Here is a 56,183-nt window from a genome sequence, read left to right as displayed (position 1 = left end):
GTCTTTATGGCTGCTGCCAGGCTGAGCATCCAGATGACTGAGGTGACACGTTTATGGCCGACCCAAGTCCAGGGAGGAGGTCGTCAGCGCACCGGAGGTGAGCAGTGCAGAACTGAGCCCCACCCAACCCCCCCCCCGCCCAGCCCCGCGGTGCCCATGCTTTGTAAACACAGGGAGGACAGACTGCCCAACACGGGGGACACCCCCAGGACCCCGCACCGGACGTCTGGGCACCCGCCGCTGGCCCCCACCCACACACGTGCCAGGGGCCCGGTTCTGACATTTCCATCACAGACCAGACCCAAGACGGCACCCACTCATCCTCTACACACACCAGAGTCTTCTGGTACAGGTATTTTGTCGGCATTTTGCTCAGGATCACGAATCTGTTTTGAAGTGTTAAACCCTTGAAAAGACATGTGCTTGGTCAGGCTCAGTCACTGAAACTTCCTGGTTTTCCTCTTTTGAAAGCCACCGTGTGCACTGCCAGACCTCCTCCAGGTGAAACGTGGAAATAGGATTTGTAAAAGGCAAAGGAATTCAGTTTTCTGGCCTCCCTTAGATCTAAGCTGCATGTAGAGAAGCTTTCACTCATGCACCCTGCAAACGTGTGTGCAGTAGGTGAGTTCAAGGTGAGTAGCTCAAGAGGAGACATAGGTGGTGTCCCCAGGACCCCCGAAGCGCTGAGTGGTTTACCCCTTGAGCCCCGGTTCCTGCCCCTCCCTCAACTGCCATACCCCTGGGTGCGTGCTTGGCACCTGGCCACATGGATACTCTCCTGTGGAGGACGCTGTAGAGTAAAGGGCTTCCCAAACCTGGGTGCCCTCAGAATTGCCCAGGCTCTGTAGGAGGTGGAGTAGTGACCCCCCAAGAGCACCTACTTCCTAACCCCAGAACCTGCAAGTGTTGTGTGACATGGCAAAGGGGAATTATGTGTGCAGGTGGGATTCGGTAGCTTATCAGTTGACCTCAAGATGGGGAGATCATCCTGAATTACCCAGGTGCACCCAGGGTGATCACAGGGTGAAAGGAGGATGGAGAAATGCGGGGGGAAAAGATTCGCTGACCTCACTGGCTTGTCAAGGCAGGAAGGGGCCACGAGCCCAGGATTGCAGCATGGGGGCCAAGGCGCAGAGCTACCCGTGGGACTTGGGGCACATTTCGGGGGGGCGCTCTTGAGTTCAATCCTTTGTAATACTCAGCTCCACTTGGGAGTGGGGGAGGGGGCAAGAGCAGCCGCGACAGGCGTCCTGGACAGGGCTCCCTGTGACCGTCCAAGAGACTTTGTCGGCCGGGACTTTTCAGCACCCCGGACAGCGTTTGTCCTGCCCAGCAACAGGAAGGCCGTCCGTGGTCTCCTGTGGCAAAGTCACACAGCAAGCCTGTGTGTCGGGGCCCACCTCCTTAGATCTGATGCCTGGTTCACAGTGTTGTCAGAGGAGAGAGAGAGGGAGGAGGAGGAGAGGAAGGAAATGGATGGAGGGAGTGAGGGAGGGATTGGATGGATAGAAGAATGGAGGGAGGAAGGACCCGGGTGGCTCAGTTGGTTAGACATCTGATTCTTGATCTCAGCTCAGGTCTTAACCCCAGGGTCCTGTGCCCTCCTGTGCACCCCTTCCTCCAACTCTGTGTTGGGTTCCATGCTGAGCGAGGAGCCCGCTTGGGATTCTCTCTCTCCCTCCCTCTCTGCCCCTCCCCTGCTCTCACTCTCTCTCTCAAAAATAAACAAATGAATATTAAAAAAATAAGAACGGAAGGACAGAGATGGGGGAGGGAGGGAGGAAATGGATGGATGGATGGAAGGAAGGGGTTGGAGGAAGGGGTGCATGGGAGGGCCGGTGGAGCTGGTGAGCACGCTGGTGCCGAGAAACGAGGAGGCGCCCCTGCGCGGAGGCTGCAGGAGGCGTGGTGTGCAGCGAGTGGTGCCACTGTCCTCTGGAAACAGTAGGAACCTGTTTCTGTTCCTTCTTAACACATATTCGAGTCTCTGAGAAAGTGTTTAGAGAACAAAGGGTAGTGTTTCTCAGAAAGGAGGTCGGGAGAGCGGCCAGCACTCGCTGGCGCTGGCTGTGGCTCCAGCCGGACCCCAGCCCTCGCCTGTGCTCACGCAGGGAGGACCCATCCTGGGACGGGAGTGGCTGGGCCATCGCTCTGCAAGGGCTCCCCGCACGTCGGTCATAGCAGACTCTGCCCACGCACGACCCGAGTGCTCCAGGCACGGAAAGGGGCTTCTGTGGGCGAAGGCTTCGCTTCAAGCTCACCATGGGGACAGCCTCCACTTTTCCTCGGAGGTCACCCTTCAGGCTCCTTCAACTCTTACGGTGCCAGGCCCTCGGCTGCACAGGCCCTGAGATGTCTGCACAGCACCGCCCCCCCCCACCCCCGCCCGTCCTTCTGCCCGTGGATGCACCTGCTGGGCTCAGCGTCTGGCCACCCAGGTGGCAGGGCCCCAGGAGCTGGACACCAGGCTCTCTCCCATCTGGAGGACAGTGTGGACCACGGGGATGGAGGCAGGCTGTACCCGGAGCAGGGTCTGGGGAGCGCGACGGTGTTGGGAAGCAGCAACCACAGGCCTCAGGATCGGGGCAGGTGTAATGTCGGCACGTGGCACACGGGCTGGCCCTCCCGGCCACCCCCCGCCCAGCCCTCAGCAGGCCCCTCCACCCTACAGCTTCGGGCACCTGTCCCGCCCGGTGTCCTTCTTCCGTCTGTGTGCAGCGAGCAGCTGGGCCAGTGCCACGGCCGGGACCCACAGTATAGGCAGGAAGCACAGGAGGACACAGGCGGCCTGCACCCAGCCCGGGTAGGACTTCTCCTGCCGCGACGGGAACCACACCTAGAGGGACACGCGGCCACGGTGACTGAGCGGTGTGGGGCGGCCTCACCCTGCCTCTCCTCCAGGGGAGGGGGGGCGGTATGGGGCCCTGAAGCCTTGTGGGGATTGGGGGTCTGGGGTTCGGGACACCGTGCCCTGCAGAGAGCCTCCCACCGGCCTGAGGGGCTGCTCCAGCCTGACCTGCTGGACATGGGCGGACCCTGTGCCCCCCGCCCCCTTCTCTGTAAGGCGGGGCAACACCGCCCACCTGACTTCAGGCACCGCTTTTGAGGCCAACGTGAGACACTAGTGTGTGAATCTGATAGGGCAAAATTCGTGAAAATTCTTGAGAAATGTGCCACTGCTCCTTCTGCAGTGCCTGGCAATGTCACACTGGGGAGAAGACACTGCAGCACAGACCAAGTTTTGAGGGGCCAGAGGTGGTGGCCGGTCAGGGCGTCACAGCTCCGAGTGCAGCCCGGGGGACAAGGGCTGGCCCCAGGGAGTGACCTATGCTCCTGTTGTCACGCGGCTTGGTGGCAGCTCAGTGACACGCATCCTGCACGCCTTCCTTCAACTCGGACCAGGAGTGGGCATCCGCGGGCCGGCCCCAAGGTGTGTGCGAGGGGTGGCTCAAGGCCACGTCCCTGCGTGAGCCGCTCCAGGGTCTGAGGGTTGCTCTGGTCCCCCCACCACTGACCGGGGCCCACGGCCCCTGCCAGAGTCAGCTCTGACGCCCCGTGGGACGCTGGAGTTCCGGCGGCCTAGGGTCTCGGCGAAGGCGGCCCACAGGGCCACGTAGGGCAGCACCGGGGAGGGGCCAGGCCAGGCCCCCCGGAGGACGTACGTATTGGGTGTCCCAGGCCTTGTAGCTGAGCGGCGTCCGGGCCAGGGTGGCAACGTAGGCCACAAAGATCGTGAGCAGTAGCAGCGGGCTGACAACCTTCCAGGTCACCTGCCAGTAGAGGCCGGGCCGCCTCCCCGTCATGCTCTCTATGTCATCGCTGAACCTGCCACAGGGACACCGGGCTCGGGCTCACTCACAGGGCCACTGAGATGTGGCCCACGGGGCCGTCCCCCACCTCCGCGCTGAACTTTCTGAGCCACCGCCAGCTGGGGCAGCACTCTCGGGTCCTGACGGGGACTCACCCCACCCCCCCAGGCCTGCGTGGAAAAGGTCCGAGCAATCAGGTCGCCCGGCCGGGGGAGAGGGCTGGACAGGCGGGCCTCCTGGGGCCTCCCAGCCTCTGCCGACCCCAAGGAGGAGGCCGGCCCGGGCCCTAGTAAGTTGCCCCGGGCAGGCCCCGTGGAGCTCCCCCTGAGGGAGGCTCCGGCTGCCGAGAGACGGTGTGGGCAGTGGAGCCCCGACGGGCCCCGGCCGTGGGAGGGCAGGAGACGCCAGACCTAGTGCCCGTCAGGGCCTGCGGGGTCGAGGACCCAGGACGCGTGGCGGTCCCCCAGTGTCTCCTGAGACCCCACGGCTGGTTGTACCCAGGGCTCACTATGTCTCCCCACGTTGTGGGCCAGCCCCGCTCCTGCCTCTCTAGGTGGCCAGCGTCCCTCCTTGGGACGAGACCTCTGGCCCCTGTCCCCACAGAGCAGCGATGAAGGCCCTGGCACGCAGGGCCTCCCGGGACCCCTTGAGGAACGAGGACGGAGGTCGCAACTGCTGGGACCATCTGAGCAGGGCTATGGTTGGGGCAGCAGGTGTGTGACAGGTGAGACTGACAGGTGTGAGTACGAGTGTGGGTACGAGTGTGAGCACAAGTGGGACAGGTGTGAGCGCAGGTGTGCAGGGGGCCGACGCGGGCAGGATGGGCAGGACCGAGAGGGGCGTTCTCAGAGGCCTCTGGGTTGGGGGCAGGGCCGTGCGGCCCTGCTACTGCCTCAGTGTCCGCTTGTCCTTGGACCTTAGCAACCCGCCCTGCCTGGTTGCAGACCAGCCATCTTGCCACCACCACCGCCCCCCCCCCCCCCCCCCGCAGAAGGTTGAAGGCCGCGCAGCCAGGGGGAGCAGGGCCCCCAGGGCGCTTCTTGGGAGCTCTGGGAGCCGCCCCGTTTGTTCTGGGGAGAGGCTCAGGCGGTCCCGCCCCGTCCTGTGCTGCCCGGGAGACCAGCTGCTCGATGCCCGGACGCAGAGGGCGGGGCCCCGAGGGGCGGCTCACTCACCGCTGCACCCCATAAACGTAAGCCACCCCGACCACTTCAAAGAACGCAAAGACCATGAGGTTCAGAGGCGCAGCATAGTTGTCGAAAATCTCCAGCCAGTAGTTTCCCGACTGCAGCGTGAAGCAGATCGCCGAGAGGAAGCAGACCAGGCAGGCCAGCCCTGGGGGAACGGGGCCCCCTGGTCTGAGCGGCGCCCGGCCTCCGCGGCCCCCGCCCCGGCCCGTGCGCCCCCTCTCCTCGCCCGCTCCTCCCGCCGCCGCCCTGTGCCGCGGCCAGAGACAGGAGGGCACGGGATGGCGGCTTGGCGTCGGTGGGCAGTGCTGGGGCCGGTCGGTGGCGGGGGGGGGGGTTGCCGGTCTGCGCCTGCCCGACCCCCTGCTCTCCTGTGCTGGCCCTCGTGGGCTGTTGGGTCAGGGAGAGAGCCACCGAGACCGGCCCCGAGGGGTGACGAGCCAGACCCAGCCTTCCCCCGGGACCGGGCCACAGCCCCAGAGCCTTCGTGGACGAAGGGTATCGGGACGGCGGGTGGGAGGACGGGGGATGGGCCCGTCCACTCACCAGTCAGGACCTCCTTGGGGACGAATCTGTGCGTGACCCCCATATCCAGGAGTGGCGTAATGATGCTCTCCATGTTCCCGAACATGGACGACAGGCCCAAGGTGAACAACATCCCAAAGAAGAGCACGGCCCAGCCGGGGGCCCCCGGCATGTGGAGGATGGCTTCCGTGAAGATGATGAAGGCCAGCCCCGTGCCGGAGGCGCTCTGCAATGCACGTGCGCCAGCAAGCCCCAGGTGACACACCGTGGTGACCGACACCCCCCCCCAAGGGGAAAGCAGCGGCCCCACCCTTTCTGGCCTCAGGACCAGCCACAGCTGTGCCCCTGAGGGGACAGAACCTCTTCCCCTTTAACACCTCGCAGCCAGCGGGTGACCGCGGGCCCCGGGACGTCGGGCTCAGGTGCCCGTCAGCTGCCCGGAGAACCCGCCTTCTGATGGCCCACCCTAGCCTGCTGCCCCACCCGCGTGACCCAGGCTCTGTGCGCCAGCAGCAGCGGGTGTCCCGGGCCGGCCCACCCCAGCCTGCTGCCCCGGCCAGACACACTGCATCTGAGGCCACAGGCGCTCTGGAAGCCAAGCCTGGCCGAGGCACGGGGTCGGCCCAGTGTCCTTTGTCCACAGCCCGCAGGCCGGTCTGGGCCAGGCCTGTGGAGAAGGCTTGCGGCCCCTCAGGTACCTTGTCCAGAAAGTCTTCCAGGCGGCAGGTCTCCAGGCCGAGCCGGGCCACCCTCTCGGGCTGGGTGGCGTTCAGGTGCGTGAGGACGGCAGCATAGTCGTCCCTGTCGACGCTCTGGTCCGGGAGCTCGAACGCGTTGATGAGCCGGAGGATGTTTCTGCAGAGACACAGGCCGGCGCACGCTGGGCTGGGCGCCCTGAACCCCGGAAGCACCCGGGAGGACAGCAGCACTCGCAGGGGGGTGCTGAGGGACCGGGCCTGCGGGGACGCTCCCCGAGGGCCACAGTGGGGTGGTGGCAGCACCCTGGCCTCCTCGACCTGGGCCCCGGGGCGGCGCCCTGGAAGTGTTTCAGAAAGAACCGGGGCCCCTGCTTTCCGGCCTCCTGCTGCCTCCGTCAGACGCTCCCGGTCTTCAAGGCTGGCGGCTCACGCACAGGTCGGTGGGCGTCCCCGGGCGTTTCGATCTGCCCACTTGCTGTGTGCGTCCGTGACCCTGACGTTAGGACCGGTGCTGCTCCTGGGGTTGGCAGTGGCCGGGCCCAGAGTTGCACCGACGCCCTGCCTTCCGCGAACACCTTCACAGTCCGCTCAGTGCCGTCGTGATCGCGCTTTTGTGCTCTTTGCCGGTGATTTGCTATTTAAAATGTGCCCCGAGTGCGGCGCTCGAGTGCTGTCTGGTGTCCCACGTGCCAGGCGGCCGAGCCGGGGCGCACAGGGGAGCCTCGTCAGCCCTGCCGGAGTCACTGCCGCCACCCTGGGCAGTGTCCACGGACCGACACTTGTTCACGGTGCTCCGTGGAAACAGCTGGAAGTACTGACCCCCCCCCCCGTCCCCCACTGGGGGTCACGCTGTTCACCGTGTGGGCGCTGCAGCCTCTGGAACATTCCGCAGGGTGCACGCGCCCCGCTGTGCCCAAGCTCAGGCTGCCCGTGGCGCAGCTGCTCTGTCTCCCCCTCCGCCCTCAGCGTGGCCCGAGCGTGGTCAGAACAGGTGGCGCTGTGGACAGGGGCCTGGTCATGGGGCCACTCTGGGCGCTGTGGGCGCTTGGCAGCTGGTACAGGGTGTGCCTCTGCTCCCCTCTGGGTTCTGGCGGGCGAGCCACCGCCGTCTGCAAGCTACAATCAGCCGTCTTAGCGCAGCTGGGCCATCGATGCAGCAGCTCCAAATGTGAGGCCATCCTGACCGCCTCCACGGCCTGGGCTGTTGTGGCAAATGGCCACAGACAGCCTCGAAGCAACATTCACCCTCCCCCAGCTCTGAGGCCGGAAGTCCCAGGTAGGGGTGTGGGCAGGGCTGCGCTACGTCCTGAGGCTCCAGGGGAGGGTCCTTCCCGCCTCTTCCAGCCCCTGGTGCCCCAGGCGTCCCTCCAACCCCTGTCTCTCTCATCACATGGCCTCCTGCGTGTGCGTGCGTGTTCACGTGTGTGCCCAGTGTGCGTGTTCACACGTGTGTGCACACACGCATGCCCCTGCCTGTCTCTCATGAGGAGCCCGCTCACTGGGTCAGGTCCTCACTCAGCATGACCTCATCTTAACCCACATCTGCCAAAGACCCCACGTCCACATCAGGTCACCTTCCAGGCTGCGGGTGGACGCGGGCTTCTGGGGACGCTCCACCTCACTCCCTAGGGATATAAGGGTGGTTGTGTGCGGCCCTGTGCTCCGCGGACAACTCGCCCTCAGAGCCACCACGGGCACCGTGCTCACCTGTCCAGGCAACGCCCATGGTCGTTGGCCGCCTTGAATCCCAGAACGGAAAACATAGCAATGGACGCGTAGAGGGAGGTCAGGCTGTTGACCAGGGAGATGATCACTGCGTCCTTCTCACAGTTGTTCCTGGCGGACACAGGCACACTGTGCCACTGTGCTCTGGGCCACTACGCACACACACCCCCAAGCCCCCCCCGCCGCACACGGAGCTGGTATGCCTGCGGCCCTGAGTGCCGGTGCTGTCCCGACGGTCTCCGGACTGGCTCAGAACCCTCCCCGCTGACCCCCTCCCTGACCACACCCCCTGCTGACCCCCTCCCATTGACCCTTCCTCACTGACCCCTCCCTGACCACACCTCCCTGCTAATCCCTCCCACTGACCCCCCCCCGACCACACCTCCCCGCTGAGACCCTCCCCACTGACCCTTCCCCACTGACCCCCTCCCTGACCACACCTCCCTGCTGACCCCTCCCACTGACCCCTCCCTGCCCACACCTCCCTGCTGACTCCTCCCTGACCATACCTTCCTGCTGATCCCTTCCACTGAGCCTTCCCCACTGACCCCTCCCTGCTGACCCCTTCCCCACTGACCCCCTCCCTGACCACACCTCCCTGCTGACCCCCTTCCCATTGACCCTTCCTCACTGACCCCTCCCTGACCACACCTCCCTGCTAATCCCTCCCACTGACCCCCCCCGACCACACCTCCCCGCTGAGACCCTCCCCACTGACCCTTCCCCACTGACCCCCTCCCTGCCCACACCTCCCTGCTGACCCCTCCCACTGACCCTTCTTCACTGACCCCCTCCATGACCACACCTCCCTGCTGACCCCTCCCTGGGCACACCTCCCTGCTGACCCCCTTCCCATTGACCCTTCCTCACTGACCCCTGCCTGACCACACCTCCTTGCTAATCCCTCCTACTGACCCCTCCCTGACCACACCTCCCCGCTGAGCCCCTCCCCACTGACCCTTCCCCATTGACCCCCTCCCTGACCACACCTCCCTGCTGACCCCTCCCACTGACCCCTCCCTGCTGACCCCTTCCCTGCCCACACCTCCCTGCTGACTCCTCCCTGACCACACCTCCCTACTGATCCCTTCCACTGAGCCTTCCCCACTGACCCCTCCCTGCTGACCCCTCCCTGACCACACCTCCCCGCTGACCCCCTTCCCATTGACCCTTCCTCACTGACCCCTCCCTGACCACACCTCCCTGCTAATCCCTCCCACTGACTCCTCCCCACTGACCCCTCCCTGACTACACCTCCCCACTGAGCCCCTCCCCAGTGACCCTTCCCCACTGACCCCTCCCTGACCACACCTCCCTGCTAATCCCTCCCACTGACCCCTCCCCACTGACCCCTCCCTGACCACACCTCCCTGCTGACCCCTCCCACTGACCCTTCCCCGCTGACCCCCTCCCTGCCCACACCTCCCTGCTGACCCCTCCCACTGACCCTTCCTCACTGACCCCCTCCCTGACCACACCTCCCCGCTGACCCCCTCCCTGCTAACCCCCTCCCCAAAAGCCTCCCTGCCACGCACCCACCCCAGCTCAGGGCTGTGGATTGGCTAAAGCCCTCAGCCCCCACCCTGCCCCCAAGGCCTGGGCACAGGTCGCCGAGGATGACACAGGGCACCATGGAGCAGCCTTGCTGAGGCGGTCTCCGTGCGAGAGAGCACCCGAGCCCCTTGGAGCAGGCTGGGCGGTCACTTGTCAGGGGCAGTCGTGCGAAGCACCCAGGCCCACCACCCGCATCCCCACCCCTGCGCCTCTGAGGGGAGAGGTTCTGACCACCGCGTAGAACCATGTTCGTGTGGAGGTGGCCTGGTTTACGACGCGGCGGATGGTGCGTTAGTGACCGAGCAGCTCGGGTCTCCCCCACGAGGTGGGAGAGTGAGCAGTGACCAGGGAGGCTGACACACACTGGATTTCTGCTTTCCTGGCCTTGTGCCTGGCACACATACATGGTCCCGTTGGCGTCAGCCTTGTTCCTGGGATTGATTATCCGGCACTCTTCCTCCGGAACACGCCAGAAGCTGCCGTAGGGGCCCTAACCCCCAGCCCTCAGGGGATGGCTGAGTGACTGGTAGAATCCCCACGAGTCCCTTCTTATCACAGGTTCACAGCAGTTCACCCTCCCCCTGCGCAGGGTGTCCCGACGCGGGCGCTCTGTGCTGCTCCCAGGAGCTTGGGGACAGGAGGCCCGGAACCCGCCCTGAGTCCGGCCCCTACCTGGGCGGGTTGTAACTCGCAAAAGCGATGTGTCCTCCAAAGGCCAGGGACAGGGAAAAGAATATCTGCGTGGCTGCGTCCAGCCACACGCGGGGGCTCTGGAGAATCCGCACCTGGAAAGACAGGGGGGCCCCGTCGTGCAGCAGACAGGCCACACTGAGCGGGGAGCCCACAGCCCCGGATGGTCCCAAGCGGGACATGTTAAATAAAGCCACGGCTCCCATCTGCGTGGGACACACGGGCTCTGAGAACGCGGCCGACAGGCCTCTCAGGGCTGAGGTCCCAGTGACAAGACGCCTGCTTCCTCTGCTCCTCGAAGATGTGGGGGCTCTGAGCGACCGAAGGGCCCCGGCAGCTCCACGGGCACGCGCTCCCTGGTGTTGCTGCTGCGGGGGACGGGACGGGCAGGCCGAGCCCACGCCCTGTGCAGCCCCCGGCAACTCCCAGGGGACGCCGGGGGCCCACAGAGCGTGGGGTGGTCCAGGAGGGTGCGGGCTGCGGCCCTTCACCTGGCGGGGTGCACGCAGCGGGAGAAGCCCTTGGAGGTGGGGGGTCTGGGCACTAGGGGTGGGACGTCCGGGGCCCCGGCCGGCTTCTCCTCTGAACCCCGCCCGCAACGCCCCTCAGGCACCAAAGTCCACGCGTCACGAACCAAGCCCTCCGTCTGCTCCCTGCACTCTGACCCTACCCTCCTCCCTGAGACCCCATAGCATCCCCCCCGCCCTCACCCCCACACGGCCCCGGGTGCCCTGGCCTGTGGCTCATGGCCACGCACATGGCCAGGGGATGCAGTGAGCTGGGCTGGGCTGGGCTCTGGCTCAGGTGTTTCCAGGAGCCCAGACTTCAGTCCAGACCAACTTACATCTGGCGTGAACAGGTACGTTAACCCTTCGACCGCCCCGGGCAGGCTGAGTCCTCTGATAAGGAAGATTGTCAGGACCAGGTAAGGGAACAGCGCTGTGAAATAAATTGCCTTAAGAGAAAAAAACCGTTAGACTTTGCAATGGTATCTGTTCGGTACAAAACCTTTAAGAGGCAGACGTGACGTGAACGCCTCAGTGGCCAGGCTCCCGTCTCTCATCCGGGATTCGGACTGGGGGGAGGCGGGCAGCAGCCCGGGGCCTGGGGGTGTGGGCCCCAGTCAGTCTCTGAGGGTTGGGGGCTCACGGGGATGGTCACACGTGGGTTCACATACGCCCTTGTGTCTGTGGGTGGGCACGGTCCCCACGGGGCAGGTGGGCCTCCCTCCCCCCCCCCCCGGTGCCCACAAGTGGCCACTTCGCAGGGACCACACACCCACCCGCACCCCTTTCCCCAGCCTAGGACCAGGGCCCCGTCAGGTGTGGTCAGGGGTCCACACAGAAGGAATCCACAGACGACGGACGGTCTTCCCTCCCCACCGCCCCCAAGTTCCCGAGCACAGACTGACTGGGGAGTCGCCCGGGTGCCTCTCTAGGGCGTCTGCCGCAGGGTCATTTGGAGTTTCTGGCTGGCTCGTTGGGCCTCACGGTTGTTTTGGTCTAATTCAGTCATTCCGGTCCTCTAAGTCATGAAGATGCTCACGTGAGAGCAACTATAACGCTCACACCCGACAGTAAGTGTGCAGGCACGTGCACACACCGGGATCTGTGTGAGAGGGCGCAGCTGTGTGCCGGGAGCCGCGTCGCTGGCGTTGTGAGGGGGGATGCGTGAAGCCCCGGGCCCGTCCGCGCCCCCGGAGAAGAGAGGGTGCGCGCCCGAGGTGGGCTCGTGGGCCCGGGCCCGGGGCCCCCCGGGTCCTCTCTGCTCAGGAACCACGTAACTATCGCCACAAGACGGTACGCTGTTGAACACAAATGTGCCAGCCGCGCACCCGCTGCTCGCAGCAGTGTTTGTGAAACGTGCGCCAGTCGGGGGAAGGCGGAGGAGGCAGTGCAGCGGGAGCGAGGGCCCCGCCTCACTCGGTGGGCAGCATCGCTCCCAGAGGGACCGAAGGCCGAGCCCTGAATCCATCCCCGAGACTGAACGGTCGCCGCTGAGAAGCTGGCACAGGACGTGGACGGGCGTCACCAGAAATACCCGGGGACTGGGAGAGGCGGGGACGGAGAAGGGAGGGGACCCGCGGGAAGCAGGATGGCGGGCCGAGACCAGATCCAGAGTCGCACCAAACGCAGATGGTCTGAACAGCCAAACAAGGGCAGGGACTGCCAGCCCAGGAAAAAAAGCAAGACCCGAACCGGGTGTGTCGACAAGAAACACGACTGACGCACAGAGACCCGAACAGGTTAAAAGGAGAAGGGGCAACAGCTGCCACGTTCACAGGGCGGCACGGGGTCCTCACATCTGCACCCTCCCAGCAGAGCCGCCCAGCAGACGCTGAGCGGAAGGGAGCTGGGCAGTGGGGTCCGCCCCAGGGGCTCACCTTCCCCGTGGATTCGATGCCTCTGATGACACACACGTACACGACGGCCCAGGACGCGGCCAAGCAGGCCAGCAGCCGCCACTGGATGGAGCCGCTGTCGCTGACGTCGGCCGTGACGTTCAGCGTCCGCCGGTACCAGAAGTAGCTCACGGGGCTGCTGGCCTGGCACTCTGCCTCGAACCCTGGAACCCGGGAGGGCCCGTCAAGGGCTGGCCACGGGGCTCGGGCCTGGATCCGGGCTCTGCAGGCCTCCCCCCGGGAGTGCAGTTCGTACATAATTGTCCTGGGGCTGCTGGCTGAGCACCAGGCACGGCAGGTGAGACCCGTGCCCTCTGCTGCCCAGGGTGTCCAGCCGAGGCCTAGAGGGCTGACCCGGGCAGCTTCAGGGCCCAGACTTGCCCCCCGCCCCCCCTGCCCACGCGGGCCTTGTTCAGAACGCGCCGAACTCAAGTTAGTATCAGCAGAGGCAGGAAGGGAAGGGGGGTTGACACAGCTGGGCAAGCAAACTGGAAGACAGCTTTGACAGTGTCCCCTGACAGAGCGCTTGGCCCAGGTCTGGACTTAAGTCAGCAAGAGCCGAGGTGACAGCCACTCACCCTCCCGTCGCCGGGCAAGCACGAAGCTGTGCTGTGAGTACAGGGGTCCCTGGGGGCCCCGGGTCCATCAGGGGTCGGGGTCAGTGGGGTGAGAACGGGATTTCAAATGTGACGCTTCGGGGAGCCCGTGCGGGGCCCCTGGGAGCCAGGGCACTGAGCCTCCCAGCCCTCAGCACTACCTGTGCGGTTGAGGTCCAGCGGGCACGAGCCCCAGGGGAGCGGGTTCTGGAAGGAGTTGAGGAAATACCACAACACCCACGTCAGGACGGTGTTGTAGTACAGGCTGACCAGAAAGGACACGGTGAGGCAGCCCAGCCCTGCGGACGGGTGACAGTCAGCGCCTCGCCGGGGTCCCGGCCACCCCGCTCCTGCTCCCTGCCGTCCCCAAGGCCTCCCGCTGCCCGCCCCGCCGCTGGCCTGCCTCTGGCTGCGCTGGCCTCCTGGGGAGGCCTTCAGGAGGCACCGTGGCCACCCGGCAGGGGGTGTCGTGTCACAGACCCAGGGGTGCCGCTCGGCACCCCCCCCTGCAGCGCCCACCTCACAGGCACCCCGGGGCCTCCCCGGACACTCGGGAGCTCCCACGATGTGTGGGCTCGGCGCCTGTGGGACACACACCCACGTGACCGGGGACAGCCTGCCGCCTGCCTCCTCCTCGCGCTCTCTGGGCTCACCCCACATGGCGCCCCGCACTCGGGTCCCCGCTTGGGCTTTGGGGGAACAAAACGGCCTCCTGGGATGGGCGACCTCAGCCCGTGACTGGAGCTAGCTTCACAGGGGCGCCACCCACGTGCGCGTCCTGCCTGGTCACGTCCCCATCACGTCAGGGCATCTTTGGGGCGGGTGCGAAGCCAGCAAGCGTGGTCTGGCGTGACGAGCTGACACGGGGCTCCCGCGGGACCCGCGGTCTCCCGCCCTCCCAACCGCTACGGGACGGGGGCAGGGGTGGGGGCAGCCTACCCACTCCGCCCAGGTAGGGCGACACGGCCTTCCACACCCCGACGCTGCCTGTCCGCAGGTGCTGGCCGATGGCCAGCTCGATGTGGAAGAGTGGGATTCCCTCGAGGACCAGGGCGACGAAGTAGGGGATGAGGAAGGCCCCTGCGAAGACACAGTGGTCGCCGGAGGGTCACTGTCTGCCCGGTGGGGCCTCGGGCTCGGGGAGAGGTGCCCGCGGCCTCCTGAGAGGGGACCCGGGCCCGCACGTCGGGCCCTGGTTCTGCCACCGTTTGCAGCTGCTCGACACGTCCCGCCGCGTGACGCTGTGGCGGAGGGTTTCCCGCCACAAAGGGCAGTCTTGTCCTTACGGGGACGCCCCGAACCCCCGTCACGGGCCCTCCTGTGACGTGGGGCTGCTCCGTGCTCTTGGGGGAGCGCTGGAGCACGGTGACGTCCCGCCTGAGTACGGGCTGGGACCTGTCTCTCCACGCCTTGGGCCGAGCGGGGCCCCTGCTCCCTGTCCGGGCGCCGGGAGGTGTGGGGCGGGGGCTCCAGAGGCCTCCAAGGGGACCCACACGGGCTCCCCGCAGAGCACCCCCTGGGGTGGCTGGGGGAGCTACGCCTTTCCACGCGGTGAGCCAGCCGTAGAAGGAGCGGAAAAGCCACGGGGTTGAGGAGTGAGGCGCCCGGCCTCTCCTGGAGCCCGCAGCCCCGAGGGGTCCGGCCTGGTCGCCTGGGGGGGCTCCTGTGGGGAGATGCCGGTTCCCTGAGTCCCGCTGGACTCAGAGATGCTCTCATTCTGCCGGGGGGAGGGAGTCCCGGTCCCGCTACGGTGGGAGCCGCATTTTCTTCCAGGTAACCGCAGTCCGTGGACACCCTGGCCCTTAGACGCTCCGGGACTGACAGCCACCCCTCCCCCCTGCATGCCCGGGCCTCAGAAACGCCAGGGAACCACACTGGCCGAAATGGGTGCAGGGCAGCGACCGTGCTCCCCGCGTCTGCCTGGCTCGGCTGAGGCTGACTCTCCCCCATGAGCCGCGGGCTTGCCCTCATCGTCTGCCGGCCTCCCCCTCCTCTCTTGTGTCACCATCAGACGTTTTGACACGGACTTGGGGCCCCGGACGGGGCTACGTGGCTACACAGCCCTCAGCCCACATAAGCTTCTGCATGGGGCTCCAGTGTTTGGGGCAAAACAGTGCCTGCTGGGGTCGTCCATGTAGCAGCGAACAGGTGGAGGGTCAGGAAAGTACAATTCTGAGGACACTCGGCCTCAGTGGCCACCCGGGGAGGGGCGGGGAGGGGACAGGGCCTCAGGTGCTGGCTGAGGTCAGTCGGGCAGGGAGCACTTGGGTGGGGGCGGGGGGGGGGCACAGGGCTGGGGGTGGGGAGGGGACAGAGCCTCAGGGGCTGGCTGAGGTCAGTCCGGCAGGGAGTACCTAGGGGCAGGGGGGCGGGGAGGGGGGGGACAGGGCCGGGGGCGGGGAGGGGCGGGGCCTCAGGTGCTGGCTGAGGTCAGTCCGGCAGGCAGGGAGCACCTACGAGGAGCAGGGCCGGGGAGGGGTGGGGAGGGGAGCTTGTCTTCGTAGCTAAGCTGGTGCAGCTGAGTCTGCCGTGCTTGGGGGAGAAGAAACAGAGCAGGTCTGTGATTACAGAGACCGTGCGGTTAGGAGGGGGCATCTCGGTGCGTGAGGGGCGTGCAAGCCCTACCCAGAGAGCGTGCCGACCGCGGCTTAGGTGAAGACCGCGCCTGTCGGGGGATGGCTGCCGGTCCCAGGAGGACCCACGCATGTGCTTCGAGGAGTGGGACTCGAGCCCCACCAGACCTCCAGGCTGGCGATTCGGTGGGCTGTGCCTCCGAGCGGAATGTCCACGAGACCCCGAGCCACGCGGTTTGGAGAGCTTCCAGGCCGGTGAACACGGGCGGTGCTGGGAGGGGGCTGTGCCCGGAGCTCTGTCACCCCCACACCTGGCCCCGTGCACGCCTTCCGTCTGGCGGCTCCTGAGCCGTGTTCCTTATAAAAATCTGGTAACAGTAGCGAACTGCTCCCCTCAGTTCTGTGAAGCTGACGTGGGGCTGGGCGCAGCCCTGAGTTTGTAGCAAAGTCAGGTAAGAGCCGTGGGTCAGTAGGGGACCCGCCACTTGAGGTCCGATCCTGAGCTGGGGGCCGTGCCGTGGGCCGAGCCCTCGACCTGAGGGGTCTGTGCTCAGTTCAGGGAGATGCGGCGGAAATGGGTTAAATTCTGCTGAGTCTCGGAGAACCGGTTGGTGTGGCAAAAACACCCTCACGCGTCCGCCGTCCGAGCTCGAGAGAAGCGGGAACTGTTCTCGTCTCGTCCCCGCCGGTCTCCAGGGCCGCTGAGACCACACTTCGCGTGCCCACGCGGGGCGTCTGGGAGAGCCCCGTGCATCACCAGTGCCATCACCACGCGAGGGTGCCGGAGGCGACGTGCACCCGTGCCACGTGCTCAGCAGGTGGAGGAAAAGACGGCGCGTGCGTTCAGAGCCCCACGCGGCTGAGAATCAGCAGATCAGGATGGAGAGAACGGCCAGGGGACAGAGGAGAAGACAGGAGAGTGATGTGCTGTCTGTGTGGAGGGTTGACGCGGTGTTGCCAGCGGGAAATCCTTCCCCACGCAGTCCAGACCCCACCCGACGCCTGCGAAGCCCTGAGAGTCTCGTGCGCGTTGACGACCCGGCCGTAAAGGTCACGTGGGAGGTCAACAGCCAATACAGAAGCCAGTGCAAGAGAGGAGCATGGCGACTCTCCCTACGGGACGGCCAACCGCAGTAATTAATTCCGTGCGACTTTCCGGGCAAGGTTCTGTCGCCTGGATGGGGCCTCCGGAAACGGAAGTCCGGAACGCGGCAGTGCGGAAATCCTGGACCGCTTACGAGATGACCCACCCGCTTGTGTTGCGACAGACGCGGTTAGAAGGGTTCCTGGGCTGAAGCCCGAGACCCCGGCAGGTGCGCGAAGAGGCCACTAGCGGGTTCCACGTCCCTTTCGCTGGGAAGCGCTGACCGCTCACCAAGAAGCCGGGTGGGTGTGAGAGAATCGCGTGGGGGTGCCCCCAAGGGTTTTGCTCAATTCTGTGACGCTGTTGCCCTTTACAGACCTGAACGATCACTAATGAGAGAGAAAGTATCCACCCTCAGGAGCGTGAGTTCGCGCAAAATAAAAATGTGATCTGTTATCTGCTTATCACTTACATCTTCTTATCGAAATAATCAGTAGTGGCCAAAGTGAGACAAAACAGGGCATTCTCACACGTGAGGGTTCCTTGTTCGGGAAAAGTAGGAGTTTTGAAACGTACTTCCTGACATTTCACCGAGAGCTTTCTCACCTGGAAATAGGGCCTAAAGGAAGCATTTAGACACCAGGACCCCCTAGAGCCCGGGTGCCGGGGACTCAGACACCCCGAGCCCTCGGGGAAGGCAGCCCGGCGCATGGCCTGCGGCGATGAGGGTTCCGGAAGGCACGTCCCTGGACGGTCCCGGCACGTCGCAGCGCTGAGCCAACGGGCTCCCGCCTGTGCGGGCTCGACACGGCGCACGGGGCGGCACGGGGGCCTAGGGAGCGAGCCGGTCTTCCGCCCCGGGCTTTGCGTGATCCGTGCCAAGGAGCCTGTACTCTCAGGCGCCCGCCCGCCCCCGCCCCCATGGACGCTCCAACACCCGTGGGCCAGCGGTTCCAGGACACAGGTCTCTTCCAGCTTCTGGTCATCAGAACAAAACTAATAAACTTTCCAGAAGCAGTATCCTCATAAACAGGGAAGCCATGCCAGACAGTGGCCCGGCCACGCGGCTCCCGGAGACCCCCACCCACATTCCCCCACCATGGCCTGACCACTGTCTGCCTACCGCTGCCAGGGGGGCCACTGTGTGCCCTTGAAAGCGGGAAGGACGACTCCCCATCGGAAAAGGGCGGCGTGGGGTCACCCGTGCAGATTTCCATTTCTTCTGGGGGGGCCGACGAATCTCCCCTGAAGGAGACGCTCCCCACATTGCCAACCGGACGCCTGGGGGACCCGGGAAGATTGCCCCGTGGGACTGTCGGGGGCCCTCGGGTCTTACAGGTGCAGAAGGAGGCTTGAGGGCAAGTTGACCTGGCACCGAAACCAGACGGGGCCCAAGGTCGGACCCCAGAAGAGGACCAGCCTGGCCCGGGCGACGTTCCGTGTCAGCTCCCGAGGGCCCTGGGAGACAGGGCGGTTGCCTGACACCACCTCGGACTTGGGAAGAGATGAGGGCGGTCTGGCCGTGCAAAGGCCGGGGGGTAGGCGGCCCGGCCAGCGCGCACCTGCAAACCTCAGGGGAACTCGGGGGAGGGCGGTGTGCAGAAAGCACCCCTGAGTCCCGTAAGGCCGAGACGCCCTCGGACTGGACCTCGAGGGCCGGGATGCCCCCCCGGAGGCCCAGCCCACGGCTCACCTCCCCCGTACGTCTGGCACAGGTACGGGAACCTCCAGATGTTGCCCAGGCCCACGGCGAAGCCGATGCAACTCAGGAGGTACTGCAGCCTGTTGTCCCAGCTGGGCCTCTCGTGCCCGCCGTCGGCCCCGCGTGGGTCTGGGCCCAGGGCGCACGCCATGCCTGCCACTCGCTCCCTCACAGTCCCCCTCACACCCCACGTACGTCCGCGTTATTTAAAGGAAAACCAGCGGAGCCCGTTAATTGGTAACCCGGGCCGGGCTCCTGCTCTAACTCGGGCGGTTGCTCCCTGACCCCATGGCCTCCGCCCACCACCCCCCACCCCCTGCCCCCCGGCTCCTGCCCGGCCGGTGCCCCACCACCTCGAGAACATGCCCGCAGGGGCGTCCTGCTCCCTGTCGGGGACCTGCAGGCCCCCAGCACCGGGGCACGTTGGGTTGTTTTATGAAAATCACTGCCCTTCTCGTCAACTGATTGACACACGGTTGCAGCCTCACTCGTCGCCGTGAGCAGTGGCCGAGCCCAGGCCCCGCGCCCTCGCCCGCTTTCCCCCGATGGCGGACACCGTGTCCAGTCCCAGTGGGACGCTGGCCGGTCACCTCGGCACACGCCCGCCACCTGAGGGTCCTTCCCGGCCCCGTCTCTCCTCTGCACTGCACCGTCATCTCAAGAAGGTTATGCGAGCGGCACCCGCGTGTGGGACCCGGGGGCGGGCCTGCGCCACGCGGCCGTGACCTCAGGCGGCCCATCGGGGGCACGGCCACCGGGCTGTCCTCCTCACGGTGGCCGTGGACAGTGCCACTGTCCTCCTCACGGTGGCCGTGGACAGTGCGTTCACCACGCAGAAGGGCGTGGTCTTCGTGCAGACGGGGGACAAACGTCCGGGGAGGGAACAGGTGGCCTCTGGTGTCCTGTCCGCTCCTAAGCCACGTTCATTTTCCGGAGATTGAGTGTAAACTCCTGGCCGGTGGCACACGTCCCTCTTCCGGGGACGGGCACACGAGCTGAAGGTCCGCCTCACCCCTGCACGCCCCTGTCCCAGAGGGACTCCCCAAGGGGGGCGAGTGTCAGGGGTCAGGGCCGGGGGTGGAGGCGCTTCTGTTGCTTCCCAGCGCCCACCGGCACCGCAGGCAGCGGGTGGGATGGTGTGACGCCCACAGCACGGGGGAGGGGCGGGCTCAGCCAGGCCGGGGGCCCCGCGCGGTGGGCTCGAGGGGGACGGGCAGACGCAGCAGACTCAGCCCGGGCCACCCGCTGAGGCCCCGGACCCGCGGACGCCCCGTGGATGCCTGCAGGACAGGCGGGGACCCCGGTGGACACGCTTCCAGGGGCTCCTTTCTGGGTGGGAGGGGGAGTGAGAAGGCGAGGGGAGGGTGTAGCCCCCGCCCAGCCCACCTGACCTCTGACCTCAAAGGGCGCCGCGGCCTGCCCTTCACAGGGCCTCTCACCACGCCCCGGGCTCCGCGGGCACAGCGACGTGGACGTGGCGTCCACGTGGCGCCCCCCGGCCGGACCCGCAGTCCACGCCGCCCGGAGCGACTGGGGCTCCACCGTCTGCTCATCCCTCTGCCTCCAGACGACGTTTAGGCCGAGAATATGAAATGGCGATTTATTTAGACCGGTACACGTGATGCCCACGAGACCCGCGTTTCCAACAACTTGCAGAGACACCGAGTCTGTGAGCAGGGCACTGGCCGGGGGTGGGATGACCGGATGATCCCCCCCGGGTCACACCCCCAGAATCCTCTCCACACGCCCCAGGGGGCAGCGCACGGACCGGTTACTGCAACTGTGTTCTCACAGCGGGGGTGGGAAGGCTTCGGGGAGAGGCCGAGGGGAGGGTGGAGGCCGGAGCGGGGCGGGGGTCCCGGGAAGGCCCGGCACGCGGGGCTGCAAGCCAGCTGCCCGCACTGCCCCGAGGACTCCCCAGGTGACGGCACGGGACTGGACACGCCCCGATGCTTGGAGGTTCGTAGCGGGGGCTGCGGGGCTCCGCTCCGTGGTCACTGCCAGATGGGAGGCGACGGGACAGGGACGTCCCGGTGGGGGGGGGGGGGGAACACGGCGCCAGGACCCAGGTCCCCACCCCTGCCCAGGGGATCCTCAGAAAGTCCAGTTTAACTTAAGTCTCCAGGCTTTTTCTTGGAGGGTGGAGGCGACCAGCCCATTAAGAAAACCACCCCAGGGGGCGCCTGGGTGGCTCAGTCCGTTAAGCGTCCGACTTCAGCTCAGGTCACGATCTCGCGGTCCGCGAGTTCGAGCCCCGCGTCGGGCTCTGGGCTGACGGCTCAGAGCCTGGAGCCTGCTTCGGATTCTGTGTCTCCCTCTCTCTCTGCCCCTCCCCTGTTCATGCTCTGTCTCTGTCTCAAACAAAAAAAAAAAAAAAAAAGAAAACCACCCCAAGTGCCACGTGACTGAGACTGTCGAATCCCAGAAAACAACCTTCACGAGACAGGGAGGGAAGAGCCAGAGCCCGACTTCACTCAGTGGCACCAAGCGGTTAGGCCTCCCGGTCCTTGCCGTGCTCGGGACCGTGGACTGTCCTCGACCGTGGTGCCCACGGCCGAGTTACCGTATAACTGGCCTTTCCAACACCTGGCTACGCGTTCACGCGGTTCACTTCCTTTTAAGGAAAACACAAAGGTGGTTTCCGCCTCAGCCTGGCCGAGCTGAGCTCCGTCTAACTGCTCATCTCCCTGCGGCGGCAGAAGCAATGATTAACTGGCTTGGAACTCACTGGAATTCACCGAGCTGGCACGTTGCCAGAGCTCGGAGCTTGGTGGGGTGGCCGGGGGGGGGGGGGGGCAGTGGCACGGTCAGGCCTCCGAAGGACCCAGCCGAGTCTTCTCAGGCTCACAGCCAAGGGGCCTGAGAAGGGCCATCCTCAGGTGGGGCACCAGTGTCCCGACCTCACAGGTACCTCCTAGGTCAAGGGTCGACAGCAAGGTGAAGGTGGGTGGCAACGAGGCCGGTCCTGAGGGGCGCAGGCGAGCAGTGCAGACGCGGCCTCCCCAGGACACCGCAGCTCCGACTGTCCTCGGAGCGTGTGCACACAAACACGTATGCACGTATTTATACTCGTGCACACAATACATTATACACATGCCCACCACGTACTCATGCACGTGTACACACACACATTTCAACATATATACACACACAGGCATGCACACATGCTCACATACACCCCCCATGCTCACATGTATATACGTGTACTTGTGTATATGCTCACGTGTGCACACACACATGCACACACATGCACACACATGTACACGTGTGCCTATGCGTGCACACACATATACACACAGTATGCACATGCATACCCTCATCTGTGCACACATACACACCCACACGTGTACACACACACACACACACGCACACACTTTCAAGTGTGTGGCCTGGACTCCCCCCCTCACTCCGACGGCCACACGCCCCGGGCCAGGCCGTTTAGTACTTCAGGTCCCCATTGATGGAGGTCGTGGACACCCTGCTGACCAGCCCCTGGCGGTCCCCCCGTCTCTGGCAGTGGTTCCTGATGAGCTTGTAGATGGCGAAGCCGGGGATGGCCAGGCAGGGCACCCCAGCCACGATGACCACCACGGCATACACCCAGCCTGGGTACGTGACCTTCTGGGATTTAGGAAACTCCTCCTGGGGAGAGAGCAGGGGTGACAGCCGCATGTACAGCCAACAAGGTCTCCTACAGGGTACATGCCCCTCCCCCTGTAGGTCACCTCCCGGCCCTCGTGGCAGAGGGGAGGGGCACCTGGGCTCCCGACCCCACAGGGAGCAAGACCCCCACTGCCCCCTCCGCTGCAGCCCCTCGGCTCACATAGGCAGGGTCCCAGACGCTGTAGATCAGCTCCTCGTTGACCTTGACCACAAAGAAGAACAGGAAAATGACCAGCATAAGCAGTGGACTGACCACCCTCCACGTGACTTGCCAGAAGATGTTGGGCTTGTGGCCAATCATGAACTCGATGTCTCTGTTGAACCTGGACACGGAGGTGGGAAGAAAGCTGTCACCGGGACATGGTCAGGCCTACGATCCCCTCAAGGCCGAGGGCGGCTGGCCTGTCCAGCCCAGACAGACGTCACCGTCTGCAGCCACAGCCCGGCCTTTCCTCTGACCGGAGTCCCGGCCGTCCCTGTGCACAGAGACCTGCCACCTCAGGGACTAGCCTCTGGAGGCCCAAGGCGCCACCGCCCAGGGCTCCAGCCCGCAGACTTGCCACGTGGAGGTCCGGGCAGGCGCTCACTGAGCGGGGTTAGAGCTCCGGGGATGAAGGGCAGGCTGGGAGGCCGTCCCGTCCCAGCCTCCCTGCAGGGCAGCGGCTCCACAGCTGGACAGCCCCCACCCCCCCGCCCTGGGCCGGACTGCCTTCTGCACCAGAGCCTGCGTTCCGCAGAAATGAGCGTGGCGCCCGCGGAGCGTGGCCACGAGCTGCCCAGGACAAAGAGAATCCAGAGGACATTTCTGGGAAGGTACCGCTGCCCAGGCCTCAGCCCCAGGCTGGACCCAGCAGGGCCGGGGAGGCCGTGGTGCATCTCCTCTGTGCGGGCCCGTCCCCCCGTGTGTCGTGCAGCGACCCCCACGAGCGTCTGGCTTCGCGCCGTCCCGGGGCACTCACAGATGGCCGTGCCCTCATTCACTCGTGGTCACGGGCCTGCATCACAACTCTCTTCCCCGAGTCTGCTAGAGCAGTGAGCACGGGCGGGGCCGCACGCGTTCCTCGGTGGCCCCCGGGCTGGTTCGAAGTGTGTTATGGCCCGGCGCGGGCAAGCTCTCACGGGTACAGAGGCCGCATCCCGACATCGGCGCGCCTCCAAGGGCTCGTGCGTGCGCACTGGTGCTGGACACCGGCCGGCGGACTCTGAGGCCCTGGTGAGCCCGGCCCCTGGCGAGGGCACCTCGGCCACGTTCTGGGCCCCGGCTCACCTCCGAGCGGGGCGTGATGCCCTGAGCGTCCGGCCGTGCAGACCACTGACAGGCCCACTCACCACCTCTCTTCACCTGGGGCTCTGTCTGGCTGCGTGGCACTGTCTCCCCTAGAAAGGCCCAGAGCGCCCGCGCCACGGAGCTCCCCTGGCCACGCGCCCCTAGTCGTAACGAAGCACACAGCACCCCCCCACCCCGGGCCGGCAGCCCCGGGGCCCCACAGGGAAGCCTTGCTCCCCACGGCGAGCGCCCTGCCCTGGCCGCGTCCAGCTCTCACTTCCGCTGCTCGCGCCCCACCCCCGCGGCTACTCAGCCCCTCCTGGTCCACCTGCGCCCGCGTCTCATGTAGTTCAGGCTTCTCGGCCTGTGAGACACGACAGTGCTTCGCCTCCGTGTGGCACAGCTGTCCTCAGTTAGGAATTTTCAATCGCGTGGTCAGACCGGAGGGGTCTGTTTCCGGGTGATTGCCGATTCCTCTCTCCCACCCCCTAGACTGTGTGGCCTGTCAGTGCTCATCCGTGCTGGCTCTGGAAGCACCCACGGCTGGAAGTCCACACGGCTCCGGGCGGCCCGTCTCCTCTGCCCACGGCCCCGCCGACCCATGCCCCGCGCGCTCTCCAGGGACATGCACGCTCGGCCCCGCGTCACACACGCCCGTCTTCCCCTGCCCCGAGCGCGGGAACTTCCTGCCTCCCTCCTACCTGTCCACACCGTACACGTAGACCACGGCAAACATCTCGCAGAAGGCGATGATGAGCAGCGGGATGGAACCGGCGTAGCTGTCCAGCAGGGACAGCCAGTACTGGCCCGAGTTCAGCGTGAAGATGAACGCGATCAGGTACGTCCCCAGGCAGATGAGGCCTTCGGGACAGAGAGCACGGCTGCTGCGGACCCAGGCCCTGCGTCCCGGCCGAGGCTGCAGCCTGGAGGCTGTCCCGGCCCCACATACCTGTGAGCAGCTCTTTGGGCCACTTTTCGGGGATGATCTTGAGGTCCTGCAGGGGCACGACCACGCCCTCCATGTTGCCAAACATGGACGACAGGCCCAGGCAGAAGAGCATGATGAAGAAGAGGACGGACCACAGCGGGGACACAGGCATTTTGGTGATGGCCTCCGTGAAGACGATGAAGGCCAGCCCCGTGCCCTCCACGCCCTGCAGGGTGGGCAGCTCCATCAGCGAGGCACGCGCCCTCCCGAGGGCCCCTGTCCTTCCCCATCCCTGCACCTGCTGAGCACCCCCGAGGGCCCCTGTCCTTGCCCGACCCTGCACCTGCTGAGCCCCCCCGAGGGCCCCTGTCCTTGCCCGACCCTGCACCTGCTGAGCCTCCCCCCACCCCCAGGGCCCCTGTCCTTGCCCGACCCTGCACCTGCTGAGCCTCCCCCCCCCCCCAGGGCCCCTGTCCTTGCCCATCCCTGCACCTGCTGAGCACCCCCGAGGGCCCCTGCACCTGCTGAGCGCCACCCCCCCCCCCCGAGAGCCCCTGTCCTTGCCCGACCCTGCACCTGCTGAGCCTCCCCCCACCCCCAGGGCCCCTGTCCTTGCCCATCCCTGCACCTGCTGAGCACCCCCGAGGGCCCCTGTCCTTGCCCGACCCTGCACCTGCTGAGCCTCCCCCCACCCCAGGGCCCCTGTCCTTGCCCATCCCTGCACCTGCTGAGCCCCCCCGAGGGCCCCTGCACCTGCTGAGCGCCACCCCCCCCCCGAGAGCCCCTGTCCTTCCCCATCCCTGCACCTGCTGAGCACCCCTCCTCCGCCCCCCGCACAAGGAAAGCGCTGATTTCAGCCACCCGGGAAAACCACCAGAACTCATCTCTTGGGCCCAACTGCATTTTTAAAAGCTGACTGAGTTCAAACACCAGGAAGTGGGTGGCACTGCTTGGCAGCAGTCAGGGCCCCACGCGGCCCAGACAGACATGTGGCAGGCACGGCAGACCGTCTGCTCGCTGACAGGTGTCACCCCACAGGACGCTTCCTGAGCCGCTCCCCACACAGCTGGGCTCAGAGCTCAGGATGACTTTACTAGCCCGAGCACGTGTCCCGAACAGACGCCCTAGGGCTGCGAACAGTGGGCCAGGCCGTGCGCGACGACGGGCTTGCGGACGCAGAAGTGCCAGGGCTCCGCGTGGCACCCCGGCTGACCCCGTGCCCCTGCCTTTGGCCCCACGTGGGTCAGTGAGACCTCTGCCTTGGGTCCTCCCTCCAGGCAGTGGGTGTTCCTGGTGGGGCTGAGAGGCTAAGTCGGGAGCCCGGGGCCCCCGTGTTCCCTGCAGGTCACGGGCTCCGGTCCCGGGGACCCACTCAGAAGTCAGGGACCCCAAAGTAACTTCACGGCATCTACATGAGTCTGTGGAAAACGTGCCGCTGCCCTCCACACACCAGCTCCGCCCTGTGGGGCGAGCCAGGACTTCGGGAGGACGCGGTGGCGAAGGGCAGCGGTGCGCCCGTGCGAGGAAACTCAGGATGAGCGGGCGAGCCCAGCCAGCCTCGGGGCACAGACTGCAGCAAAACCGGAGGCAGACGCAGCAGCCTGGTGGCCTGGGGCTGGGGACGGGGCGGCGGGGACCCACTGCTGATGGAAAACTCGCGGCCAGGGCCCTGGTGGCATGTGGCATGCCCCCAAATACCGTGCGGCTCCAAATAAGAAAATTGCAGAATTAAAACTGATAAATTCGGGCTCATAAACCTTAACGATACGGAAACATTACTCATCATTAAAATTGGACTCAGAGGGGCGCCCAGGTGGCCCGGTCAGTTGAGCGTCGACCTCGGCTCGGGCCATGATCTCGCAGTTTGTGAATTCGAACCCCATGTCACAGTCTGTGCAGACAGCCTATCCGTGCAGAGCTTGCTTTGGATCCTCCGTCCCCCTCTCCCTGCCCCTTCCTACCTTGCGCTCTCCCAAAAAGAAGATGGCAAAAACATGTTTTTAATAAAAGGGAAAATAAGACTGGAGTTCAAAGGCAGTGGCACATCAGAGGAGATCTGCAGCTGTACTAAGGCGTCAGCCTCCCCGAGTGACATACGCCAATCGAGCGAGATCGCGAGACGGTTATAAGGACACTGGCGTTTTTGTAGGAGGAACTATAGTAAAAGTAGCCCACGGGGTGTTTTCACGTGTTTGACGTGAGGCACTGGAGGAGGCCAGGCCCGTGGGCACCGGGCTCGCAGGGGAAGCTCGGCGCCCGCCCCCTGCCCCCAGAGCCCGAACCGCAGGGGCGCCACCCAAGGCACCGACCTCCGAGAGGAAGGAGTTCATGTCGCAGGTCTGGAAATGCAGTTTCGCGTAGGCCTCGGGCTCCGTGGCATTGAACCACTGTTGCACCTCCGCGAAGTTCTCCTGCGTCACGTTGCCCTCAGGCAGGTCGAAGCCGTTGATAAGCGTCAGGATGTTCCTGGAAGAGAGCCAGGCTGGCTGCAGGCCCGGGGGGGCGGGGGGTGCTCCCTGGAGGCAGTTTGCAAGCTCCTCAGGGCGGGCGAGCCACCTACGTGTTGAAGCAGTCGTCGAAGCGCTCGGTGGCACGGAAGCCGATGATGGAGTAGACCACGGTGGCCGCGTACACGGACGTGAAGCCGTTGATGACCGACACGATCACCGAGTCCCTCTCACAGTTGTTGCTGCAGTGAGAGCACTGGCTGGTCACTGACGGCCGGGGACGCCCGCCCGGCCCGTGTGGGCGCTCAGCGAAGACGGCGCAGCTGCGTCCCGACCCCGCTCTGCCCTTCTGCCACTTCCCCACGCCCCCATAGCCGCCAGTCCTGGAGACCCCGGGTTCAAATCCCTACTCCCCTGGGTCGTGAGGCTTCGAGGTGCTGGGCTTGGCCAGGACCCCCAACTCCCCCTGGACGCCCAAAGCCCCCCTGCAGCCCAGAGGGCCCAGAACACGGCCCCTGACCTCCCACCCCCACCCGCTGATGCCAACACCCTCCTTCCAGATGCTTCTGATGGCCGGCATCAGAAAGTGGGATAATAAGGTGTTGGCGAGGGTGTGGAAAAATCGGGCCCGCCACGGGACGGCTGGGTGAACACAGCGTGCCCGTCCACACACCGGGCGTGGCTCGGTCGTGGGAGGAAGCACGCCCCGACACGGGCTGCAGCAGGGCCGGACCCCAAGGACATGGTGCGGTGACGGAAACCAGACGCAGAGGACGGCTCCCGGGAGTCCGTGCCCTCGAAACAGCCCAAGAGGCGGCGGCTGGTTCAGGGGAGGGGGCACGGGGCTCCCTGGGGCGGGCGACATCTGCGGGGCCTGGAGACGGCACTGGCACGACCCTGGGAACGTGGGAGCCCAGCAGGTGAACGGCCCCGGGGCGGGGGGGGGGAGCATGTCCTGTCCCGCCCAGCACCACGGCCCTTCCCCCTCCGCGTCTGCTCCCGAGGCTCGCTCTCTGCTGGACCACTGGTCCCAACCGGACGGTCCTGGAGACCCTGGGGGTTTGGGCCCCTGCCGTGTGGGTGTCGGCCTGGGCTGGGCTGCAGGGACGGGCGCCCCTGGGGGTCCTGGGTGCCCGGGGGCGAGGGGGGTGGAACACCAGGGCTCAGGGTCACGGAGACCGAGGTGCCAAGGGGAGGCTGGGTCGTAAACGGGCCTCACTGGAGGGACCCCCCGGTGAAAGCCCTCCGGAGTCACCAGCCCGCCTCTATGCACCCTGTGGCCACCCGCACTGCTGGGACCCAGGTCCCTGTACCCACCGCCCCCGCCCTTGGTAGGGAGGCCCGCCCGCACTCACTGCACAGAGTTGTAGCTGGAGAAGGAGATGAGACCCCCGAAGGCCAGCGAGAAGGAGTAGAAGACCTGAGCCCCCGCGTCCAGCCAGGTGACCGGGTTGGCCAGCTCCGTGACCTGTGGCAGGACAGAGACCCCTCAGCCTCACTCCCAAGGTGCTGGCTGACACACGGCCCGGTGGCGGCCACCCTCTGTCCACACAGCCGTACTTGAGCCGATGGGCCCCTGACGCCCCCGGCCCGGCCACCCCCTCCCTGCCTCTGGGCGGACCTCAGGGGACTCACGTTGGGCGTGAAGAGAAACACGATACCATTGGTGGCTCCCTTCAGTGTCAGACCCCGGATGAGAAAGATGGTCAGGACCACGTAGGGCAGCGTCGAGGTGACGTACACGGCCTGTGGGCGGGGCAGGTGAGGGGGGGGGTGGGAAGAGAGGGCTGCGGGTTAGGACCCCCTCCCGGGTGCCCCTGGCCCCCAGACTCCAGGCAGGGAGGTGTGCCCGACCCTCCACTTCCCAGCGTTCTGCGGGACTGGGACCATCTGGTGCCTCCCGACTGGGGATACCGTGGGTCCCACGGCTTCCTGAGCACGTGGGCAGCAGAGGCCCCGCCCAGACAGCGGTGGGGGGGAGGGGTCACGACCCTCACAGCGGCCGAAGGTGCACGGGCGCCCCCCAGCCCCGCGGGCACCTTGCCGGTGGTCTCGATGCCGCGGATGGTGCACACGTAGAGCACGCTCCAGGCACAGGTCAGGCAGAGCAGGACCCACCACTGCACGGAGCCGGAGTCGCTGATGGAGGTGGAGATGTTGAGGGTCTCCCGGTACCAGAAGTAGTCCACGGAGGAGCTGCGCGCGCACTCCTCCACGTAGCCTGGGGGCGGGCACTCGCACACATCAGAGCGGGCACGGGTGCGAGCCAAGGTGAGGAACGGGGACCGGGGCCCGAGCCATGGGAAACACAGGTCGTGTTTTTGAGACATTGACAGCGGGGACGTTGTATGTGCCCGTGCACACCCACACATGCACACCCGCACTCACACCCATACATGCGCACACGCACACCCGCACACCCGTGCACACACACCCGCACGCCCACACACCCACATGCCCACACATGTACACCCACACCCGCACACCCACACCCGCACACACACCCATACATGCGCACATGCGCACACGCACACCCGCACACCCATGCACACACACCCGCACGCCCACACACCCGCATGCCCACACATGTACACCCACACCCGCACACCCACACATGCACACCCGCACACACACCCATACATGCGCACATGCGCACACGCACACCCGCATGCCCACACATGTACACCCACACCCGCACACCCACGCATGCACACCCACACCCGCACATACACGCATACACATGCACACGCGTACCCACAAACGCACGCCTACACATGCACGCGTACACCCGCACACCCGCACATGCACACCCACATATGCATATGCACCCACACACGGTGCACATTCACACAAATATGTGCACACGAGTGTACCTGCACGCAAACACACCTCCCATGCATACATGTGTGCACATGCACACAGACCTATGTGTGCATGCACATATGCACACCCACACACACGTGCATGTGTGGGGTGTGCACCCGGGCCTTGACTGCCTGCCTTCTCCCTCTTGTCCCTGCTGCAGGCAGACAAGAACCCCACAGGCTTGGCCCGGGGAGGGCTCACGACGCCGTCCCAACAATGTCGGGGAGTGGCTTCCGGGACACCCCACGCACACACACCCCCCCCCCCCCCCGCCGGCAACTCAGAACCCCACGCACGGCTGTCCTCGCTGCAAGGCCCAGGCGGATGGGCAGCACCCCCTTCCTGGGCCACGCCGCCCCTCCTGACGGGGAAGCCACCAATTTTAAGGGCTTTTCTCCTGCAACGTGCCCTTCTTTTAATGCCCTGTTGCCTTAAGTGTGCCCTGGGTTTTGCCCGACCTGAGCTCCAGGCATCCAAAATCTGGAAAATCAGAGGGCAAGTGTCCGTGGACGGTCAGCCCGCGTGATCAAAGGTGCGGCCTCCCCACCCTGCTAGTGGCAGCTCGCCAGCTCCCTGGCCCTGCCCAGGGCTCACCTGTCCTGTTGGCGTTGAGCGGACACTCACTCCAGGGCAGGGGGTCCTGGAAGGAGTTGAAGAAGTACCACATGACCCAGGCGATGATGGTGTTGTAGTAGAGGCCCACCATGAAGGACACGAACATGGACGCGATGCCTGGAGGGACCAGACCGTCACTGCTCAGGAGTGGGGGTCACTGCTGGGAGAGGGGTCAGTGCCGGGCGAGGGGTCAGTGCCGGGCGAGGGGTCAGTGCCAGGCAAAGGGTCACTGCTGGGCGAGGGGTCACTGCTGGGGTGAGGGGTCAGTGCCGGGCGACGGGTCACTGGTGGGCGAGGGGTCAGTGCCGGGTGAGGGGTCACTGGTGGGCGAGGGGTCACTGCTGGGCGAGGGGTCAGTGCCAGGCGAGGGGTCAGTTCCAGGTGAGGCGGTCACTGCTGGGTGAGGGGTCACTGCCGGGTGAGGGGTCAGTGCTGGGGTGAGGGGTCAGTGCCGGGCGAGAGGTCAGTGCCGGCTGAGGGGTCACTGGTGGTTGAGGGGTCACTGCTGGGTGAGGAGTGAGTGCTGGGTTGAGGGGTCAGTGCCTGGTGAGGGGTCAGCGCCGGCCAAGGGGTCACTGCTGGGCAAGGGGTCAGTGCTAGGCGAGGGGTCAGTACTGGGATGAGGGGTCAGTGCTGGGTGAGGGGTCACTGCCGGGTGAGGGGTCAGTGCTGGGGTGAGGGGTCACTGCCGGGCGAGGGGTCAGTGCTGGGGTGAGGGGTCAGTGCCGGGCGAGAGGTCAGTGCCGGGCGAGGGGTCATCTCCGGGTGAGGGGTCACCGCTGGGGTGAGGGGTCAGTGCCGGGCGAGGGGTGAGAGCCGGGCGAGGTATCAGTGCCGGGTGAGGAGTCACTGGTGGGCGAGGGGTCAGTGCCGGGTGAGGTGTCACTGCTGGGGTGAGGGGTCAGTGCCAGGCGAGGGGTCACTACCGGGCGAGGGGTCACTGGTGGGCGAGGGGTCAGTGCTGGGGTGAGGGGTCACTGCCGGGCGAGGGGTCAGTGCTGGGGTGAGGGGTCACTGCCAGGCAAGGGGTCAGTGCTGGGGTGAGGGGTCAGTGCCGGGCAAGAGGTCAGTGCTGGGCGAGGGGTCACCTCCGGGTGAGGGGTCACCGCTGGGGTGAGGGGTCAGTGCCGGGCGAGGGGTGAGAGCCGGGCGAGGTATCAGTGCCGGGTGAGGAGTCACTGGTGGGCGAGGGGTCAGTGCCGGGTGAGGTATTACTGCTGGGGTGAGGGGTCAGTGCCAGGCGAGGGGTCACTACCGGGCAAGTGGTCACTGGTGGGCGAGGGGTCAGTGCCGGGTGAGGTGTCATTGCCGGGTGAGGAGTCAATGCTGGGTTGAGGGGTCACTGCCGGGCGAGGGGTCAGTGCTGGGGTGAGGGGTCAGTGCCGGGCGAGAGGTCAGTGCTGGGCGATGGGTCACTGCCGGGTGAGGTGTCACTGCTGGGGTGAGGGGTCAGTGCCAGGCGAGGGGTCACTACCGGGCAAGTGGTCACTGGTGGGCGAGGGGTCAGTGCTGGGGCAAGGGGTCAGTGCCGGGCAAGGGGTCACTGCTGGCTGAGGAGTCAGTGCTGGGGTGAGGGGTCAGTGCTGGGCGAGGGGTCACTGCTGGCTGAGGGGTCAGTGCTGGGGCGAGGGGTCAGTGCTGGGGCGAGGGGTCAGTGCCGGGCGAGGGGTCACTGCTGGGTGAGGAGTCAGCGCTGGGGTGAGGGGTCAGTGCTGGGCGAGGGGTCACTGCTGACTGAGGGGTCAGTGCTGGGGCGAGGGGTCAGTGCTGGGGCGAGGGGTCACTGCTGACTGAGGGGTCAGTGCTGGGGCGAGGGGTCAGTGTCGGGCTAGGGGTCATCCCCGGGCAAGGGATCAGTTCTGGGCGAGGGTCACTGCTGGGTGAGGGGTTAGTGCCGGGTGAGGGGTCACTGCTGGGTGAGGAGTCAGTGCTGGGGTGAGGGGTCAGTGCTGGGGCGAGGGGTCACTGCCGGGCGAGGGGTCAGTGCTGGGATGAGGGGTCAGTGCCGGGCGAGAGGTCAGTGCTGGGCGAGGGGTCACTGCCGGGTGAGGTATCACTGCTGGGGTGAGGGGTCAGTGCCAGGCGAGGGGTCACTACTGGGCAAGTGGTCACTGGTGGGCAAGGGGTCAGTGCCGGGTGAGGTGTCACTGCTGGGGTGAGGGGTCAGGCCAGGCGAGAGGTCAGTGCCGGTGAGGGGTCACTGGTGGGTGAGGGGTCAGTGCTGGGGCGAGGGGTCAGTGCCGGACAAGGGGTCACTGCTGGGTGAGGAGTCAGTGCTGGTGTGAGGGGTCAGTGCTGGGCGAGGGGTCACTGCTGGCTGAGGGGTCAGTGCTGGGGCGAGGGGTCAGTGCTGGGGCGAGGGGTCAGTGCCGGGCGAGGGGTCACTGCTGGGTGAGGAGTCAGTGCTGGGGTGAGGGGTCAGTGCTGGGCGAGGGGTCACTGCTGGCTGAGGGGTCAGTGCTGGGGCGAGGGGTCAGTGCTGGGTGAGGAGTCAGTGCTGGGGTGAGGGGTCAGTGCTGGGCGAGGGGTCACTGCTGGCTGAGGGGTCAGTGCCGGGCGAGGGGTCACTGCCGGGCGAGGGGTCAGTGCTGGGGCGAGGGGTCACTGCCGGGCTAGGGGTCAGTGCCAGGCAAGGGGTCACTGCTGGGTGAGAGTCAGTGCTGGGGTGAGGGGTCAGTGCTGGGCGAGGGGTCACTGCTGGCTGAGGGGTCAGTGCTGGGGCGAGGGGTCAGTGCCGGGCTAGGGGTCAGTGCCGGGCGAGGGGTCACTGCCGGGCGAGGGGTCACTCCCGGGCGAGGGGTCACTCCCGGGCGAGGGTCACTGCTGGGCGAGGGGTTAGTGCCGGGTGAGGGGTCACTGCTGGGTGAGGAGTCGGTGCTGGGGTGAGGGGTCAGTGCTGGGGCGAGGGGTCAGTGCCAGCCGAGGGGTCAGTGCCGGCCGAGGGGTCACTGCTGGGGAGGAACCTCCTTGCTGACCTTAAGGAGTGGACGGAGGAAGCTTGGAGAGCAAGAGTGTGGCCTCAGCAGTCAGCCCACCTCGGGGCCATCCAGCCACTCCCGAGCCCTGATCAGGGCAGGGAGTCCGCAGGGGCGGGGGTCTCTACTCTCCCCGTGCGTCTACACCCTCCAACCCGCTGGGCGCCTGGGGACTCAGGATGGTGTCCGCTGCCCCGCTGGCCCCCGGCGGCCAGCAGTGACCCAGGCCCTGACCTGAGCTTGTGAGGAGGGGGTCTGCGAAGGCCCGGGGGCGGGGCCTAAGCGCTGGGCCCCTCCTCTCCCTGAAATCAGGCAGTGAAGGCGGGCAAGGAAGGAGGGGCGCCTGCTGCCAATAGGGGACCCCGGCAGAGCCCGGCGGCGCACCTACGCCCTTGAGGGCCGGGTGGATGGAGCTCCAGACGCCCACGCTCCCCTTCCGCAGCCTCTGCCCGATGGCGAACTCCAGGTGCAGCAGGGGGATGCCCTCCACGACCAGCAGGATGAGGAACGGGATCATGAAGGCCCCTGCGTGGGGAGAAGCGGCAGCGTGTCAGAGGACGGCTCACGGGAGGGCGACGGGCCACCCCTGGCGACGCAGGCGTTTGTAGGAAGCACCTGCAGAGACACAAACTTGGGAGGTTCCCGACCACAAGTCCACGAGCACCGCCGCGCAGGGAGCCACCACACGCCACCTCCCGACGGTGGCGTCCGTGGGCCGTGACGGCAGCCCCCGGAATCAGCGGAGGCGTCCGCGTGCCGGGGGGAGCCGGGTACGAGGGTCAGAGGGGAGAGGTCACGGGAGCGGAGGGTTCAGACACCGACCCGGGGGAGTGCACGCCGGGGTCCTTGATCTGAGCCTCGGGAGGCTAGCTGGGGAACACTGAGGGCCTCGGAAGGCCCTGACCCGGAGCCGCGACCACATGAGGGGATGCAGGGACCCCCGGGACTGGGGGCACCAGGACCAGGCTGGCTCAGCGCAGGACAGCAGGTTGAGACGGGAAATTAGCGAAGGCGGCGGGCTCGGGGCCCCTGGGCCGCTCCCTCCTCGGGCCCAGCGCGACCTAGCAGAGACCAGCACAGTCGAGGTCACCAGAGCGTGAACTTCGGGCCAGGTTGCAGCTGCGCTGTAGGGACTGCCGACGAGGGTCTGGACACACTGATGGCTTCAGGACTGACCGGTGCATTCGGTGGAGGGCGGGGGAGGGGCGAGCATTCGGTCCCTCTCCTGGGCCATCTCTGCCAGCATCAGCCTATACCCCCTCTGCCCTGGGTTCGCTCCCTGCCTCTTTCTCCTCTGCGGGGTCCCTTGTGTTGGGAGGGACAGCCCCACCCCCACCCCCGCGCAGAGCCCAGTGGCGCTCCCACCCGCAGCGGGCCATCCTCAGTCTGCGTGCTGGACTGCCTGAGTGGCCTCCCTCCCAACGCGGGACTCCAGGGACAGGCCCCTTCGGATGCCGAGGTCAAAATTCCAGGACAGCAAGGGGCATGGGCCACGACTGGGGATGTGGCCCTCAAGGTGACAATGACAGAAAATCAAAGAGCGAGGACGGGCACGGGGAACGAAGACCCACCAGCTGGATCCCCTTGGGTCTGGGGGCCCAGCCCGGGCCACAGGCTCACGGGCAGGGGCCACCTACACCCCACCAGGACCTGCTCACCGTGTCACCGTGTCACCGTGTCCGTGAGGGTTAAGATAAAAGTAAAGAGCTGCCTCTCCAACGTTTTCTTAGGGGCTTGATTTGAATCTCTAAGCGGGGCGCCTGGAAGCTCGGCCGGTCAAAGGCCCAACATCAGCTCAGGCCACGATCTCACTGTGAGTTCGAGCCCTGCGTCAGGCTCGCTGCTGTCAGCACAGAGCCCACTTTGGATACCCTGCCCCCCTCTGTTTCTGTCCTCCTGCCACCTCGCGTGCTCTATCTCTCTCAAAAGTAAACATTTTTTTTTTAATAAAAGAAAGAAAAAAAATCTCTGAGCAAAATTACCAAGAAAACAAGTCCGTTTGGGGACAAGGCTCCAGAATGTCCTTCAATCTCCCCTTTTCTCATGACGCCACTTTCACCCACCAGCCTTCCGGTCCCTGCATCCCCATCAGGAAACTCCTATTCATCCTGGGAAACCCCATTCGGATAGCCCCTCTTCCAGGAAGCCACCTCCTTCTCCCGGCGCCCTCCCTCACACAAGCTCCTCCAGGTGGGCGGCTCCCCTGAGTGTGAGGCTCCGCCCCGGTGGGCACAGCCAGTGGGGGAAGGGGGGAGGAGGGGTCAGGCACATGCCCAAAATGAGCCGTCTGTGCCCCCACGTTGTGGGGCCCATCCCAGCGAGGCAGGTGGGTCTGCCTACCCAGTACCCTGGCCCCGGGCAGCGTCCAGCCTGGAGCAGCCCCTCGGCCCCACGCTCTTTTCCAGGGATGAGAATGTTCTCCAGCGAGGCCGAGAGCTCTTTACAGATTAGGCCCTGGGGGATACGTGGCTTTTTTTTTTTTTAACCCAGCTACTTCTTTCCTTCCCGTGGGTAAAGGTGGAGGAAGCAGGGAAGGGCAGAGGAGGGAGAGCGGCCAGCAGGCACCGTGGCGCCTGGATGTGGTTCCAAAGGTCCCTGGAGACGGGCGTCCCTGTGCTGCCCAGGCTTCCGCACCGGTGGACACGCGCGCACACACACGCAGAGGCAGCCCGCTGCACGGGGGAGGGGTGGACGGCACCCATGGGGGACAGACCCGCTGGTGCGGAAGCACGGCTGGCGTTCTAAGGAACCGGGAAACAGGGCGGGGAGTCTGGAGACCCACGGGAGGCCCAGTTGTGTTAGTCCTGAGGGGTAACCACACTCTCAACAGGCCGCCAGGGGCTTTGTGGGATGTGGGTGGCACTCATCACGGAATTGGTCCCGGGAAACTGGCATCATTTCCCCAGGCTCCCGTAGGCGATGGCGACAGATGTGTGGGTGGGGGACCTGCCTCCCCCAGGGTCCCTCCCCCCCCCAACCCTTTCACTGTCACCCCCAGGGTCCCTCCCCTCCATCCCTGTCACTGTCATTCTGAAGGCAGATGTGGATTGCTGCCCCCCACACCCCCACCCCCGGGCCTTCCCGCCTTCCGTCCACAGTCCAGACCAGACCGAACTCTCCAGAAATCACCCAAACACCAGAGAGCCATCTTGGGCGAGCCGTTCTGCCCTCCCTGCCCCTGGGGCCTGCACCTTAGAGCCCGTGCCCAGGTCCTTTCCAGGCCCGGGAGGACAGCACGGGGTCACCATGGCCAAGGCACAGAAGGGCGATACTATCTGAGCTCACAGAGGAGGAAACTCCTAAAGAGAAGTACACCCGGAGATGCGTCTGACAAGTGGCAGCAGGGACTCTGGGGGAGGGGACAGACAGGGACCCTTGGAGGAGTTCCTGATGCCAGCTCTGGGCTCGGCTCACGTGCCCCTGCCCAGCGCCCCGGCCCAGGCCCACGTCCACACACGGGTTTCCTCCTAGGTCAGGGTGACCCACAAACCCTGCAGCACCTTCCCATACCCACCCCAGTCCCACCCCAGTCCCACCCTAATCCCATTTGCATCCTATTCCCACCCCACCCCCCTCCGATGCTCTCTCCTGCCCCAGGAAGCTTCCCTGTGAGAGCGCGTGCCCCGTACACGCTCTGGGTCAGGGCGTGGGGTGGCTGTGTGCCACCCCACCATGTGATGTGGGGATAAACCTGCCCTTCAGGGGCTCGTGGACCTCTGTCACTTGCAGAGGAGCACAGAGCCCGGTGCCCAACTCCCACTGAGGTGGGAGGAGCACTAGCCAAACACAGACCCCCGAGGTGGTGCAGGCGGAGGACACAGCCCACCCGGGAACCACCTGCACCTGCGCCCTTCACAGCGCTGCCCCGGGGACCCCAGTCAGAGAGACCCAGCGTTGGGAACCTTTCGAGTGACCACACAGTCTCCTAACGCCATGCGCCAGAGGGGGCACTGCGCGTGGGTGCACGCGCGCGTGGGTGAGTGGGTGTGTGCATGCATGCGTACGTGCGTGTGTGGGTGCACGGGCGTGTGAACGTGTGTGTGGGTGCGTACTGCGCACGCATGCGTGCATGGGTGCGCGCGTGTTGTGTGGGTGTTGCGCGGATGTGCGGGGGCGTGTGTGCACACGCGTGGGTGTGGGCTGCGCGCGTGTGTAGGTGCGTGCGGTGTGCACGCATCGAGAGCGTGGGTGCGTGCGCTCGTGGGTATGTGGGCATGTGCGTCAGTGCATGATGTGTGCGCGCAGGCATGTCGGGTGGGTGCGTGCGTGCGCACCGCCGCGGATACAGCAGAACGTTGTCGACTGAATCGAAATCAGGGTCTGGGATGTCGTTTTGTCTACTTTTCTGACTTTTTTTCCCCAAAATATAAAGTTAAAAATAAAGTAAATGAATATTTGTCGTACTTTGCAAATTACCCAAAAGTCCTGGAAGTAGTTGGAGGCATGTTACGTCTTCACGGAACCAGCTCCCTCAAGTCACGCCACCCCCCCACCCCTTACAGCTGGGGCCGCAGGCGTGGGAGGCGTCGCGCGGAGGGTCACCGGCTGCGGTCACCTCCCTGCGGCCCTCCGCCTCCTGGGCTCGGCTGCTGGCCTCCCGGTGGGCGTGGGTGGCCTGGACGGGACAGAGCGTGAGCCACGGAGGGTCCCGGAGCGCAGAGGTCGGACCCCCAGCCCCGGCGCCAGCGTGGAACCTCGCTGTGGAGGCGCAGGGCAGGCCTCCGCTCCCCGGGCTGACTGGGGGACAGCCCGTCAGTCTGCAGGGTCTGGGGGCACGGTTCCCGCGGGTGAATACAGCACCAGGACCGCAGTGCAGGGGTGCAGCCAGCCCCCTTCCCTGTCCAGGGGGCAGGAAATCTGCGGGGTGCTGGGCTCCCAGTTACAAGTGAGCAGGAGCAGGCTGGGACCCTCTCTGAGGGTGGTCCTGGGGGGCACGTGAGTGTAAAGTCCCAGAAGGAAGGGGCATTGGCCCCAGAGGCAGCTGGGAGGCAGGCTCAGGGACCGACCGCAGAGGCTGCACTGCTGGGGCCCCTCCTCCCTCCGGCTCCCCCTGTGCTGTGGCTGCCGCTTCCGCTTCCGCTTCCGGAGTCAGAAGCTGGATCAGGGGTCCGTGAGACCTGAGGAGGCCTGAGGTCCCTCCCAGACCTTGGGAAGCTCAACCCTGGGAAATTCAGGGCCCCTGAGGCTGACCCAGGAACGAGCACTTCTGCCTTTCCCGGGGATGCTTTTAGATCACAAAGCCCAGGTGACAGCCTGCGGGTGCTTCAGAGTAAGAAGCAAACAGCCCCGCAAACACATCACTGGGGTGCCTGTCCCCGGGACAGCCAGCCCGCTCTGCACAGCCCGTCTCCCCAGTGAGCACCTGCCCCTGCCCCAGACCCCTCCTTGTTTACAGCTCAGCCCCAGCGCAGGGTTCCCCAGGGCTGCGGCCGCGGACTCATGGAGGTTCCGTCCCTGTCGCCCATAGGGACCGGAGGCGGGCGAAGCGACCATGGTGAGGACACAGAGCCAGCGTCACAGGGCCGGGGGAGAGGGAGAGGGGCAGCCTCGGCCTGTGGAAGGAGACCACTGCGGTCCAGGCAAGGCCCTCCAAGGCCTCTGGGGGTGGCAGGGCGGCCTGAGGTCAGGGAGTCCTTCTGTGGGTCGCCTGCTCCCGGCCCAGCTCCCTCCTCTATCCAGGCAGGAGTGCGGTGCCCGCGTGGTGGCCCTGCGAAGGGCTGTCCCCCACTGCCCCTCCCGCTCTCGGAGAGGGGGCTCCATCCAGAGGAGCGGCCGGTTCCCCTCAGACCCCTCACATCCAGGTCAGGTGTGCTCTTCGAGGACGCACACAGACGCTTGGACGCGCGGGTCCGGGCGGCAGACATCCCTCGCCGGCCCCACGAGCCAAGAGCAGAGCGCTGTGGGGGCCCGGACCGCCCTGCAACCCTGCCCAGCCCTGCCCCCGCTGCGGACGTGGAGGCTGAATCCGCAGGGGAGGCAGGTGGCACTCCAGGGGGACGGCGTGTGTGACCACGGCCCCCGGGGACTCCTTCCCCTCCCTGCGAATGGGCTCCTCAGTCCGGGGCCCCATCCCGTCGTTCACAGGCGGACCCCCTTCCAGCCCGGGGCTCACCTCCGCCGTGGCTCTGGCACAGGTAGGGGAAGCGCCACACGTTGCCCAGGCCCACGCAGAAGCCCACGCAGGTGAGCATGTACTGGGCCTTGTTGTCCCACTGGGGCCGGGAGCCGGCCTCCTTGGCCTCGATGCTCTCCAGCTGGTCCAGGGACGGGATCCGGTCCTCCAGTCCTGGGTTGGGCAACACGAGCCTCACCATGGTGGTCGCAGGGCCGGTCCCTGGTGGCCCAGGCGGGTCGGGAGCCAGAGGGCGAGTGGCCGCAGGCCCAGAGCCCCAGCACTTTATAGGGAACCTTTGGCACCTCGCCCCGAGCACCTGGCGTCAGCAGATCTGGAGGTGAGTCCGCCCCAACTGTTAATGCCTTATCTGTGGAGGCGCCGCAGACCCTCGGGACTGCCCCACAGGCGCTGGCCAGCCCCTCCCACTGAGCAAACGCAGCCGCCAGGGCTCCCGCCCCCAGGGTGCTCCCTTCCCCCCCTCCCTGCAGGACACCGCTGCTCTCCAGACCCTGGGATGCTCGGCTCGAGCTCACCGTCACACTCCCCAGCGGCAGAAGGAGGTGGGGCGGCCCCCCCTCTCCCCGGCTCCTTCTGCCAGCAGGCTATGTGCGGGGCCATCCCTGCCCCGCCCCACCCCGTCCAGGGCCGTGAGGTGGACCTGGGCCCTGGGAGCAGCCCACTGCCCTGCTCACTCGGTGTTTGGAGCTGCCTGGACCCCTCCGGGCCCCGAGCACCAGGCTCTAACCAGCTTCCCAGGGAGCTTTGGGTCCCCGCTGGCATCTGGGTACCGAAGCCCCTTCAGATGCGGGGTGCCTGTAGGTGGGCCCCTGGGACCCACAGCAGCCCCCAGGGCGCTCGGCTCCCCGGGTCGTCACCCGGCTGTCCCCCAGCCTCTCCGGGCAGCTGCGGGATTTCTGTCCTCCTACCCAGCGCCGGGCATGGGGCGGCCCCGAGAGGGGTGGGGGGACGGCAGTGGGAAACGGGGTTCCACTGCGGTCAAGCAGGGAGGCTTGGGGGGCCCGCGGCACACGCAGAGAGCGTCGTAGCCTCCACCTGGTGCCCTCTGGCCCCGGGTGCCCTCCAGCCCAGCCTGGCCTCTAACCTGGGAGAGCAAGGGAAGAACCCCACCTGAGGGTTATGACGGCCAAGCCGATCCTGAAGGCAGAGCAGAGTTTGGGACAGAGTTAGTGTGGGTGGGGACGTGCCCACTAGCGATCTGCACCTGGCAATCCTTCCGGCCCGCTGCCACTTTTCCTGGGTCACTGAGCAGGCCACACCCAGCCCCCTCGGGGCCGTTCCCTCGGGAGCTCCCTTCACTGGCCTGCGGGGTCAGCTGGGTGCAAAGCCCTCTCTGATGGCCCTGTTGACCGACCTCCACTCCCACCCGGTCCTTCCCGGAGGGATGGGCTCTGTCGCTGGGAGTCCTTTGCTTATCTGTCTCCCCAGTGACCCGCTCCAGTGGACAATAATGTCCCTTCCGGCCCGGGGCTGCCTGACCCCGACCCCACCCCACTTGACTGGTTCATGCTGACATTCGAGGAACAATCCAGGGAAGGCGAGTGAGGGTCACTCGGGAGGGGTGAGTCAGGAGTCCGACCTTTGCCCTTAGGACAGGGGGACTGGGGAAGGGTGGAGGCCGGAAGGGAGGAATCAGGTTAGAATTTAGGCGCATCTGGTTCCTGAGACGAGAGCAGGACAGGCGGACAGATGCCACCGCAGAGACAGAGAGGGAGAGACAGAGGGACAGGAGAGGAGACAGACGGAGAGATGGAGACAGGGACAGAGGGACAGAGACAGAGGGACAGAAACAGAGGGAGAGACACAGGAACAGAGATAGAGGAAGTGACAGAGACAGAGGGAGAGACAGAGGAACAGAAGGGGAGACAGAGACAGAGAGAAAGACAGAGACAGAGGGACAGAGACAGAGGAGAAACAGAGGGAGAGACACAGGAACAGAGACAGAGACAGAGGGAGAGACAGAGACACAGGGAGAGACAGAGACACAGGGAGAGACACAGGAACAGAGACAGAGACAGAGGGAGAGACACAGGAACAGAGACAGAGACAGAGGGAGAGGCACAGGAACAGAGACAGAGACAGAGAGACAGAGGGAGAGACAGAGACAGAGGGAGAGACACAGGAACAGAGACAAAGACAGAGGGAGAGACAGAGAGACAGACGGAGAGACAGAGAGACAGAGGGAGAGACAGAGACAGAGGGAGAGACAGAGGGAGAAACACAGGAATAGAGACAGAGACAGAGGGAGAGACAGAGGAACAGAGAGACAGAGGGAGAGACAGAGACAGAGGAACAGAGACAGAGACAGAGGGAGAGGGAGAGACACAGGAACAGAGACAGAGGGAGAGACAGAGACAGAGGAACAGAGAAACAGGGAGGAAAGAGGTGCCCCAGGCTGGCCCAGGTCCAAGGGGTGGGGACGGGGATGGCGGACGGTCTGGACACAGGGCGGAGGTGCTACCTGGACCCTGAGGGCCAGCGGGGGAGAGGAGTCTGGGCTGAGGTGGGGAGCAGCCCAGGGCTCTGTCCTGGGTGTGTCCGGAGTGGGGGCCCCTCCCCACAGGAGCCCTGGTGTGGGGGAGGGTCCCCGCCCCACCACAGGCCCCCCTGAGGGGTGTACCTGGGGCTTCCTCCGGGCAGCTCTCTCTGGAAGCTTCCACAGGAACGCAGACCCGGACTGCCTTCCCTGTGGCGGCCAAGGCCCCCACCCCTGCAACCGAGCCTCAGCCCCAGATCAGATCTCGGGGCTCTGAGCCCCAGCTTCCCCATCTGTAAAACGTGATCGCGGTAGCCAACTCTACGGCTATCTTCCGGGAAAATATCTGGGAAGTGTACCTGGGTGAGAGAAGGCCAGGTGCCTGAGAGCTAGGCCTGAGCAACCAGGGTCCCCACAACAGGGACAGGGGCTCCAGCCAGGCCCCAGAGCTTGCTTGGGCCCCACAGCAAAGCAGTACTTTCTGCCCTGCCCTGGGGTGCAGTGGAGTGCCCCCAAGGCCGGGTGCCCGGGTGCCACCCACGGGCTCTCCGGGCTCTGCCCTCCTAGGTGGGGGGCCGGAATTGGGGTGTGGAATGCGGGGCACAGACATAGACCCAGCAGGAGGTGGGGGGCTTCTGCCACAGCCCCCATGAGGCTGCGGGCCCTCGTGCTCCCCTGCCTCCCCCCACTCCCCCTGCTCCCTCCTGCCACTCCTGCCCCCCCCGTCCCCTCCTGTCCCCACCCCACTCCCTCCTGCCCCCTCTTTCCCCCTCCTGCCTCCTAGAATCAGCTCCTGCACTCTAAGGCTAAGGGTCTCAGTGCCAGGAGTCCCAGCCGACCCGCCTTGACCCCGGCCCTGTCCCCCCACTCCAGCCCACCGGGCCCACATCCGCCCCAGGGCCTTGGCGCTCTGGATGCTCCCCCTGCCCGGCTCCCTGCAGCGTCCACCAGGCCACGGTCCCCCATGGTCAAGTGGTGACGTGAGCACACAGGGCTGCCCATTGCCCGCCCCTCTGCTCCCCTCTCTGCTTTCCTTCCCTGGTTGGTGGCATCATTTCCTCCTGAGGCGCGGTTCGTCCTGTTATTTCTCTAACTGCTTTTCTTCTCTCTTCCCCCGAAGGCCCGAGGCTGCCTGGGCTCTCACGGTTGGCCAGATGAGGGGGTCCCGCGGCTGTCCCCAGATGGGTGCATCCGGGGAGGTGGCCGGACAGGCACCTGGGCCTCCGTCCCCAGCTTCGCTTGCCCGGGGGCCACGGGAGCCCCGCAGCCACGCTCAGTGGTCTTCGTGGCAGGAAGTGCCAGGCAGTTCCGGTGAACAGGTGAACCGACTAGATGAGCCTTTGCTTTTACTACGGTCGTGGTTGGAAACAGACTGAGGCGCTAAAGCATCCCCACCTCCCCACCCCTGTCCGGGTGCCGGGTCCCGGGGCCTGAAAAGTGGCGGCCCCACCCTCGGCTGCACGGGGTGGACACCTCCCTCGCAGCCCAACAAAAATGAGGGCGCATTGTGAGCAAACGGTTTGTCGTGGGGCCGGCGCCCCTCCCCCCCACCTCAGACCGCAGCCCCTCCCCACGTTTGCCCAACAACTTCTTTCACAAAAGAAGGTAAAGGCCCCTGAGCGTTTTCAGCCCCCCACTGCGGATGAGCTAAGCGTCCCCTCCCCTTGTTCCGTGGACCCCAGGACCCCCCCACGGCCCACCAGCTGCCCCGGGACACTCCGGGTCCTGATAGACGCGGGACGGGACGATGAACGTGTTCTCCTCACTCGGCTGGTCTGCTCTGTTGTACGAACAGGGGACAGGGGACACGTAAATCACAGGACACGTGTCCATCCGCTGCTTGTGTCATCGGTCAGGCTTCCCGGCAGCAGGACACTGCGAGGAGCGAAGTTTTCAGAAGCCAAAAGTTGCTCGCGGGATCTCTACTGCAGGGTCTGTGCACAAGGGCCGAGGGTCACCTGGATAGGTGTGCACGGGCGTGAGTGACACACGCGCCCTCACTGCCTCACTGCTTGAGATTATACTGTCTGTGCACGATTTTTATTTTCCTTTTATTAAATTAAAAAAATTTTAAACTGAAGGTACAGTTTCACTCATTTCATTTTTTTCACCTTCTATTAAATTTTTCTTTCCGATGCCACGTTTGATGTGGAACACGAGAAGTACTCAGTGTGTTGGGTGTACCTTCCGTGATTATAGCAAATTTCCCGAATGTGGCTCATCCCCGCGGTGTCCATTTTCCCCGAAATAAATGTATTTGTACGTACGTGTGTTTGTTACTGTCCTATGGGTTGATGACCTTCCATAAAGCAGGCATATCCGGGTAACAGTCACCCAGACAAAGGCATAGAACATTCCAGAACCCCAGCGCCCCCCCCCCCAAGAGAACCGCACAGGGGGCTCAGCTCTGGTGGGCTGTCCCTTCCTTCCCTCCCTCGGAGATGCCTGCTCAAGTGTCCTTGTCTCTGGAGGCTCTGCCCCTTCCCGTCAACCTGCAGGGCGGCTTGAAACATTCCGGAACATATGTGCCGCGAGCTTCCTCCCCACGCAGCCGCTGGCCTGGCCTCACTGTCCCTGGTGTCTCCCTGCTCCCTGCCCACACGATCGATGGTGAAGATGCCCTCACGCTTTATTCTGGAAGCAGTGAGGTTTTGCCTGAGACTAAGTGCCCCCCCTCGAATTATTTCCAGGGCAGCGGGTTCTCCAGAGGGGTTTACCCCGGGGCTGTTTAGACGTGGCCTCCCCGCCTTCCTCAGGGCCGCTGGGCCCACACTCCTGGTGCTGCCCCGTCTCCTGTCTCTCCCTTCCCCTGTCTCTTGTCTCTTACGTCTCTCCCGTCTCCCCCGTCTCTGCTGTTCCCTCAGCTTCTCTGCACGTTTTGTCGAGGGCACACGTCTTACTTGTGTGGCCTTATAGCGAGTGCGCCTGAAAAAGCGTGTCCCCCTCTGCTCTCCTTCGCGGACGTGCTCTGCTCACACGTCCACACGTGGCTCACACGTCCACACGTGGCTCACACGTCCACAGCGAGCCACCCCCACGGAGAACCTGCCGGATTTGCAGCGGCGCTGGGCGCCTGCCGGCCCTCGGATGGAGGCCACGGGCCCAAGGAGCAGCAGGTTCTCCTCCCGCAAAGGAGCAGGTCCCTCTGGGAATCCAGGCCTCCTCCTCCTCTGGAAGCTCCGCGGCTCGGGGGTGGAGGTCCTGAAGGCCTGTCGTGAGATCCGGTCCGGGGCGTGTGTGCGCTGCTGTGAACCGCGTGGCTCCTCAGCGTTTGCCTCCCGGCGGCCTCCCCTCCCTTGGTTCTAGCACTGGCGATCTTTGATTTTTACAGATAACTTCAACACAAAATCACACCGACGGAAGCGACGGTTTTTCATCCTTTTGCCCTTCATTGTTCTTGCCTCATGACAGCTCGTCGGGCACGACGCGGGCACACGCGGTGCGAGCCACGCTCCCACTGTCACCCCTGGGCCCGTCAAGGACGGCGGGGACTTCTGCACAAACACCCACTGGCCTTCCTTCTCCCGGCAGCAGCTTTACCAGTGGTTGTGAACGGGCGTCAACTCGATGAAATGCCTTCCTACGTTTGCAAGAGGGTTACCAACTTGCCGCCCTCCATCCTCTCGATGTGGCAATTCCACGCCTTGACCTTGCCCCGCGAAACAGCCTTGCATTCTTGGAGTAACGCCACTGTCCCTGGCGCACAATTGTTCAGTTGCCGGATTCGGTTTAGCCCAGGTTAGTTTGTGGTTTTTACAACTGTTCCTGAACCGTGTGAGTCAATCCACAATCGGAGTCCCCCCCCCCCCCCCCCCCCCAGCCTCAGGCAGCCGGCTGTGCCGAACGAGGGGACCAGGGCCGGCCTGCTCACTGCATTGTCACTAACAATAGAAATTTTCACTCAGAAATCTTTGCTAGTTTCGTAAGTTTAAGAACCTGTGAGGGCACCTGGGGGGCTCAGTCCGTCGAGCATCCGACTTCGGCTCGGGTCATGATCTCACGGTCCGTGAGTTCCAGCCCCGCGTCAGGCTCTGTGCCGACAGCTCGGAGCCTGGAGCCTGCTTCCGATCCTGTGTCTCCCTCTCTCTCTCTGCCCCTCCCCCACTCATGCTCTGTCTCTCTCTGTCTCAAAAATAAACAAACATTAAACAAACAAACAAACAAACAAAAAAACCGTGTGGCTGACAGGGACCAGACAGCTATGGAAGCTGTTGCAAAGTGGATTTGATCCTTGATCAACTTTGCGGTTTGGCGTGCCGGGTTTTATTTCAACAGGCCACAGGTTCAGCGTTAGATATTTTACACCTTAGTCTTCGGGGAAGGAGGATACCCCCCTTTGAAATCATGGAGAATGGGTGGAGGCGTCTGTGTGCTGGGCAGGAAGCCAAGGGGAGGGGCACCGCCCTGGGACGTCCCTCCCCCAGGGCGTTAAGGACAGGATGTCACCCTGAAGCCCTGGGGCCCCTGGCATGTGTGTGTGTGTGTGGGGGGGGATTGGTTGCTCATGACACATGCCCAGCTTCTGCTGTTCCCTGGAGCTGAGGACCGGCCACAGCAGGTGAGGGCGGGCCCTGGGCTGTCCCGTGATCACCAAAGTCATTAACCTTTGTCTTAAACGGGGTGGTTTGTTTTCATGAAGGAGCCTGAGCCGAGTTACTGAGTCATCACAAGTCACGGGATGGGATGTTTGATGCTTCCCCGCCTCCCCGCCCCCCCCATTCCTGGACTCCAAGGGTTATCTTCACCCCCACGGAGTCGCCTCTGATCTGTTATCTGTCTTTCCTGTGCCTCTGCCTTCCCAGGAGAAGGGGGAGCACTGTCTCTGCAGGGGCAGGGGGCTGAGGAGGCAGAGGGGGGAGAGATGGAGACAGACGGAGAGTTGGTGTCCCTCTGTCCCGCTGCCCGGCACCAGCAGGTGCCCAAGGTGATGGCACGCATTGGCAGGAGGCCCTGTGCCCACAGGCTGTGCTCACTGGAGCAGTTGCCCACCCCCTACAGTGCAGCTGTCACTCACCGTGGCCCAGAGGGAGGCCAGAGTCACCTGGAGTCCCATCCCTGCCTGTTTGTTTACTGTGAGTTATCAAGAGAAACGGTTGTTACTGACCTGGGTCTTTGAGGACATCCCCCCAGATAGGCTGGGAGGGATGCCCCGATTCTGCCTTTGCTGTGATAAGAGCGGCCCTGGTGGGGGCGGTGGGGGGCGGGGAGCCTCCCCGGGAGGCCCAGGGTCCAGGCACAGCCTCCCCAGCATATGGTCCAGCTGGGAAAGCGGACACGGGGTTGGATGGAGGGTCTGCTGTAGTTTTGTCCAATGAGTAGTAATTGGGCACGTTTCTACTTCTGTAACTTTCGTGATCACAAAAGTAACACAGTTTTGTAACGTAGTTGGCAAATGCAGAAAGGAGCTGAGTAAAGGGTGTTCATTACCTCACCGGGCACGGGGTGTGGGTAAATCCCACGGCAGCATTTTCCTCTGATAGATGTGCGCGTGCACCCCAGTCACCTATACGTTCTGACACACGTACTCACGACGGGGGTCTGTGCTTACCGTACGGTGCTCGTCCCGCCCCATAAAACCCCACAGCGCGCGGGGCCTGCGCTGGGATCCTTCGTTACCTGTTTCTCTATCGCTGGGTAGTTATGTCGTTCTGGGTTTTATGTATTGCAAATATCGCTGCACTAAACATCTTTGTTTACATACCCTTTTCCCCATCTTTTGACTTCGGGGACACATTTTTCTACATAGAAGACCATGAAAACTGCTTTCTGGAAAGATCTCGAAGCAGGAGCGTCCGCTTCACGCAACGCCTTGGAAGCAGTGGGTATCATTTTAATTTTTGCCGATTCAATGAGTAGGAGTTGGTATCTTACAGTATTGGTTTGTGTGTCCGATTCCTGGCTATACTACTTCTTTCTTCGTGTGTTTCTTTAGCTATTTGAAAATGTTCGTTATAAATTGCAAGGAAGGCCCCCTTTTTCTGGAGTGAGGGCCTCTGGGTAGTTGTCTGGCCCCTCATGTGTTTGGGCCTCCGTCCCTCCTCCCCGTGTGATCGGGTTCTGGGATGGGCCTCTCCGGACCTCTCTCCCCACCTCCCGATCAAGATGGCCCCCAAGCCCCCTGGGCTATCAGCAACCTCCACGGGCTGGCGTCCCTGAGCCAGACTCTTGGGGCAGACGCTGTCCCTCAGTGAGAAGCGCCCAGAGGCTGGAGGGTGGGGTTCCCACCTGTGGACATAGAAATCCCAAGGGCGTCCCAGCTGGAGCTATTGATGGGATCAGTGCCCAGGAGGAGGACAGTCTCGGCTTGAGGACCGCAGGAGACACAGATGCAGGTGAAGGTCCAGCCAGATGAGGGCAGCCCAGGAATCCAGAGGGGCCCGGGAGGGAGCCTGGCCTGCAGGACAGCGCCGTGTGAGGGCCCAGGGCCCAGGGAGGGGGAAATCAGACCGTCGGTTAGTCTGGGGCAGCACCCGTGTGTGGGGCCAGGAGGCAGCGGGCAGCGGAGACCAGGGCTGTGGAGGGGGCAGACGTGGGGCTGCCCGGCCATCCTGCTCCCACGTCTACCCTGTGTGGTCACTGGGCCCGGGAGCTGGTTTCCGGAAGACTGGACGCCACCGAGGAAGGCAGTGTCTGCCCGGGGCGCGATCCGCGAGCAGGACTGGGGAGGCCACAGACGGCCGAGCCCGAACTTCAAGGAGGGACGTTACAGTAGGTCTGGGGGTTCCAGTCACGCCTTGGAGCAGTTTCTGGAACTTCAAGTGAGGCTCAGAGAGGACACTTTGCCTCCGTGTGGGATGACGTGAGAGGATGGGGAGGGGCCGGGAATGGGTGCCCCCAGTGCCACACCCCTGCTCCCCTGCTCCCCTCACACGGACCTCGGCAGGAAGGTGGCAGGGTGGGGGAAACGGAGTCCTGGGCACATGAAGTCCTCCTAGACTGGAGGCCGAACGGAGACCGACCCCTGGCTTCTTTCCTCCCTGCTGCTGCCACCAGGCCCCTCTGACGGCAACTCCTGCCTGTCCCCAGCCCCCCACGAGGTTCTACCAGCCTCTCCCCAGGGTGGCACCCTTCCCCCCTGGGGGATCCAGGGCCCATCGAGGACTGGGGGTGGGGGTGGGGTGGTTGGTGAAAAAGCCCAGACCCCAGAGCAGGAGCCCAGAGAAAGTCAGAGGACAGTGGGCCCTGGGCTCCAGGGGGCCCTGACATGTAGGGGGGTCCTCACATCTGTCCACCTGGCCCCAGGGCCTGTGGGGGCAGAGGGCAGTCCTGCCCACACGCTGTTACTAGGTCCTCCCCGCTGCGGGCATTCCCAGAACCCGGTCAAATTGTTTTCAAGGGGACGCACTCGATTAACCATCAACCTGGGAAAATGACTTCTCAGTGGACTCTGGGCTGGTACTTTTCCAGAGGCACTGTGCCCCAGTCCCCACCCAGTGTCCCTGGGGAGAGTTCCCAAGCTGTGGCAGGAGTCCAGGAACCCCACCTTTGCACCTGCGGCCTTATGGGGGTCCCCCGCAGCACCCCGCAAGGCACCGTCCCTGTTCCCAGTTCAGACCCCTTCTCCCCAAACCTCCCGCCCCCCCCCCCCCACCCAGGCTCAGTCCAGAGCACCCCCGGTGCCTTCCCGCACTCCCACCGCTCAGTGATGTTCCAGATCCCTCCTCAGGGCCTGAGGGACCCAGTCCTGGGGCTGCCCCGACTCCCTCCCCACTGCGGACCCTTAGGTGCACACAGATGGCACAGAGTAGGTCCAGGGGCTCTGCCTGTGGGAGGGGTGCCCCGAGCCCACACGTCAGTGCATTTGTGCTCTCGAGCTGACCGCGGAGGCTTCTGCAGGGCACCAGGGCGCAAGCCAGCTGGTTTCCGGGGAGCAGGGCAGCCGCGCGTGAGCACGTCGGTCACTAAAAGGACATTTGGCTTCAGGCTCCTCGCGTGGACCTTTGACAGGCAGAGTGAGCCTGTGGGGCAGCCTTGCTGTGAACAGGTGCACGTTCAGGAATGTAGGTGGGGGTGGGGAGCGCGTTCAGCACCGTTTCTCCGGGGACCAGGGCTGGCCGCGCGCAAGGCACCAAGCGGCAGACCGCACCTGGAGCCCAGCGGGCCGCGGGACGGAGCAGTGATGCTCGCACGGTGCCCGTCTGGGTTTGCTGTGCTCCCACGGCACTTACTCGCCTGCCTTCCACGAGGGGCCACAGCTGAGCAAACGGGGGCGCGTCTATATGGCCGTGCTCATAACACCCTCCACACCACAGCCCGGGGCGGCCCTCCCTCGGGGGTGACCAAGCGCTCCCTGGGCACCGCTCCGTGCGGGCGCCCTGTGTGCCTGACGGGACAGCAGACACCGGCCACGATCACTGCCTGCGTCCCCGGAAGTGAGCAGGAGTGGAGAGGAGCCCGCGAGGAGCCCCAGGGACCCCACAGTCAAGGATGACCACGGGAGTCAGGTCTGGAGAACAGGCCAGAGAGATGAGCAGGGGGCAGGCCCGCGGGGGGGGGGGGGGGGTTCATCACCCAGAGAGTGAGAATTATTCCACGCCGGGAGGCGAGGTGAGGAGACCCCTCAAAGGTCCTGCCTGGGGGAGAAGTATGAATGGAGAGGGCAGGGGGAGGCCCTGGCCCAGGGAGGGAGCACTGGGGATGGGGTCACTTGGGCACCGATGGGACCCGAGATTGGCAAAGGGGAGTGGGCTAAGAAGACCCCATCTCCCAAGATGCAGCTGCCCCGGTACAGGCGTGGCAGGTGTCCTCCTGAAGACAAAGCTGCCCTCCCCCCCAGCCTTACCACCCCCCCCAGCACAGGTGCAGCAGGCGTCCTCCTGAAGAGGCAGCCACCCTCCCCCCTAGCCTCACCCCTCCAGCACAGGTGCAGGCGTCCTCCTGAAGAGGCAGCCACCCTCCCCCCCAGCCTCACCCCCCCCCAGCACAGGTGCAGCAGGCGTCCTCCTGAAGAGGCAGCCACCCTCCCCCCGCCAGCCTCACCCCTCCAGCACAGGTGCAGGCATCCTCCTGAAGAGGCAGCCACCCTCCCCCACAGCCTCACCCCCCCCCCAGCACATGTGCAGGCGTCCTCCTGAAGAGGCAGCCACCCTCCCCCACAGCCTCACCCCTCCAGCACAGGTGCAGGCATCCTCCTGAAGAGGCAGCCACCCTCCCCCCCAGCCTCACCCCCCCCCAGCACAGGTGCAGCAGGCATCCTCCTGAAGAGGCAGCCACCCTCCCCCCCAGCCTCACCCCTCCAGCACAGGTGCAGCAGGCGTCCTCCTGAAGAGGCAGCCACCTTCCCCCCCAGCCTCACCCCCCCCAGCACAGGTGCAGCAGGCGTCCTCCTGAAGAGGCAGCCACCCTCCCCCCCAGCCTCACCCCCCCCCAGCACAGGTGCAGGCGTCCTCCTGAAGAGGCAGCCACCCTCCCCCCGCCAGCCTCACCCCTCCAGCACAGGTGCAGGCATCCTCCTGAAGAGGCAGCCACCCTCCCCCACAGCCTCACCCCCCCCCCAGCACATGTGCAGGCGTCCTCCTGAAGAGGCAGCCACCCTCCCCCACAGCCTCACCCCCCCCAGCACAGGTGCAGCAGGCGTCCTCCTGAAGAGGCAGCCACCCTCCCCCCCCAGCCTCACCCCCCCCAGCACAGGTGCAGCAGGCGTCCTCCTGAAGAGGCAGCCACCCTCCCCCCCAGCCTCACCCCTCCAACACAGGTGCCGGCGTCCTCCTGAAGAGGCAGCCACCCTCCCCCCCAGCCTCACCCCCCCCCCAGCACAGGTGCAGCAGGCGTCCTCCTGAAGAGGCAGCCACCCTCCCCCCCAGCCTCACCCCTCCAGCACAGGTGCAGGCATCCTCCTGAAAAGGCAGCCACCCCCCCCAGCCTCACCCCCCCCCAGCACAGGTGCAGCAGGCGTCCTCCTGAAGAGGCAGCCACCCTCCCCCCCAGCCTCACCTCTCCAGCACAGGTGCAGGCGTCCTCCTGAAGAGGCAGCCACCCTCCCCCCCCCAGCCTCACCCCTCCAGCACAGGTGCAGGCGTCCTCCTGAAGAGGCAGCCACCCTCCCCCCCAGCCTCACCCCTCCAGCACAGGTGCAGGCGTCCTCCTGAAGAGGCAGCCACCCTCCCCCCTAACCTCACCCCCCCCCAGCACAGGTGCAGCAGGCGTCCTCCTGAAGAGGCAGCCACCCTCCCCCCCAGCCTCACCCCCCCAGCACAGGTGCAGCAGGCGTCCTCCTGAAGAGGCAGCCACCCTCCCCCCCAGCCTCACCCCCCCCCAGCACAGGTGCAGGTGTCCTCCTGAAGAGGCAGCCACCCTCCCCCCCAGCCTCACCCCCCCCAGCACAAGTGCAGGCGTGGCAGGTGTGCCCTGCGACTCCACCACAGCTGCTGGAGGACGCAGAATGGAGGTGGCTGGGGGTCAGTGACCGGGTCACGACACCCGCGGCTAGAAGCCAGAGTGGGTCTTTAAAAGGTGAGTGAAGAGTAAGATGGAGAGGGCGCCCCGAATGGAGCGTCACCTCCTCACGTTAAACCGCACCTTTCCCAGGAGCTCATGAAGACAGAAGTTAATTCCTTCAGGAGAGTTGCCCTGACCGAGGGGAGAGGAGACCAGAACAAGCCAGGCGACAGGCAGGTGTTGGGTCCTCAGCCCACCTGCCCCTCAGGCTGTAGGGGAGAGGCCAAGAGAGGCAGGGGAGCGGCTGCGGAGGGGCGGAGGGGGTGGGTCTGAGGGTCAAGAGCCACTCCGGGCTTCTGGAGGCTTCCGGCAGGTCTGGGGGTATGGGCCTTCTGGAGACTTCTGGCAGGTCTGGGGGTATGGGCCTTCTGGAGGCTTCTGGAAGGTCTGGAGGTGTGGGCACCTTGAAGTGCTGGGCGGAGGAGGGGGGCAGAAAATCAAGGAGGAGCTCCCAGAGCTCCTGGGGACCCTCTTTTGAGACAGAGGGTCAGAGAGCACCCCTGGGGGAGATGCGGGGCCGGCCTGGAGCGGTATTCAGGAAGCTTGGAGGATGGGGACAGGAGGGTCACCCACAGCCCTCGCACTTTCACCGGGCTGTGTCTAAGGTTGGTGCTTGGGAGAAGGTTCTAGAGCATGAGGACAGGTGAGGGCAATGGGGGAAGGTTGACGACGGAGGCCAGCCCGCCCAGGATGTCAGGCCCTGAGGCAGGCTGGCCAAGGTCCGACTGGGGAGAGGCCAAGGGCACTGAGCAGGCCAGCTGGCAGCACAGCCCTGGACTCTGGGCCAGACTTGGGGCTGGGGGTCAGAATGGACCCCGGGAGCAGGGGGTAGGCGTGGGGAGTGGTAGGCCAGGGGTGTGGTCTTTGGTGGTGGCCAAGGTTCAGAGGGCAAGGTCACTGGCTGGGAGGCCGGAGGGTGGGGTGGGCAATGCCTGAGTCAGCTCTCCGAACAGGTAAGGAGCCGAGAAAGTTGTCACATAGGGCAGAGAGCCTGGCCAGAGTCTTAGGAGGAGGGACCCCGACTCAGACAGGTCAGAGGTCAGAGGTCAGAGGGGCGGAGAGGAGTAGCTTGGGCGGCGGTTTGGGAAAGGCAGAGTCGGTGATGGCGGGGAGCAGGGCAGACCCTAAAGTCCAAGGGGCATCCGGGGACACACCTTCCTAATGTTCTCAGCCAAGCGCCCCTTGGTTCTCTCTCCACGCTCAGGAGCCCAAGTGTCTCTCCAGGGACAACTACAGGCTCCTTGCTGGCATCGCGTCACGTGAGAGAAGCCAGGTCCTCCCCTCCCCCTGTCACCATCCGGGGACTCCGTCTAGGATCAGCCCTCGAGGCCCATCCCTCCGGGGTCACCTTGGCCGCGGGGCAGGGCCTAACCCCGCCACAGACCTTCAACTTCCGCGAAAACCCGGCAGAAACCGTAAAACACGAACAGCTTTTTTGGGTCTTGGGAGATGGAGACGGAAAGTGCCCTGCGGCAGAGAGTTTATAAGGGCCAGAGCCACAGGCTTAAGGAAGTCCTTTGGAAAGAATCGCCATTGGGGTGCCCGGGGGGCTCAGCCAGTTGAGAGGCCAACTTCGGCTCAGGTCATGATCTCATGGTCCGTGAGTTCGAGCCCCACGTCGGGCTCTGTGCTGACAGCTTGGAGCCTGGAGCCTTCTTCGGATTCTGTGTCTCCCTCTCTCTGCCCCTCCCGCCCCTCACTCTCAAAAATAAAATAGACGTTAAAAATTAAAAAAAGAAAGAATTGGCGACTGGTGCAGGCAAAAATAACGAATGTGGGTCTACATGAGACAGGTCACCGTGCTGGGTGCTGGGTGCGGGTTCAGTGATCCGCAGGGGATGTCCCGGCTGGGCGGGTCTACGAGCTCCCGTCCCAGGGCGCCTGGGGGCTCCGTCGGTGAAGGGCCCGACTCTTGGTTTTGGTTTAGGTCATGATCTCAGCTTGTGAGTTCAAGCCCCGAGTCAGGCTCTGTGCTGACAGATCCTCTCTCTCTGCCCCTCTCTTCTGCTCCCCCCGCCCCCGCCCCCCGCTCGTGCCCTCTGTGTCTCAAAATAAACTCACTTTAAAAGCTCAGGTCACATGCAGGTGTCGGCTCCACGCCAGCTTGGGGCCGCCTGTGTCCTTCGCATCAGCACAGCTCCGAGCCCGAGGCTGGCCTGCCTGGCAAGCTCGGCAGGACAGCCGCACGCCTGACTCAGACCATCCGGGGCTCTGCCCGCAAGACTGCATGGCCCGCAGAGGGCGTGCGGAGCCCGCGTGTGGACTGGAGAAGAGTGAGGGGCACGAGGCCCCTGGGGACGAGGGGCCCCTGGCGGTGGTGACGGGTGGCACTCACCCCACAGAGTGACGGGTGTACTCCCTCCAGGCCCCGGGGACTCGGGGGACACTTGGGGGCTCACAGCCCGCAGGAGACGGACGGCGGGGTACGAGCCCCTGGAGCTTACGCGGTGCTGGCCGAGGTCACTGACTCGAGAGAGCTCAGCTCTCGGTGCTTACTTTAAAAGCTGCCCTGGGAAGAGCAAGACAGAACGGGTGAGGGGGTTCCCGAGCTCGGGTCGTGTCCGAATGTCCACACTCCGGATGCCAGCAGGTGGCCACTCGTCACGGGCCCGGGCAGCAGCTCAGAAGGAGTCGTTTTTCTCATCACCGCGGGGCCATCCAGGGACCCACCCGCCCCCCATCCCCGCCGGCCTGCAGCGAGCCAGGGAAGTGTGCAGGGGTCAAGGGCGCCAGGGGTCAAGGTCAGTGGTGCAAGGGCGCCAGGGGAGGGTCGGCTGCCCTTGGTTCCAGCAAAGCCACCGGCTGAGCGGTAACGGGGAAAGGAGGGTCCCGGCACATTCTCTGCTCTCAGCCACCGCCGTCCTAGGAAATACTCCAGCAGGCAGCCAGACCACCTCTGTGGGCAGCCCCTCCTGCTGGAGGAGGGGATGGGGCCCTGTCCCTTCAGGTTCCCCAGACCCTGTGCACTAGGGGGTGATATGCTCAGCCGAGGGGGCTTCAGGGAAGGGGGTCCTGAGGAGGGGGTAGGGGGTATTGACGAGGAGGAGGGGGGAGGGGCCCCTGAGGACGGGGAGGGGTCCCGTGGAGGGGGAAGGGGTCCCGTGGAGGGAGAGGGGTCCCTGAGGAGGGGGATGGGCCCCTGAGGAGGGGGAGAGGTCCCCGAGGAGCGGGAGGGGGTTCTGTGGAGGGGGGAGGGGTCCCAGAGGAGGAGGAGGGGGAGGGGGTCCTGTGGAGGGGGAGGGGCCCCTGAGGAGGGGGAAGGGGGTCCCAAGGAGGGAGAGGGGGTCTTGAGGAGGAAGAGGGGTCCCCGAGGAGAGGGAAAGGGTCCCGTGGGGGGGGAGGGACCCCTGAGGAGGGGGAGGGGCTCCTGAGGAGGGGGGAGGGACCCCTGAGGAGGGGGAGAGGTCCCCGAGGAGGGGGAGGGGGTCCTGTGGAGGGGGAGGGGTCCCTGAGGAGGGGGAAGGGTCCTGAGGAGGGGGAGGGGGTCTTGAGGAGGAAGAGGGGTCCCCGAGGAGGGGGAAAGGATCCCATGGAAGGGAAGGGGCCCCTGAGGAAGGGGAGGGCCCCCTGAGGAGGGGGGGAGGGGGAGGGGTCCCTAAGGAGGGGGAAGGGGTCCCGTGGAGGGGGAGGCAGCAGAGGAGACCCCGTGGGAGCAGAAACCCCCCACCGCAACCCAGCTACACCCAGAACAAGGAGTGTGTGACCCGGGTGACCAGACCCCAGGAATGGCACATCTCTGCCCGGGGGAGACCCCTGGGAGGGATGGGGAGAGGCCCGCTTCTTCTCTCCCATCGGGAAACTCGATGCAGCTGCCCAGACTGCCTTCCGTCTTT

General features: G+C 65.2%; 2 protein-coding genes and 1 long non-coding RNA gene across 5 annotated transcripts; 1 reads left to right on the top strand and 2 right to left on the bottom strand.

Moving 5' to 3' along the window:
* Positions 1–2,595: 2,595 nt before the first annotated feature.
* On the bottom strand, positions 2,596–18,728 carry SLC6A18 (solute carrier family 6 member 18). 3 transcript variants are annotated; one of them, XM_019450858.2, is made up of 13 exons: positions 18,536–18,725; positions 14,125–14,265; positions 13,347–13,484; positions 12,572–12,753; positions 11,033–11,143; positions 10,171–10,283; positions 7,927–8,055; positions 6,220–6,376; positions 5,543–5,747; positions 4,985–5,144; positions 3,663–3,825; positions 3,084–3,134; positions 2,774–2,836 (listed from the first exon to the last, which is right to left on the bottom strand). In XM_019450858.2, the coding sequence occupies exons 1-12, from the start codon at positions 18,693–18,695 to the stop codon at positions 3,090–3,092; spliced, it is 1,704 nt and encodes a 567-aa protein (XP_019306403.2). In that variant the 5' UTR covers positions 18,696–18,725; the 3' UTR covers positions 2,774–2,836; positions 3,084–3,089. The 3 variants fall into 3 exon arrangements, with proteins under 3 accessions (XP_053762823.1, XP_019306402.2, XP_019306403.2); XM_053906848.1 differs by lacking the exon at positions 3,084–3,134 and having other exon boundaries at positions 2,596–2,836; positions 12,572–12,867; positions 18,536–18,728; XM_019450857.2 differs by lacking the exon at positions 3,084–3,134 and having other exon boundaries at positions 2,596–2,836; positions 18,536–18,726.
* Positions 18,729–21,802: 3,074 nt separating this feature from the next.
* Positions 21,803–39,697, bottom strand: SLC6A19 (solute carrier family 6 member 19). The gene is made up of 12 exons (XM_053906846.1): positions 39,417–39,697; positions 33,689–33,829; positions 30,309–30,446; positions 28,889–29,070; positions 28,485–28,595; positions 28,205–28,317; positions 26,963–27,091; positions 26,712–26,868; positions 24,424–24,628; positions 24,176–24,335; positions 22,368–22,530; positions 21,803–22,186 (listed from the first exon to the last, which is right to left on the bottom strand). The coding sequence occupies exons 1-12, from the start codon at positions 39,616–39,618 to the stop codon at positions 21,983–21,985; spliced, it is 1,905 nt and encodes a 634-aa protein (XP_053762821.1). The 5' UTR covers positions 39,619–39,697; the 3' UTR covers positions 21,803–21,982.
* A 3,002-nt stretch (positions 39,698–42,699) lies between these two features.
* On the top strand, positions 42,700–44,179 carry LOC109260224 (uncharacterized). The gene is made up of 2 exons (XR_002076908.2): positions 42,700–43,232; positions 43,709–44,179. It is a non-coding gene; the product is annotated as an uncharacterized LOC109260224 (long non-coding RNA).
* Positions 44,180–56,183: the final 12,004 nt, after the last annotated feature.

This window comes from Panthera pardus, unplaced genomic scaffold, assembly GCF_024362965.1.
Source record: "Panthera pardus isolate Hobbes unplaced genomic scaffold, ASM2436296v1 HiC_scaffold_2, whole genome shotgun sequence".
Taxonomy (NCBI): Eukaryota; Metazoa; Chordata; class Mammalia; order Carnivora; family Felidae; genus Panthera; species Panthera pardus.
Note: the sequence above shows the minus strand (reverse complement) of the source record. Positions and strands in the feature narration are given on the sequence as shown.

Excerpts from the sequence above, each read along its gene's own strand:
- SLC6A19 (XM_053906846.1), bottom strand. The coding sequence starts at position 39,618 with ATGGTGAGGCTCGTGTTGCCCAACCCAGGACTGGAGGACCGGATCCCG. Across the intron at positions 28,318-28,484 it reads TGTTTCTCTTCACGCCCAAC|GTCACGGAGCTGGCCAACCC; the intron begins GTGAGTCCCCTG and ends GTCCTGCCACAG. Across the intron at positions 26,869-26,962 it reads TTCGACGACTGCTTCAACAC|GAACATCCTGACGCTTATCA; the intron begins GTAGGTGGCTCG and ends GCTCTCTTCCAG.
- SLC6A18 (XM_053906848.1), bottom strand. The coding sequence starts at position 18,695 with ATGGCGTGCGCCCTGGGCCCAGACCCACGCGGGGCCGACGGCGGGCAC. Across the intron at positions 14,266-18,535 it reads GTGCCAGACGTACGGGGGAG|GGGCCTTCCTCATCCCCTAC; the intron begins GTGAGCCGTGGG and ends GTGTCTTCGCAG. Across the intron at positions 10,284-11,032 it reads CGTACCTGTTCACGCCAGAT|GTGCGGATTCTCCAGAGCCC; the intron begins GTAAGTTGGTCT and ends CTGTCTTTCCAG.